This window comes from Mustela lutreola, chromosome 3, assembly GCF_030435805.1.
Source record: "Mustela lutreola isolate mMusLut2 chromosome 3, mMusLut2.pri, whole genome shotgun sequence".
Taxonomy (NCBI): domain Eukaryota; kingdom Metazoa; phylum Chordata; class Mammalia; order Carnivora; family Mustelidae; genus Mustela; species Mustela lutreola.
In genome coordinates this window covers 198,735,834-198,807,922 of record NC_081292.1, presented here as the reverse complement: position 1 = coordinate 198,807,922, position 72,089 = coordinate 198,735,834, and the positions used below count along the sequence as shown (strand labels likewise).

The 72,089-nt window shown below is 41.5% G+C and overlaps 1 protein-coding gene across 1 annotated transcript; it reads left to right on the top strand.

The window, feature by feature from the left end:
* Positions 1-14,173: 14,173 nt before the first annotated feature.
* Positions 14,174-71,446, top strand: LOC131827589 (aldehyde oxidase 4-like). The gene is made up of 35 exons (XM_059168472.1): positions 14,174-14,450; positions 17,809-17,866; positions 19,826-19,922; positions 22,614-22,722; positions 23,943-24,069; positions 27,262-27,323; positions 29,734-29,817; positions 30,403-30,483; positions 30,933-31,077; positions 31,324-31,416; positions 33,285-33,436; positions 34,642-34,735; positions 36,610-36,719; positions 38,862-39,046; positions 40,238-40,400; positions 42,185-42,277; positions 42,985-43,154; positions 43,692-43,806; positions 44,344-44,466; positions 46,114-46,210; positions 49,714-49,838; positions 51,913-52,046; positions 53,653-53,740; positions 54,045-54,131; positions 54,306-54,497; positions 55,465-55,692; positions 58,047-58,142; positions 59,205-59,333; positions 62,955-63,029; positions 63,900-63,952; positions 64,382-64,496; positions 64,673-64,738; positions 67,088-67,273; positions 69,465-69,632; positions 70,458-71,446. Exons 1-35 carry the CDS (start codon positions 14,394-14,396, stop codon positions 70,509-70,511), a joined length of 4,011 nt encoding a protein of 1,336 aa, XP_059024455.1. The 5' UTR covers positions 14,174-14,393; the 3' UTR covers positions 70,512-71,446.
* The last annotated feature ends 643 nt before the right edge of the window (positions 71,447-72,089 follow it).

Genomic DNA, 72,089 nt, shown 5'->3' with positions numbered 1-72,089 from the left:
CCTTCTTTGATCATTTCTCTGAGTCTCATATTTCTATCAGCTCCCATACATTTGAAATTAAAATTTGCCTTTTCCTGGTAATGTCCTATTTAATTATTTGACCAGCCCAAGAACCTAGAAGAGAAAAAGGGAAAAGTTTTCCTCCCCTACACTACTGTGATAGTCAAGAGGTGACAAAGGCTTGAGCACCAACAGCGCTGGTGGGAACAGAGAGATTCAAGCAACAGTCCCTGCCCTCTGACAAGATGGGGTAGGCAAGGCTGAAGCAGCTGGGGAGGGGGGAATAAGGAGAGGGAGGAAGGGGGCGCCTTGCTGGCTTAGTGGGTTGGGCCTCTGCCTTAGACTCAGGTCATGGTCTCAGGGTCCTGGGATCAAGCACCGCCTCGGGCTCTCTGCTCAGCAGGGTGCTTGCTTCCTCCTCTCTCTCTGCCTACTTATGGTCTCTGTCAAGTGAATAAATAAAATCTTAAAAAAAAAAAAAAAAGGAGAGTGAGGAGGGATGGGGGAGGGAGAGAGGGAGTGGGAGGAGGAGGAGGAAGAAACAGGCAACACAGGAATAGAAAGTGCTTTCACAGGAAACGTGAATTTGATTTTAGATTTATAGCCTGGCTGTCAGCCAAAGGATTTACTAGACAGTTAATTCGGAATTGGCAAGAGGTCCAGGCTACAGACAGATTTACGAGTCACGCGTGCGATTAGTAATCAAGAGCCCGGAGACAGGTTCAAACTCACCCAAGTGTGAAACGGCAGAGAAGGTAGAAAAAGGAAGATGTAGCGGGGAAGAGCGAGCAGAAAATAAAAGGAAAGAGAGAGGAAGGAGTGAATCAAGGACGGTTCAGGGAACGAGTACGTGAGGGTAGAAGCAGGGGCAGAAGCACTAAATGCCTTGAAACTAAGGATGTAAAGTGCTGAGTCTCTGTGCACACACTCACAACGCACCCTTGGCACTGCCACATCCGCCAGAGGGGAATGGGGGCTGGGGGGGGGGGGGGTACCATTAGCAAGACTTTAAAGGCCCTGAAAAGTCCCTTACTTGATGCCCCCACCTACTCACACAGCCCTACTTAAAGAACCTCTCCTCCTTCGGCCTCAAAGCAGGCAATCAGAACAACCCCGGAGTGGAGGAAGGCACTCCGAACTGCTGCGGGAAGCCTCTGTGAACGTGCCCCCCGTTCCAGGGGTGCTCGGGGCCTGGACGGAGCCTGGAAGCCCCCTCTCCCGGCTCTCACCGTCCCCTGCTCTTACCACACCCGCCAGGCTACCACAACCGCAACCGGTCATTCCGCCCCAGATCCTCCGGGTGCCCAACCCCCCCCCCCATGCTGCCCAGCAGTCGGAGCCCAGCCAGGCGGTGCACCTCGTGAAGCGGCGGATCCCCACGTGCGGAGAAACGTTCCCGCCTCGCTCAGCGGATGCCTGGCTGCGGCCGCGCGAATCTCCCAACATTCCGCTCTTTCCGTCGGGTCCGGGGCGGGCAGCCCCGCCCACCACGCCCACGCGGGGGGCGGACCCTCGAGGCCGACGCCGCGAGCGCCGGAAGGGGAGGTGGCCCCGCATGTGGAGGCCGGGCCGCGCCCACGTGCCCCGCGCGCCACGTGAGGAGCCCGCGGCAGTTACGGTCGCGCAGCGGGCGCCATTGACCTCGCAGCGCCGAGTCCTCACCGAGCTGGCCCGGAGACCCGCGCCCCACCAGCCCTGCCCGCGCAGGGACCACGACCTGGTGACCACAACGGGGCGTAGCCGCGGCCGCTCCTCAGTGCCGGTCCCCGGGACCTGCTCGTGGAGAGCCCCCGGGGCCGGCGTCTTGAGGCCCGCGACCGCGAGGCGAAAGTCTGGCGTTTTTCCTGTGCACAGTCTTTAAGCCAGATTAGTTTAGGCCCTTCGGGGTCTTTTCTCCAAAATACTGCGCGGCAGGGGCCCAAGGAACCCATTGTGTGAAGAATCGTTCCTGAAACAGCTTCAGAAACCTTGATGGGTCTGGAGCCCCTTTGTTGAACTTCTCAGAAACACCGCGCAGTTCGTTTGTTTTAAGGATGCGGAACAGGTGTGTGTCTCTTGAGACGGAGCAAGGATGGCAACGTGCCGTGTTCGTTTGGGGATTTTAATACGAGGGCTCCGGCCTCGCCGAGAATGCTGGACCAGGTATCTCGCTCTTGCAGAAGGGCTGTCCTCGTTTCCAGTGTGTCGGTTTGCTCGGCCCTGGGCAGAAGGAGGTGGCGGGCCGGACCGGGGCAAGCAGTGCAGAAGGACGCGGGGGGAGTGGCCCGGAGTGCCGGAGGAGCCGCCCGGGAGGGTGAGTACCGCTGTGGGGCCCAGATCGAACCAATGTGCCACTTCAGTTGTGAGCTTGATTTTTGTAGCTCGAGACGATGAACCACGTGGCCGGTGTCTCCGCCTGCCGCTCTGAAGAGCCAGGATTCAGGTTTCGCTCTCTTCTGTGCCGGCAGGTGTTGAACCTGGGCGGCAAAATTCTGATCTTTGTGTATCTCCTTAGAATTTTTGGCGTGGATCCCCAGAAAAGAAACAGCACACGATTGTCATGGACAAAATGGGGAAAGCTGAGAGGCTCATCAGCCAAAACTTCGCGAACTTATTATGTCTGTTTTAAATTTAATGACCCCAGGGAACTAAGTTCAGGTGACTAACCTTGAAAAAGGCCCTTTGTGAATGACTTTTGTCATGCTCCGTTGCATCCTATATAAAGGAAAAATTGAAATCCAGGAAAATGTCTTTTAAAACTATGCTATAAAGACATCATCTTGTGCTTTTAGTTTATAATGAACGGACAAGTAATGAAAAATTTCAGGAAATTCTGTGCAATAAATACAAACCTACATTTTAGGTAAATTCTGACCCTGCCAGATATTAGTGAATTTTAGTTATCCGTCTGTAAATCTTCCCTTATTTAGATAAAATACTGGTAAAGGAAGAATTTGATAGCTTAAGTGTAAGTTGTTTTACTTGTGTTTAGCTTTTTGCACCTGTTCCATACCAAATCCTTCTTCAGTTTCCATATCTCTCCAGTGACTACGTGTTTTTAAAGACTACATTTGTGTTTTGGTTTTTTGGAAGCCAGAAAAAGATGAGCTTTTTTAAACTCAAGACGACTTTATGCTAATTTGCTTTTGCTTTTGCTTTACTTTATCTCTCCTTAAAGGGGAAAAAAAAATAACTGAATTTTATTTTTTTAAAGATTTTTTTTTAATTTATTTATATATATTTCAGAGAGCATGTCCAAAGCAGGGGGAAGGACAGACAGAGGGAGAAGTGAGCCCCATGTGGGACTCAATCCCAGGACCCTGGGATCATGACCTGAGCCTAAGGCACGTGCTTAATCAACTTCCCAAGATTTATTTTAGAGGAGAGGGAGAGAGAGACAAAAACAGAGACCACACTTGAGCAGGGGAGACAGGGGAGCAGACTCCCCACTGAGCAGGGAGCCCCACTTGGGGCTGATCTCATGACCTGAGCTAAAACCAAGAGTCAGACACTTAACTGACTGAACCACTCAGGCGCCCCAAAATAACTGATTTTAAACTTACAAACAAGCACACATGAGGGAAGAAAAATCACAAGATTTTATGAGGCTTTCCCTTTGTTTTATATACTATTTTTAAAAGAAGCTCTACATATTTTGAATAATCAATGAGTAAATATGATGTACCTGAAGACCTACACTTCATAATTCTTTGTTTCAGTTTTGATAAAAGTCAAGAATTTTTTTAAATTTTAAGAATTTAAACTCAAGAATTTTTGCTTCTGAAGTGCTTGAAGTTTGCTCATTCTAATAAGAACCTCATAAATTGATACTAATGTCAAAAAACCTGAAAGAAAAGATCAAACATAGAAGAGAATTTTTAAATAAGTGTGTTTGTCATGATTTGAGCCTGTTGATTCCCTATCTTTACTGCTATAATAAAAAACAATCTCCTCGGGGCGCCTGGGTGTCTCAGTGGGTTAAGCCTCTGCCTTCAGCTCAGGTCATGACCCCGGGGTCCTGGGATCGAACCCCGCATTGGGCTTTCTGCTCTGCAGGGAGCCTGCTTCCTCCTCTCTCTGCCTGCCTCTCTGCCTACTTGTGATCTCTATCTGTCAAATAAATAAAAAACAATCTCCTTTTAGCTACAGTAAGTATTTGTACATTTAATCTCTGCTGTATAGTATGTCAAAGAATTTAGGAATCCTTTTAATTTATCCACAAAAATCACAAATACCTGTTTGGAAAGAGAGAAAATAAACTTACACAAGTTGAAAAATGGGTGAAATATTTCCAAAGAGAAATTTTTGGGTGCCTGGGTGGCTTAGTCGGTTAAGCATCTGCCTTTGGCTCCGGCCATGATCCTGGAGTCTCTGGATTGAGCCCCATGTGAGGCTCCCTCCTCAGCAGGAGGCCCGCTTCTCCCTCTGTCTACCCCCTCCCCCGTCTCTTGCTCTCTCTCTCTCTCTGTCTTTCACACTCTCTTAAATAAATAAAATCTTTAAAAATAAATAAAAAGAAATTTTGCTGTAATTAATTATAGTGGATTATTTAAATTTTTTTTTTTTTTTTTTTACTGCTTTTAAGTCATATTCCTTGTCTTCTGAATTTTTCTTTTAGATGCCATGAATTGATTTTAAATGCTATTGCCTAATATTTGGGGCTTGAGAACAAAAGGTGATTTTCTGAATGACTTAAACACAGGACAGGTCATTAGTGTAAACATTTTCATCTCAAATATACAGAAAATTAGGGCAACTCATAATATTTGTTTTTCGTATTTACACAATTTTCACATTTACATATTTTTTAAAATGTCAGGTAACAATCAGTTATTATGTATTAGCAATTATGTTCCTATGGGGATTTTTTTTCCAAATGTGGATGGTATTTCTATGCATTTCTATTCTTAGGAAAAATGGAAGAACAGAAAAGCTTTTGTGTTTGCTTGCTATTTGTGGAGCTTCTTATTTAAGATGCTATGGCTAAAAATAATTTTTATTGTGCTTTTATCATTAATCTGTAGTCCAGAGTATAATAAGTGATAATCCATGCAAAGTGGTAATCCAAAGCAAATTCTTGTTTATTTTAGTGCACAAGTTGACTTTCTAGGGCTGTCAGTTATTAAAGAATCATTAATTCAGTCAATAAAATGTTGGATAAAGCAGAGTCCCCTCCTAATATGATTTTTGGAGAGGAATGTGAAGGAAATATGAAAATAATTAAATAAAATCTGTGGAAGTATTTGCCACCATTAACTTCAACACCGTAATGTTTAGCCTAATTCTGTTCACTGAATTTTTTTCCCTACATGTGTGCTTAAAATGAAGATTTTTTGCATTAACTACTAAAATAAATGTACTATGTTAAGGTGAGAATGGCCAAATAATTGTAGCCAATATACTTACAGGTTAAGTTCAAAAGGCATGAACACATAATATTTTTAATTCATCGAAAGCACGTTTAAAAAAAAGTCCAATCTGGAATATTCTAACATAAACTTTCAGATACTAAATAGTACAAAACATCAAACTTCTTTTTGTCCAATTTTTATATGTACAAACAAACTGGTTTTGCAAATGGCATTGCCGTACACCCACTCAACTCATTAAGTCCTTTTTGAATTCCCACTCATTCCTTTTCACCTTTTTCTTTCAGGGGTACTTCTTCCGCATCCATCGTTTTCAACACTGGGGCAGCTCATATGTGGGTTCTATGAAGGGTAAAGAGGATGGCAGGCTAAGTGGGAGTTTGAAATTAGGGAAGCAGTTTACATACTGTGCAGGTTGTCAGGAGTTTTTCTTGGAATTATAACAAGGAAAACCATAACAAATATAATAAGTACTTGTATTTGCATGCCACTTTCCAGTTTACAAAGCATTTTCATATGCTCCACCTACCTGAAGCCTCAGAGCTAGTTTGCTTTGGAGTACTTAATAAATTCTTGCTTTGTCATTTTTCTGAACCATTATATACAGCTGTCAGATTCTTAAGGGCATGGACTATGCCTTGTATGTTATAAACATACACATACATATAAACCCCTCAGAAGTAAACATTAACTGACTGCCAAGTTGTTTAAAAAGTAGAAGATTTGCTGGATTTGATGATGAAGGAACTTTTAATACTGTAGGGAGACTAAGGACACCATCAGAGAAGAACATAGGAAAATCTGTGGTGAAGCGGCTAAAGTCAGCAGGTTGAACACAGGAAGAGAAGACTCTAGGAACCCCCCTTGCCAGGCTTAATCCTGGACCAGAGCCCTTCACATCTTGTTTATAAAAATGTTGATTATTATTAATGGCTAAATTGTTTTTCATAGTAACTACATATCATAGTCAGCTGTTTTTTCCATTGAAGTGCATTTGTTCTAAATTTTTAGTAGTATGAGCAATGCATACTTCTAGCATGAAGTTGAACATAATGGTTATTATCGTAGTTCTTCCTCCTAATTGTGTTTATTTGAATTTTCTCATTTTAAAATACTTATTAGATATTTAGATTATTATATTTCCAAAAAAAAAAGATTTGGTTTTATTTATCCATTCTCTTTTCTCATTTTCTAAATATTTTTTCTGCTTTTGTCATTGTTACATCTACTTTTGTATATATCTACTTTGTCTTGATTTATTTTTCTTTTCTACTTTCTAGAGTTGAAAATTTAGTTCTTTAATTTTTAACCATTCTATGTTAAAAATAAAAACATTTGAAGTTAAGAAATTTCTCCCTGAATATAATCTTAGTTGCATCTCATAGATATTGATATATAACTTTTTCATTGCCATTTATTGTTATAAGTCTATATTTTTGGTTTTTATTCCTTCTTTGAACCTAAATATTTAAAATTAAAATATTATCTGTGGCTAAGTGTCTTTTTTATCTTTAATTTCAAATTTGATAGCATTGTGAACACAAATATTTAAAGGGGAAATGAGTAGAAAATGAAATAAGGAACAAACTGGGACGGGGGGCGGGGAGGACAAAAGCACGAGGCATCGTGCTAATGAGCAGAGAAAATAAAACAAGCATGGGTAAGAAAAGGAAGTAAAAGTGCCCAAGGCAGAGCAGAGGACTACGTTTTAAGAGTTACTGGCATGGCAGTAGGTTTGGATTATTGTATAGGGTACATGATGCACCATAGTATCAGGAGACCAGACAGATACAGGGGAGGAAGTATATGGGAAGAAATGGACAGGAAAGACAGTCCTCTGAGAAAATTCAGCTGCTACTTGGTTGTGATGGCACATGAAATCCAGCAAGGAATGTCTGGACACCACCTGATATGGTCTGATGGTTTAAGCGTTAAATCATGGTTTAAGACTTAAGATATTAACCCTTTTCTGGCATTACCCCTTGATCTTTTAGGTTCTTGGGTGAATTTAATTATTTCTGTATCTGCCATTAAATTCTCAGAATGGACTTAAACACAGAAAATGAGCCAGGAACCCAAACTGAGGAACCCATCCCACTTGTGTTATTTTCTTCACTCAGCAGTCTTTTTGAGTTCCTGTTAGGCCAATACTGTGCCATATGATAAACACAAAAGGTCATCATCAGCTTCTAAACAACTGACTTATTTTCATCCCATATCAGTATGCCAATTCTTTTTGCTGAGCAGAAAGCAACTTCTTCCATGTGAGAGTGACTGGCCAAGGCAGCAGTTCCTTCCCTGCCAGAAGAAAATTCCATATACCCACCATATATCTGCAGTTCCGAAGTCACCAAAGGAGCGGAAGAGAAGATGGGTTCCCTGAGCCACTCCCTAATGATTTCTTTGATTGACAGGTTTGATTAATGAAGCGACCCAGAAATATAACATTCACAAGTCGCTAGGGAGGCCCTGGTACTTAGTAGTGACCAGCCAGGAGTCTGGAGCCAGGTGGCCTAGGGTTGAATCCTGGCCAGACTATTTATTAGAGTGTGACCTTGGGCAAGTTCGTTAAAGTCTCATGTCTTGGTTTTTCTGATCTATAAATGGGCAATTATAATAGTCTTTGCCTCATTAATTTGATTTGAAGATTAAATGGGTTAATACTTAGTCCAGAGCACTAAGCACTCAATACAAATGAACTCTTATTGTTATTCCAGAATCCAGATGCCTTCACCACTGTGCAGTCATACAGACGGTGCCGGTCCTGCAGAGAGAATGAAGCTACCAAAGAGAACACAGATACGGGATGCTCAAGTTAAACAAAACCACAGCTGCAGGAAGTCCTTTCATTAGAAAGTTAAACAGACATCCGGAAAGATGCAAAGCTAATCAGAGAGATGCCAAGACTGCACTAGAAATCACTGATGGGGATTTCATACTTCATGACTTTTTTTTTTTTAAACAAATGCAAAAGCAAAAAGGGGAAGAACTGTCTGGCGAGCACTGTGAGTCCTGAAATAGAATGGGACTCCGAGAAGGACAGGAACAGCATAGATCACCCAGAAGAGGGTCCAGAAAGAATGCAGATTATTCTCAGCCACACTGCATAGGCTTATCATCAGTTCTTCAGTGAGGAAGAACAAGACCGCAATAGCAGACCCACTCTAAAATGTTTACTATAAAGATCTCATTATAGTATGGACTCAGTCATTCTTTTAAAAAATATTTAAGTGCCAGACATTGGAAACACCTGGTTAACAAGACAAATGTGGGCTCTATGATCCAATAGGAGAGGCTGGCATTAAACAAGGAATCATTCAAATATCATTGCAAGCTTTGATAAGTGCCCCAGAGAAATACAAAGTGGTCAGTGAAAATAATTTGGGGGGCTTTTAGATTTGGGGGTCAGACAGCTTCCCGAGAGAACAGTGGTAGGGCCATGCCTTGAATGATAAGATATGTTCCTGGGGAAAGAATTGCAGCAGATGTGCTGCTGGAGGGATAGCAGGCTTGAAGGCCCTGGGATGGAGGATGAGGACTGTGGCCCAAGAATGGGGACACCTGTGCTAGGAGCATGTCTGTGGGATGGAGAATCTGCGTGGAGCAGGGCCAGACCCTCAGACCACCTGGGCCATGTTCGCATCTTTGTTTTTTCTTGAACACAGGGCAAGTCACGGAAAGACTTTAGGCACACACAACTGACATTGACATATTCAGATTTGTGTTTTGAATGGAGCATTCCAACTGCACTGTGGAAAACAGGTTTGGGGGACTAAAATGGAAAAGGGAAGTGCATTTGAGAGACTTATGGCCTGGCCATTAGAGTCAAGGCTATGGTGAGCACAACCATATACAATGAGCCCTTTGGTGGATGGAGTCCGAAAATACATCTGTCTGGCTCTATATGCTACAGAATGACACGCAGATCACAGGAGTCCATAAGAAGTAGAGCTCCCCAAGTAGTAAAACTTTTATGTGGATTAAATTCTGTTGATTGAAAAGGTCAGGAATAACCTCAGAAGTTTGTGAAAAACAGTGGGTTTGACCCAATGAAATAAGCAGCTGGGAATGTGGGCAGAGAAGTGATTGTGCTGGTGTGCCAGAGTTTAAAGAGGTCACCTGGATGCAGGACAATCGGGCAGTAGATAGAGAAGTTAGAGGAAGATCAAATTATTGTGCAGATTTTATTAAAAGCAAAGTTGGGGAATTTGGCTTAGATCTGAGGACAAGTGTTGCAAATATTTCAACCCTGAATTCAACATGCTCCAACAGATCACAGTAGGCCTGCGATCGGGGGAGGCCATGCAGGGTGCAACCTGTTTGGGGGGCTTTTACCTTTGTAAACTCTTTCCTCCATAAATATTGAAATTGTATTTTACAACTATATCAGTACGTAAGTACAATCCAGCCTCATTTATATTCATTTTTTTCTTCTGATTTTAAAAGGCAAACATTTTCGTGGACCCCTAAACTGGGATACATCAGCCCAGCAGAGGGCAGAATCCAGGAATTGCAGGTGGGGGGGTCCTGAGATAAAGGAGGAAGTGGAGGGGGACTTGAGCTGAAAAGTGCCAATAACAGTATTACTCTCATAGGGTCCACCCAATGGAACCTGCTGCTTGTCTCTTCAACAAAGTACACTAGGATACAAATAAGTGTTCTGCTTCTAGATGACCGGATTTGCATACTGATAGATTTCCTGTTCCCATGGATCTGTGTACCAAGCAGCACTAAGAAATATTGTCTGGTAACCAAAAATATCTGTATCTCTTAAAAACTGTTCGTTGAAATCTTTAACTCATCACAGCACTTCTGAAAAGCTTTGCCCTGCCTGCCACAACTGCAAAAGCTAAAAGCCTTAAAAATGACCCATTTTGTTAAAACGTCAATATGGAAAGTACCAGCAGAAATGCCCTTTGCGGAGACCAGCGGCAGAGAGGCAGGAGAGGCAGGAGCAGGGGTAGGTGAAGTGCCTGCTCTCTTGGCTCTGACACATCCACAGAGAATTGTTGCAGGAGTCTGCTTTTTACCAGAAGAAAATGACAATGTTGTCCAGCCCTCCACGGGAAAGCTTTAGTTCCTGGAGTAGATAACTGCATGGCAGAAGAATGCTGTGGAACTCTGGGCTAGCCACTTGATGGCAGAACTGAGGGCTCCATTTTGTAGATGAACCAGAATTCAAAAACAAAATCAAGTACAGGTTCTAAATGATAGACCAAAGCTACAGAAATGTTGGAGGGAAGCAGTACCTTTTAGACAGTTCTGTCCCAAGGAGCTTTATTTCTGCCTGGGTGTTTGATCTGTTACTGGTACTTTCTGACTGGAGAGTATGATTCCTGGATGAGGTCTCTGGGAAGCAAGGCAGCTGAGCTCTGAGCACAGCCTGCGTTTCTGTGGAGAATGAGACTTCCCGCCCAGACAATGAGATGTCCACAGTTTTATGTCTTTGAGCAAGGAACTCAAGAACTATCACTCCCAGGTATAATTGTCCATTCTCACATAGTAGGAGTGACTACATCACTATATTATGTTTAAAGAACCCTAGGGCTCTGGAAGGATCTCTGTGCTATTAAATCTTGAACAGCTGGTGTTCTATATATACACATTTCTACACACCAGGGAGACACTGCAGATCCATCTGCTTGGATTAAAAAAAAAAAAAAAAAAAAAAAAGCCTGGACCTGGAATTGCCAGTACACCTCAGGAGGGTCATACTGGGTCTTTCTACCAAGTATGTCCCATCGGTGATAAAACTAAGGCACCCAGAGTCCGACCTTAGAGTTTTTGAAAATTTGATGGATAAAAGCAGCTGACTAAAAGCTGCAGTCATCTGCAGTGGAAACTTTATTGCCCTATTAGAGTAAAATATGCAGCATTCCAGGGAAACTGAATTATTCTCTGTCTCATCAGGGTGTTGACGGAACAAAAGGAAACAAGTGTGTGAAATTTTAGAATTATTTGATTGAGCATAGACTCAAAACATGACTGTATCCTTCTCTGGCTGCTTCAGATCTCTCATTTGTAAAGTGGAGATTTTATTCCTACCTCAAAGATCGTCATGAAGATTAGATGAGCTAATACAGGGTAGCATTTCACTTGGCATATATGTGAGTACTAAATGAGGTTGACTATGACACAAATGTAGAATAATTCAGAGTTAGATGTATAGACACAGACTTAAATTCTATCTCAAGCTCCATTCCCCCAGGCAGCAGAAACTCAGTCCCACTCAATTAGAGGAAACCCCATAGTTCAAAGTTTCTGTGGTAGATTCAGGACAGAGGCATGGGGTAAGGACACTTGCCTTTGGCATCCCTGTCCACAGCCTCACCTGCCTTTGTTCCTGGTGTCTCTGCCAAGAGTCTCAATGGCTTTTTTGAGACTATATTTAAAAAAAAAAAAAAAATTTTTTTTTATTCCTGCCATAAGGATCCACTCCAAAGGCCAGGAATGTGGAACGCCCTCACTTACAGCTAAAGAATGGGGAAAGCAATGGCCAGGAGGAAGCACATCAGCTAACATTCAAATATCTTGCCACAAGAAATGTGACTTTTTTTTTATGGTACTTTGTAGTCCCCACAGTGTGCTTACACCATCTATGAGCTGATCATTCATAAATTGGCTGCTTCAGTCTGGACTTCTCTGACCTCTGCATCCCTACATCCAGCAGACATGTGCACTTGGAAGTCCAATTAACTCAAACTAAAGACACCCCCGTGGTTCTACATCCAAAATTCGTATCAGCCTGCCTCTTTCTCTCCGCCTCTGCTGCCATCACCCTGCACCCTGGCTGATGCTTTTTTCTCAGCCTCTAGCGGACAACAGAGAAAAGATTCCGGGACTGGTCTCCTAGCTATCCTCTTCCAGTAATAACGGTGGGATGATACAGTACAAATCACATGATGCTAGATCTTCGCTCAGAAGTCTCCAGTGGCGTCCCTTCCCACCTTAGAAATCTGCAAACCCCTGGTTCTGGCCCCTACCATCTCTCTGACCTCCCCTCACTCTCCCTTCATCCTGCCATTCACGGTCTGCCACAGGGGCCTTTTAACATGCTAGCCTCAGTTCCTTCTCAGGGCCACTGGAGGCTCTTCTGCCATGCTGCCTCTGCGTGAGCTCACCTTTAGCACTCACGTCAAACACACACTAGCCCTGACTACCCAAGACTAAACTAGTGTCCTAAGTCACTTGGTATTAACTTAACCTAATGATCACATTGCTTGCCATCTGAAGTTACCTTGTCTCTCTAGTTTATTTTCCACCACGTTAGAAATAAATGTCATTTTATCTAATGCCTTAAGGTTCCCACAGAACTCACATATGCGCGTGCACACACACACACCCCTAAGCTCCATGAGGAAAGTAATCTTTTCAAATATTTTTGAATGAATGATGCTATTTGATACTCCTATTTCTGTCATTCATTCCCAAGCAATTCATATATAAGAACAAAACTACTTTTAAATCTCTGAAACATAATATGCAATTTCAGACTTCCTTGACTTTACACAAGTGGTTTTGTCTGCTAAACATGTCCTTTCTTTGTTCTGGTAAACTCCTGTTGGTCCTTCAGACCCTTACTTGGGTAAGGAGCAATCAGGATGAGAATGGGAACTGTGAAGGCAGTGAGGCAGGGGAGTGTGTAGGCATTCTGCTCAGTTGGTGAGGTCAGAACTTAGTATTTAAAGGAAGACTGGATTGGAGTCTTAGAGGTGAAAATCTGCCCCAAATCTGAAGTCCTCCCTCTCTTCAAGACAAAAAAAAAAAAAACCCAAAACCAGTTTTGAGTATCCAACAACCCACTCACCATCTCCATTTGCATGTTTTTTAGGTTTTCCAAACTTAACATGTCCAAACAGAACTTACGATAGCCTCATCCACCTGCCCAACCCAAAAGCTGTGGAGACATCCTTGACTCAGCCCCCCCAATACCTTACATCCAGTCTGTCAGCAAATCTGACCCCTTCTTACCCATCTCCCCAGTGTCATCCTTGTCCTAGCCTCACCATCTCTTGACTGCACCACTGTATAACTTCTAATCCTCTCTCTTCTTCCAATCTGGCTCCTACCTTTCATTCTCTGCAAAGCAGCCAAAGCAGTCTTTTTAAAACTTGAATCTGATCCTGTCATCCCCTCCTCAAAACCCTCCAGTGGCTTCCCATTATATTTAGAAGACTCCGCATAAGCCTTAATAGGCCTACAAGACCTCCCTACGTACTCAGGAGTGCCTGTTCTCCAGCCTCATTTCCTGCCAGGTTTCCATGTGGAGCACAGGAAGGAGATGAAAGGCACAGACTCTGGAGCAACTCTGCCACCCATTGCCTGTGTGACACTGGGCAAGTTGTCCAATATCTCTGTGCTTCCATTCGTTTGTCTCTAAATCAAAGATGACAGTAGTTCACCAAGCTGTTGAAGGATGAAGCCCTGAGAACAGATGGGAGCATGGCAAACCTCTGTACATGTTTATGGGTTTAGGTAGTTTGATGTCGTGAACCCTTAAATTTGAAGAAAGGTGAGTACAAAAAAAGATTAAGGAAGGAGAATAAACTCGCATGTTGTTATAGTTGAGTTTGAACAATACATTTTATGAAGTCTTTAGTTCTATGTGTGGTAGAATCTTCCCTCTGCATAGGAAAAATCAAAGATCTTTTGATTTTGAAAAATCAAAGAAAGAAAGTTTTATGAGGTTTAATAGCACTGTTGATTGATGACTTGGCCAGATAACAGCCTGTTTAAAACTCAATTTTTATCTGGCTTTAAACACATTACCCTGGGGAAACCAGTTAGACTCCAAAAGGGATGGGCAAAGACACTGACTTAATTTGTAGGAAAGGAGAACACAGGGCGCTGCCAGGAACCACTCCAAGTCCCTGCGGGCAGAGTGGGCAGAGAGCCCTGGTTGGTGCTTCTCACGTGGCAGCATGGCTATAAATCACCCCACGCAGCGGGCAAGACTAATGGTTAACCAGGTTTTTGCTCTAATATATCTGCTCTTGAGAACAGACAGACAAACCTCTATTCTGGTGGAGGCATTCTTTTCCTGGTATGATGGCTTCTGTTCCCAATTCTGATGAACTGATTTTTTTTGTGAATGGAAGAAAGGTAAGTTTATGAGAGGATTAATGTGAATTTTTGTATACCAGGGACAAAAGCCAAGCTTTTTTTCTTTTACTGCAGTGCTACTTGTTGTATCTTTATTCTCTCTCCTTTTTCAAGTCAGCTATCATAATATGAACTTGAACATTGATCATTAGTTCAGGATTTGGTGCACAATATTAAGGAATAGTTTCTTTTGGAATCAGTAAGGGACTCTCTTTGTTATGTTACAAAATCAGTTCTGCCACAGGCACGAAAAACTGTCATTCTCCCCCTTTTTTTTGGATATTAGCTCTATTTGAGTTCACCAATTCTATTTTAATAGAAGGCCTATATGACATTGAGGATAACAGTAGCAAAGAATGATTTTGTTTTGCTTTAATCACCTCAGGCTGATGAATCAACCTAGAGGCAGAGGCCACTCTGTCTGAAACACGGACTACTCAGTAAGCTGCCTTCTCTTCAGAAGAGATGTGGCGGCTCTAATGCTTAGCCTGGGCCAGTTGTTCTCAACCCTGTACTTTAATGAGCAAAATGAATACATGGGAAGTTTGAGGTGCCTTGGGACAATTAGAGAAAAAAACTAGTTAAGTATTAAAATGAAAAATTAGTTTGGACAGTCATTTGTTGCTAATGCTTCTCAAGTTTCAGTTATTTTAGATTACTGATGTTCTTCCCTAAAGAAAGAAACACAACTTCAATGAAGGCAAGAATTCTTGGGATTTTGGCTTGTCAAATAGCAGGGAAACATCATTTTTAGGAAGCCTTTGAACTAAACAACAGAGAAAGAAAAGAACGAAAAAAGTCTGGGTTTAGCAATAGGTCAGGACCTTGAATGACCTGAACGTCAGAAAGATGATTGGTGAGTAACAATTAGTAGTAATTCAGAAGCTAAGAACTTACTCTGAGTGTGAGGTAAATAGACTTTGCTGCTTTTCCTTTGTTGGAATAAAACCATTTCTCCCTTAATATTACATTAGCATGATTATTCCTTCTCCAGGTCTTCAGTCTTTTGCAAACACAGATGATATTTTGCTCTTTTTACCCTTCTCTGTCTTAAAGATTTCTAAGACAAGTTACTGATGGCCAAAGGGGGGAAATTATACACCTCTTTGTAGAAATTGGTTTTGTTATTTTTGCGGTTGTTTTTCCTTCCTTTAGACCCACCGGCACAGAGCTGAGCAAAGCACACTCACCTCTGGCCATGGCATTCCATCCCCACAGTCTGGACAAGACTCCTCTTTTGTTTTCTTTTTTTTTTCTTTCTTTTTATGTCCTATTGTCTCTTTATTTCTTTCCCCCATAAGCATCTACTCTGTGCATTTTATATATATGTCCTTCCCATCTACTTTCTATATAGTTATTTAGAAATATAGATGTATCTTAGAAATATACAGTGCTTGGCCTGTGTGGTATTGTGCAGGAGTGTGTGTGTGTGTGTGTGTGTGTGTGTGTGTGTTCTTACGCAAGTGGTATTGTGACTTATAAATTCCCTTTTGTGACACCACCGTTTTGAGATTTATCCATGTTGCTCTTTGAAAACCTGAGACTTCTGCATACTAGTTTTCCAGACTGCACATCCTTCACTCTGCTTATCCAGGACCCTAGTGATAGACACATAGGATGCTTCCAATTCCCCACTACCCCGAGAAATGCTGCAGTGAACATCCTATGACGTGTCTCCTCACCAACACTGGCAAGAGAATCTTTGAGTGAGCTTGTACCACGCTGCTTTCAGAGGTCCTTCTAGGTGGCTTTCCAGAATCCTGCACAAGTTCCTTTTCCCACAGTTCATTGCATGACAGGTGCTGTTTCCTTGCCTGTAGATGATTTGCCAATCTTTAGTGTGCCAAAACTTGCTATAATCATGCTTCCTAAGGTTTGCTAATCTAATGGGCAGGGTGTCTCGGGGGTTTTGCTTGCATCTCAGTTACTGGTGAGGTTTTCCCTGTTTTCATATGCTTACTAAAAAGGGATTTTTTTCCTAAGTGTCTATAAATTACTGGAGGAAATGATGTACCCATACAATTTTGTGAGCACAGCTATTGGTATGACCACTATTTCTCATATGATTACTGAAATATTTTTTGAAATACCATACCAAATATATTTTGAAATCTCAGATACCATATATCTGATATGTCAGAACTGCATTAGGCAGTCTTTAATTAATTTCCCAAAGTCTAACCTTGCCTTTTCCCTCATTTGGAACCTGAGCAGACCTTGTCATGATTGAAGGAGAAAGCATTAAATCAAGTGTTGCACTCACTGGGCATCTAAAGAGGTTGGGGAGGGTTTACTATTTATCTGGAATGTTGTCTCAGGTATATCAATGTCTTTATACCACAGAATAGTGTCATCAGTCTGGGTTCCCCCGTTATAGAGGAAACAGGAGGAAGTTATATTAGTCCTGGCTTGCCCACCATCACTCCCTATCCCCTATCTTGCTCCCACCTTTGGAGATAATTTCCATAGCCACACATTAGGGTGTCAAAGCAAAGCTAACTATAATGCTTTGTTTCTGAGATGCCACTATACTTAGCCTCCTCCTCATGCTAAGATTCCTAGTGGAGGGCTGATGAGCTCATCTCTAGCTGAGTAAATCTTCTAAGGACTTAGAAATTTTGGAAATAGGCAGCATATGAAGAATAATGTGGTTTGTTGCCTTTTTCTAGGGTGATAACAGTAAAAAACACTTTTAATGGAACAATGTCCTCTGTTTTGGGTTCATTGCTACACTTCCTTGTAAGTTTCTCTTCCATTCTCTCTAATCTCGCCTGACTATACCTAGCAGAAAAGCTGTCTGGGCCAGCAAAAGCAGACGGTTTTCATGTCATGTGCCAGCTTCTTTCTATTGGCAGTAACAGCCAGGAGTGCGACATGAGAGGCAGAGCCAGATTCATGCTCCCGTCTGCTCGTCCTTTGCTTAGTGGCACCTCCATTTCACTAGGGGGCTGGGAGCAGGGTATGGGAACAGGAGGGGCTCCCTTTGTAACATACACCCCATGACTCCATTAAGAAATCTCTGGCTAACCTTTTCTGTGACTTCCTATGGCCACAAGTTATCTGAGTCGATTTTGGAATCTATGTATCTGTTTTCCCATTTGGGCCCTCTCTGGGTGACTATAAGGAAAAGCAATCCAGAATTTATAATTGTCATATATATGGGAAAATTCAGAGATGTTGAAATAATATGCCATAATTTCTTTAAAATTGGTTCCAAGTGTTAGAAAGTTTTCCTTTGTTATCTTTTTCCCCCTGTGAAGCTACCATCTGTCAAAAACGTCCCCAAAACAATGGTTAGAGTTGCCCTAACATGTTGGTACTATCTTCCTAAAATCCCTTTTCTCGTTTCATAATGTAGGTTGTAGAGAAGAATGCTGATCCTGAAGTAAACCTACTGTACTACCTGAGGAAAGTCCATATCCTTATATTTTACTGTAATGAATCTGGCCTGGGTGGTAAAAAATGGACATGCTAAGACTTCTGAAAAAAGTCGCCCTGTATTTACCCAAGGTAAATACCCTTGTGTTTGACTTGTAGAGTCTAGTTGGAGTTTACAAAAGTCATCCAAAAGTGAGAGATTCATGCTTTGTCATATATTTCACCTGAGCAAAACCAAAAGAACCATCCAGTGAAACAGGAGTGTGTAACTTTAGAAATAACTATGACCTTTTGGGTCTCATGCCCACCCTGATAACTTTTTATATTCAGGAGTGTTAAAAACATCCTGCCAACTGCTCAGGGGTACATGGTGCTGGCATGTGTAGTTTCCCATGAGGACTTCCCTGACTTGTCACTTAGACCATTTCATACGTCTTATTGGAGAAAACAAGGTTCTATAAACATGTTTCAAAATTCCAACATAGAGCTAATGTACTCTCAGCTCTCCCCCTCTAATCTGGAACTTTTTTACTCCCTACCCCTCCAGTACCTTCAACAGACCTGCAATAAACTTTCAGAAAAAATGTCTTAGGTTTGGGGAAGCACAGCTATTGTGGGCATGGTGACATAGATCTGTTTAGGAGAAAAAATTGCGTAGAGCAGTACCTACATGGTACATGTGCAGGTGTAAGTGGCAAACTCTGCATAAGCTCCCTAGTCTGGTTATCAGTGTAATCCTCAGGTCAGCTTCCTGCTTTTGATGTTGTATTATAGCTATGTGGGATGTCATCTTTGGGGCAAGCAAGGTGACAAGTTTTGTTACTGTTTTATTGTTGCAACTTCCTATGAAACTATAAATATTTCAAAATAATAAGTTGAAATATATATACTTACTGAATACCTACTAAGAGCCAGGCACTATGTTAGGCTCTGGGGAGTCAATACAAGACATATACAAGATATATACAAGATAATGTTATCCCCTCTCTTCAGGATCTTCCCCGTCTTTTTGCCTCCCAACATACCCACCTAAAAACATCCCTTTGTTTCTCTCTGTATTTTCCTGCCAAACTTATCTAAAAAATTATGTGTACCTGATGCCTCATTTTCTTTCCAGACTCTGTTTCTCACCGTATAACCCCTTGCAATCTGGTTTCCTAACCCATCATGCCACTGCTCTAGCCAGGATTGTCCCCTAATATCCCGATCAGCTCACTATTCTGCCCAAGCCAATTATGACCTCTGCCCACGAGATCCTTTTTAAACTCGCCCAGAAAAGGCCCCAAGCAAATTCCAGTAGATTCTTAAAGAATCTAAAGCAGAGGATTTACATATATTATTTGTTCTTTCTTTATGAAAACGTATAAACATCTTACAGGGAAAAGGTACACAGTGCTTGGTGACAGTACCAGTTCAGGAGCTGTGGGTATTAAATTAATATTCTCTAATCTAGTAAGAAGATAGAAGCATACATTGCTGAACAGGGCAAGTTAAGCTCCCAGAGACAGTTTTCTAAGTTTTTCCCATGTACTGTTTCCCACCACCTAAATGATGACCCCTTATCCACAACTCTGAATTCAAAAGCCTTTTTACACCTCTTTGGGATGTAAACCCTGATCTCTCATGAGGTCCTTGGTTGTCTTCCTGTTTCACACTTAGTGTGAATATCCCTATGGTTCACTGCAGAAATACTCACGTGTTTGATTACAAGGTGCTGCCCTAGCCCCACTTGGGAATGCTATCTTATTACCTTTGTAAAATATGGAAACTTTTACATCAGAAAGGCATCTGGCCTTGAGGGTTTCGGATAAGGGAGTGTAAGTCTGTAATTTCTTCTCATCTTTCCCCATTGAGCTCATTTATATGCCAAAAAATGAAATAGCTCTCTAAACAAGAAACAAGAAAACATGTTTCTTGTTACCAGTATCCGAGGAAGAACAACATAAGAAGCAAAGTGGCCTGCGCCCCCTCTTTTTCCTTGACTCCCTTCCTTCCAGTCTACCTCACAGGCACCAAGTACAGCTGTGGAAGTGGAGGCTGTGGCGCCTGCACCGTCATGGTGTCAAGATACAACCCCAAGACCAAGGAGATCTGGTATCCTTTGTGTTGGGCCCAGCCCTGTCCTAGGCACATCTGGGGAGGACGCAGAGGTGTGTCTTACTTTTCCTGTCCATAGGCTCTCCCCTCTCTTCTTTCCAGGTGTTTATCACGCTCACAGGACCTCTAGGCCTGCTCAGCCTGCAGCTTCGTAAGCTCCAGATCTTTCCCATGGACTTTGTTTCCATCAGAATCTACTGTCCTGTGTGCCAGTCTCTCAGGGTCATGCTCTCTCTTGCTATACAAATACTTCTTTGCTTTCAAGCAAGAGATGTCAGAGTTGGGGGTCAGACAAGAATGCTTAAACATGAAGTAGCGATACATTGTCCTGGTAGGAGGTTTAGGTCTTTGACACACTAAGAGGAATTATTTGCCTGGAAGAGCTGAACGGGATCTCAAATTACCTTGGCCTAAAATGCAGATTTGCTCAGGATGATTGAAATGGGTGGTGAAGGAGTTGTCTGGCAAGATTCCAAGTTCTTGTCTTAAGTCACTGGGTGGTGCTCTCTACAAATTAGGGAACTTGGGAAAGGAGCAGAGAAAGGGAAAGCAATAAATTTAGCTTTAGACACATTGCACTAGATTAATTACGAGACACCTAAGAGGAATTGTCCTCAGGCATCTAGATAAACCGTTCTGTCACTCAGAGAAGAGGTCTCATCCAGACCTATACCTTACCTGAAGCTATCAATCTAAATATTAATGGTAATAAAAATAGCTAACATTTATTGAATGCTTATCATATACCAGGCAGTGTTCAAAGTAGCTTACATATATTGTTATATTTAGTCTCCAAAGCAGCTTTGAGATAGGCATCACTATCACTCACATTGAAAAAAGGGGAAGCTGAAGCAAAGAAAGTTAAATAACTGGCTCGAGATCATGTGGGCCATTTGGTGGTGAAGGCAGGCATTCAGCCCTGGGCCATCCGGAATGAAGCACACTGCACTTACCAGCTCAAGACACCGTAGAACAGACATCTCAGAAAGGAGAGGAAGAGGGAGTTGAAGGAGGAATAATGAGAGGAGAAAGTTCCTAGAAGGTAGAAGTGGTCGATATATGAGAATATATGAGACTCCAGGGAATGACCTAGGGCCATTAGATTGCTCCTGGAGCGCGTTCAGCAGACCGACAAGGCCGGCGCACGAGGTACAGATGACACAGGAATGGCGAAAAGGCCAGGAAGCTGTGGACGGCCTTTGAAGAAACTTGACTAAGAAGGGAAAGAAAGATGGACTAGCATCTGGAGAGAGACATCGGTTTGGTTTGGCTTCGTGTAGTGACAGCAAACACTTGAATTTACTTTTAAACTCAAGGGAATTGAGGGGAATGAGGCTATAGAAGAGAAGAGGTTAAGAGGACTCTCAGTGACGGAGCAGGCCCGGGGCAGAGCACAGGGAGAGGGAGGAAGGATTCCTGCCCTCCTGGCCTAGAACACAGGGCGGGTGACTGCGACTCTGGGTGAGAAGTGGTGGGCTGGGAGTGGATGGAGCTCGAGCTTCTAACTTCCAGATGAGGTACGAGGGTAAGACTGAGGAAAGCAATGAACATTGGAAGAGCTGTTGAGAGCAAGGAGAGAGGGAGGTTGAGATTAAGGGGAGGTTACATGTAATGTGGGGGAGGAGGAACTTAGAGGACACAAAAAACAAAAATTTATCGGTTGCACTCTTTCTCTGTACACCAAGCACTCTCGCAGCCAGCTGGGTGGCTTCCAAATGCCTTTGACCGAAGAGCTGGTGGAGCCAAGAGCAGCACTTTTTTTTTCTTTTTAAGATTTATTTAGAGAGAGCGAGGTTGCAGGGTATGGGAGGGGCAGAGCGAATCTCAAGCAGACTCCACACTGGGCACAGAGCCAGATGGGGGGGCTTGATCTCATGACCCTGAGATCATGACCTGAGCCAAAATCAAAAGTAGGGCATTAACTGACTGAGCTTCCCAGGAACCCCTGTCTTTTCTTCAGAATAGCATGCTTACTGTCTTCCAGGGTAGGAGAATAAAGGAAAAGTTCCTAAGGAGAGGGACAATATCCCATGCCTGAAAGAGAATGAGACTTAGTCTGAATGGGAATAAAGAAACTAAATTAGGCTAATGAGATCTGGACCACATTCCCACCCTGTGAGATGAGAATCTGGTGCTAACCACCTTCACTTCATCATTAACACAGACTCTACTGTGGGAAAGATGATCAAGATAAGGGCGTAAATGGGTGGCTTCCACCTGTGGCCGTACATTAGAATTGGCTGAGGAGCTTTAAAATGTGGTAAAGTGGTCCACCCCCAAAGATTCTGATTTAACTGGACTAGCATGCAAGCAGAGTGTCTGTATATTTAAAAGTATCACGTAGTTGAAAATCAAAAGGACTAAACTACCCCATGGTGGAGTTTATGTAAGTCAGTGTGCTATCTGAAGAATAAAAGATTTCCTCTCCCTAGAATGGGAAATAATAAAGAAGGTCTCTTGGCGTTCTTACACAGAACTGTTCATTATTCTTTTTCTCCATTTCTCTCTACCACTCGATGCCAGCCATATGTAAACTCTTTTCTAGAAACTTCTAGAAATCTATAGATTTTTACCAAGTATTCTCTGTATTCTCAGGAACTGTTGTCCCATGACTTTCCTGGACTCCCTGATTGACACTATTCACTCCCTATGATTCCAATGTATTCTCTTTACAAATACCCATCACAGCCACTCTCCAGTTACAGCGTGCCTGGTGCCCATCTGCTCTCTGCATGGGGCTGCTGTCACAACGGTAGAAGGCGTAGGAAGCATCAGCACCAGGATTCATCCCGTGCAGGTAAGAGTGTAATTCTGGTATAGACATCCCACATAGTCTGCTGTACTCTCACCAACTTTGAAATCCTCTGTGCTTTTAAATTTTCATTTTGCCATAATCAGTGCTTCATAACTAAGGTTTTCTTAGAGACTGGTATATAAAGCAAGATTCCTTCTTTGGTTTTGGCATCTTTATTTCTCAGCCCCACCCTTACCCTAAATTAAAACAAGGACACTTTATACTACTAAAATTGATAGAAGCTACAAATTAGAGGGCTTTTTCCCAGAGGTTCTGTTGCTAAACCTTTACCACCACATTTATAGGGCAGTTTGTATGCCAAATCCCAAGGAATTTGCCATCTAGTGATAAATCCAGCACAATTCCCTCTACTATTAGAACAGTATCTCTCCTTTTAGTTGAGTTACAGTTGAAGTATTTGGCTTTCATCTTAGGGGTCAATTTGAAAAATTTTTATTTAAAAACATTTGAAGCACACTCGAGCCAGCCAGTTAAGTTGCGTACCCTGTGAGAGACACATGGAAAGGAAACACAGGACGGACCCAGAGTCATGTTCCCCACTTATTTTTGTTGCTTCTTTGTTGTATTTAAATGCATAAAAGTTGAATATGCTTAAATTAAATATATGAATGGCACAACACTACTAAATGACACTTAACAATTTTTGAAGCATTTATATAGATTTTGTCATTTAGGTCTTCAAAAATTCTATAATACAGAGAAGGGGATAAAAATGACTTCCCAGAAACTGCTAGGTGATTTGCATATACTCATTCATTTATTCTCGCAATGATCCCATATGGTAGATACCATTATTATTCTAATTTTATTTATATTTTATTATTCTAATTTTAAAGATGAAGAAAAGTAAATCACCAGGGTCACACAGTTAATGAGGTTTAGTAGAGACCAAAACTCACAGGAGGGGGACTCCAAAGCATTTTACTTATGCCCTAAGCTACACTTTCTATTTCACAGATAAAGAAATCAGGCTGGAGACTAAAGACAATTAATCCTGCCACAAGGCTTTTCTTGAGGGGAGAAAAAACAGCTTTCAAAAATAAAAATATTTTCAAGAAATAGAAATATTTTCCTCCAGAGTGAACATCTTTTATGCTGCACTCATTTCTGGAAAGCTAAATAAATAAGTTGTACTCCTTTCTAGTATCCAAAGTAGGGAAACAAGAGGTTTGAAGCATAAATAATGTACTATTTCCTCCTAGGAAAGACTTGCCAAGTGTCATGGCACACAGTGTGGCTTCTGCAGCCCAGGGATGGTGATGTCCATCTACACGCTGCTGAGGAACCACCCAGAGCCAACCCTGAAGCAGATAACCAAAGCTATTGGAGGTGAGCTTTCTTGGTCCTCTGTAGGTAGGGCCTAGGGTAGAAAGTGCCCGAATAACTAGAAGAGGAAATCCCAGCCCATGGAGAGACATTGTGGCAAACTTTGAGATTCCAGGCACCTGGCTAACACGAAGGCCTCTTTAGTACCTTTAATACTTTCTAGGAAGTACTACCTTCCTTTTGTGAGCAGTGATGCCAAGAACTGGGGCAATATTGGTTTCGTTACAAATCTTTCTCCCTTAATGGATCCCAGTGTCCCTCTACGAAGGATTTCAAATAGGTTCTTTCTAACATTTATAATATTATAATCTTTTCCAAATGTGGAAATTTGGGTAGTGTGGACAAATGAGATTTTTGTTGTTTATTTTTAAATTAATCTGTTGGACTCATTCATTAACTCTGCTTACTACAGTTAATTTTTTAAAAATATTTATAAAGAAGATAGACTTTCTGATACTTTATTTTTATGTTCTGGTTGGGTTAAGAAGTCACGGGCAGCAACTAGTTATCACAAATAAACTTAGTAATTCAGTCTCCTAAAATGAAATAACTATCAAATCTAATGAACAAACACAATTTTCTATTAAGAAAACAAAAACAAAAATGAAAGAAAAGCATGTTAGCAAATGTAGTTTCCTCTACAAATCTACCTACTTTCAAGGTAACTGGCCCCTAGTTCTTGGAAGGAAGCCGTGAAAGTAAACCTTTTAATATTATATGAAAGCTCTTTGTCCCTTTCAGTAAACAAGCCTAGTCAGAAATTCAGTATTATGATGAAAAGACGTAGACTAAAACAAAATAAAAATGCAATTTAAATTTTATGTAAGTGGTATATAAAAATAGTATTTTCCCTTGTTTCTCAACAACTTCTTCAGTCAAAACTTTTCACTTTCTTACAAAGTACTACTAAAACTTTGACCTATGGTTTCAATTATAATTTTAACCCAACCTGAATAGATAATCTTTATTCAATGAAATAATCCATACTAATGAGGAAATGAGAGCTTCAAAAAGCAGAGATCTTGAGATTCGCCCTACTTGTTGTTTGTTTTTTTGCATATGTACAGTTTTAGGATTATTTCCTCCTAGATTCTGTGCCTGTAATTCATATAACAACCATCAGGAGGTGGTGCTATAAAGTCTGGCTAAATTGATGAAGTAGATAAACTTATGCAGGATATGAATAATTTGGAAGGTATATTTTGGTTCACAATCCATTTGCTTGAGCTCTTTCTAGAATTATAAATCCTAGCCACACTGATAGCTTTCATGTTAATATTTTAAGGGAAACAATAACATATAATAAAGTCCAAAGTAATACAGTTAGGGGTGGCATATATCTTCTAAAATGATCAGCTGGTATAAATCACCACTTCATGTAATCTTGTCTTTCTCTTCAAGACTAAGGGGAAAGTTTTTTTTAATTTCCATATTTTTTCCCCGCAGAACCGGAAGAATTTCCGCAGTGGCTACTATTAACATCCCTGTGGTGGGCCTTCCTGTGGTGGGCTTGTAGACTTGTCACTGATTATGTGGCCAAGGACAAAAACACGACAGAAAACTCTGATATTAGCTCTCTCTAACCTTTAATGTTTACTTATAGTTTATCAGAGAGAAGGTGTCCATTGCCTCTTAAATACTGGTATCTCGTGCCATGTTAGTTATGTTTTAGACATTTCAGCTCTTTTCCTTGACTCCAAAAGGAGATTCTTAACTCACACACTTCTACATTCTTTCTTCTTAGCAAAAGGAAAGATAGATTATGGGGTCTGAATTCCATCTCGAGCATGCAGATTCTTCTTCAACTGTTCTGTTCTAAAAACAAAAACAGAGGATAATCTGTTAACCAAGTTTCCGCATGACTCACTGGCATCAAGCTTTTACACTTTTGGATGTTTAAACCTACCCAATTCACACATTTATATAGCTTATGAAATTGTTAAGCTGCATCTGGACATATCATTTTTAATTTATTTTTAATAAATAACAGTTGGGGGAAATTGGAAGGGGCGGTGAACCATGAGAGACTATGGACTCTGAAAAACAATCTGAGGGTTTTGAAGGGGCGGGGGGTGGGAGGTCGGGGTACCAGGTGGTGGGTATTATAGAGTGCACAGATTGCATGGAGCACTGGGTGTGGTGCAAAAATAATGAATACTGTTATGCTTAAAATAAAAAATAAATTAAAAAAATAACATATTCCTGTTATGAAAAATGCAGAAAAAAATTAAAAAGAAAAAATCTCATTCATATTTCTGCCCTCAGGAAATAACCACAATCACACACTTCTGTTTGCTGTCAGTCTTTTCTATGCATAAGTTTTGTTTTCTTGTTTTGAATCTTACGGCTACTATATATATGATTTTATACTGTACTTACAGTTTCAGCAGTGTAACATAAGAATTTTTTCATTTTATTAAAAACCTCTTCATAAATATTTATAATGGCTGCAGAATTTCAGTATACTTTGTAAAAAAAGTATTGGGAGGGTTCATGAAATCTAAGATACTCCTTGCCTTCTCCAGGAACCTAAGATCCATTGAGGGAGATGAAGCATGTACATAAATGACCCTATGCTAGCACAGTTGATGACAGCCTGCAGAAAGACCCAGACAGTGAATACAGCTCTGGCTGGGGTGTTAGAGCAGACCCCATGGAAAAGGGCCCTGACAAATGGACATATTCTCCCTAAGAGAACATGTGAGAGAGAAAAGACTATGTAAGAAAAGCTTAACAAAGAGACAAATGAGATGTTATGGGAGTGGCAGGGTTGCTTGAGTTAGGACAGGGGTAGGAAATAAGGCGGAAAGAGTTGATTGGAAAAATTATGGAGACCTTTGTGATATTTCAGGGAAAAAAGGTAATCTCAAGTTTTTTTTGAAGAACATCTCTGTTCCCAAAAGAAAAAATCTAATTAGTAATAGAGCTATTTCACTGAAAAAAATGAAGCACAAATAAAGAATATATTTCATTACTATTCCTTAAAAATTGATCTCTCTCTCTCTTTTTTTTTTTTTTTAAGATTTTGTTTACTTGGGAGAGAGAGAAAACATGAGCGGGAGACAGCATAAGCCAGGGGGTGGGAGGGCAGAGGGAAAGAGAGAAGCAGGACCTGGGATCATAACCTGAGCCAAAGGCAGACACTCAACCAACCGAGCCATCCAGGCACTCCAAAACTCATCTCTTCTTAATCAGGTAATTTGTGCCGCTGTACTGGATACCGACCAATTGTAGAAAGTGGAAAAACTTTCTGTGAGGTAAGTTACAATAAAAAAACTTTTTTCAGTTGATTTAATACATTAATGGACATTTGCATAATATCTTCTATTACATTAAGTTATTTCTAAAATATCCTCATGTTGACTTTTCTAACCATTGAAAGTTGTTGAATGCCACTGTTGGTATTTTTTAAATAAACCTTTTAGCATGTATCTTATTTATAGCCCTAAAATAGGTACTTTCCTGAGAAGTAAAGTATTGTTACATGACTTCAAGAAATGCAAACTCATTTAAAGAAAATAATATAGACTAAGGAATAGTCTATATTATTTTGGACCAATAGACTAAGACTATAGACTTTTTAAAGAAAAAAAAATATAGACTAAGAATTGAAAAGCAAGATATTAAAAGTTCAATATATCCCCTATACCATGTATATCAGTTTTGAAGGAACATGGATTAGAGAGAATTAATGAGTGGGAAGGGAAGAGACAAAGGAAACACTGGAGGAGGGAGCTCTGAGCTTGGCCTTAAAAGAAGTGATAGAGATGAACGAGTGAGGAGAGGCCAGTAGGAAATTCCAGGTAAGAAAACACACTGAAGTAGGAAAAAGAAAAGATGTGCAAGGTTCATCTAGAAAACTGATACATAGCTAAAGCATTAGGAAGTAAAAAGATATTATTCTGGGCTAAGGAATTTAGACTTAAATTTGGTAACCAATATACAGTCATTGTCTGTTCTCAAGCTAGGTGTAACATGGGAATAGTATTTCAAAGGGAAAATTCTTGGCATCTGCCAGTAAGAAAGATAAAACTGAAAGGGATGAAGGCGTGGACTAGTGCAGCCCCCCATGAATGAAGGAGTGAGGACCTCGACCCATGTGGTAGATATGGACCCAAAAAAGATAACTTTCAGGAAGGGGATTGTCAGAATCATAACCTCCAGACAATAAAGGATACAGTTAAGAGGAAATCCAAATCACCCTCAAAGTTAAGAGATTAAGGAACCAGACAGGATGAAGGAAATCGGAAAAGAACGCTTTAGCATATGGCACGGGGTGTGGGAGGCTGTAGTTTTGAGATATATTAAGTTTTCAGAATGTTAAATATCAACAAGGTTTCAGTTAGGATGGAATTCTAACACCCATTTTTTTATGGTGAAAATTAATTTTATATAATTTTTGTTGACCAAAAACAATTCAAGTTACACAAGTTAATTCCAAATACCAAAAAGTCTTTGGGAAAAAAATCTACTTTTAGGCCTGTGATGAAGAATTTGAAAAGCTTTACACACTACAGCTATTTTGAAATCCTGGGTAAGATACCGTTCATGTCGAACAATATGAGTGGTCAGTCCTCCACCAGTATGACTCACAAAAACAGCAACTTCATATGATTCATGATTCAACCTAATATGTGATTTTACCTGGAGGCCCAATCTACCTATACAAAAATAGATTTTTTTATCTCACTCACTTGGGTCCTCACATTCAGCCATTTGTCATTTGCTCCTTTACTGTGCACAGCATTGTCCCCAAATCCAAATCCCTTCTTCCTCACGGGTGAAAACATCAGCCACCACCTCTGCAGCACTTTCTCTGTGTCAGATACTATAGGTGCCATTTACATATTTAAATCAAACAGACCGGTTTGGGAGGGGGTTTATTTCCCTAATTTAACAAACTCAACCCAGTTATTATGTGTTAAAGTAGGAACTAGAACCCAGGTCTCCTTAACTCCATGTACAAAGTCAAACCATATATCTCCAAAGCACCCCAAAGCCTTGGGTTGTGTCTACACATGTAAAGGACAAACAGGAATGAAAATAACTAGGTAGAGTTGCAGTAACTGACCAGGACATTCAGTCCAAAACCACTACTTGGGGTCTGCAGGAAGTGTCCTAAAAATTAAGGTAAAATGGTTTGGGACTTGAATCATCCAAATAATTCAGAAGAGCTCCAATAACACCCAAATAAAACTCGGGTTTTCAGTTTATTTTTCTTTGTGTATAGAAAGTCTTAAAGGCAGTTTGCCTTCCCAGGACTTTGTGACAGATATATGCTGTATCACTCTTAGGATAAAGAAAAGCCATCTCTTTTGTTTTTTTGTTTACTACCTTGTTAACTACTCCATTTACAGCACTTTACAGGAAGCCTTAGCTGGCTGACCCCATCTCCTCTGACCTCCTTCATGATCCCCTGGCTTTTGAGCAACACATTAACAAGACCTTATCATAGCATGGTTACATGCTCCCTGTAATTTTCCCTAATTGTTCAGTGATGGAATGGCTTGCTCTCCACTCCACCCCATTACGGAGCCCTTGAAGGCAAGGACAGGCTCTGTTACTTCTTTCATCACTTCTGTGTGGCCTGGGGACTTCAAGTACTCAGGTTGATGTTTTAAGAACTAACCGATGAATTTATTTTAAATTCTTGCATTACTTCCTAAGGAAACAACTGTTTGTGGACTGAAGGGATCAGGAAAATGCTGCATGGATCAAGAAGAGGGGTCTTTTATAAACAGACAAGAAAAAGTAAGTATCTGGAGTTCTACTTCAGTTTGGATTGACTGAAAAATATACACATGAATCCAAATGTATTCATTTCCTATTTTTTTCAGTGGGTAAATTAAAAGGAAGAGAATTCAGGAAGTAAAATATCTTTAAAATGCTTCAAAAATTAACAGGCCCATGACTTTCATGAGGCCAAGCACCACAGAGGCATTTTCCTTCAGGAGCATTACAACTTTCTGTACCTTAATCAGGTTTACCACCACCCTTCCCTGCAACAAGTACTATGAGAGATGCAAGCAGTGCATCTTCATGCTCTTGGCAAATAAATATCTGTGAATAATACCTGAGACCCAGCACAGAAGCTAAAACCTAATTCCCGATGCTAAAAGAGGAAGCCAAGAGTCCAGTACATCTTCCAGGAAACCATTACAGTCTTCTGAGGGTGGGAAGAATTCTACTCAGTGGTACTTTGTGGCTCTGGCACCTCCATTTTGTGTCTGGGGTGTCAGAGGTATAGCCCTAACTCTGAAGTCTCATGCTTAGAAATTCCTGTACATCTTTCAGTAACTCTGAAGTTTTATTTGTATTTTGTTTTGTTTTGTTGAGATGTGTACCAAACTGTATAATGAAGATGAATTCCAGCCCTTGGATCCATCCCAGGAACCTATATTCCCCCCTGAACTAATAGTAAGATGCTTTACTTTTGTTGTTTTGTAACGTGACGTGGTACAAAGCCTTTTTCAGTAGGCTCTGGAATTACTGAGTTTTAGACATTAGAATTTGGAAATGTGTCCAGTGCGATAGCCCATTGGTATGAATTTGTTCGGTTCAACTATGAAATTTTCAAGCAGATAGCTTAGAAGAGTAGTACTGCTAGGACCTCAGAGATGCTTTGATTCTTTGTTTACTCAAAGACCCTGAGCTCAGAGTATAGGTAACTTACTCAGCATCACATAGCTACATTGTGAGATATATTAAAGATAGTTTGAAAAAGGATACTTATTATAATGGAATTACATTATTCTTACTGCTAAAATGACCCATCAGGCCATTTGGACAACCAGAGCAGTGGATGTCCTCATGGCATGTAGCTCAGCAGCCTTTCTCAAAAGCCTGTTGGGTTCGTTTCTCTGCAGAGAATGGCAGAAGATCCAAACAAAAGAAGACTGATGTTCCAAGGGGAGAGGACTACCTGGATTGCCCCTGTGACTCTTAATGACCTTCTGGAGCTGAAAGCCAGTTTCCCTGAAGCCCCCCTCATCATGGGGAATACTGCAGTAGGTGGGTGGTTTTTAACCGTGTTCCTTAGTCTAGCTTGGGTAACCTAGACATCTGTCTCTCTTTTTAAATTCCTCATAAATGCAGTTCATTTTAATTAATGGATACTGATGGTCCTTTAGAATCATTGTTTTCTTTTGCAAATATGTGGGTTTTGTCACAGTTTTCACTCAGGATTATAAGTAAGCAACATCTATTACCACCCATTGACTTCCTTTTCTAATTACTTTAAATATTTTTCTCCTTAAGGACCCAGCATTAAATTTAAAGGTGAATTCCATCCAGTTTTCATATCTCCCCTTGGGCTACCAGAACTGTATTTTGTGGACTACACAGATGATGGTATGAACCTTCATTTTCGTTGGCTGTTGGTAGGCTATAAGTAATTATATGCACTGGGCTTATTTGAGCACTTCATAGAATGTATGGCCTCATTTATTCATTCAGAAATATTTATTGAGCATCTACTTGTGTGTCCTATATGAGCTTTATCTAACTGAATTATTCAACTTGCCACTGAGTACTACATGGTCCTCAGAGCCATAATGGTGGGAAGATGCCATATAGGTTGTCCAGAAATGGAGAGATTGACTGAATAAAGGAGACTTAAGACATTGGCTGCCCTGTAGGAAATGTTCTTGCTACATATTACTCCCTGATTCATAAATTTGCTCAAGGCTCAGCCTATACCCACACACATTCAAAAAAAAAAAAAAAAAAAGTCTGGGACACAAAATTTGAAAATTTAATTGTAACTATCTTATTTATAGTCTTTTCACAATTTACCAAATGCTTTCACATCTCTTGTTTCTTTTGATCCTCATGACAGTCCAGGAAGGCAGAGAGAGCAGGTGGGAAGCTTGGTAAAGATAAAGAATCAAAGGACTTAAGTAATTTCCCCAACTTCACACAGCTAACACATGATCAAGTGGATTCCAGGGTTTCTTACATTTAGTCAAGTTCCCCTTCCACATAGTGCACTGAAAAATGCTATCTGAGAAACATCCAAACTCAGCATTTGCGTAGGTAATGGTATAGGAGGTAAAAATTCTACTTTAAAATAAGATTCTCTCCAATGAATAAACAGAAATCAAATGAGAAATTGTCTGCTTTACCCTCTGATCATTCTTTTTTTTCTTTTAAGCCAGTTAGAATGTTCATATCAGTGGACTGTTAGGAAGAAATGGAGGAAGGGGAAGCCGGGCTGGTCCAGGAGAGGGTTGGAAGTAAGGTGTGGAGGTACTTGGTTAGAGCAGGGCGGGAGTGAAGAGACTGGGAGGGAGGGAGAGCCTGGAACACTAAGTCAGTGTTTTCAACCTTTTCATTATTGCCTCACTAGGGAGCAATAGACATTTTCCCCCTAATCATCCCTCCATGAAATTTTAACACCATAGATAGACCATATATCTGTTTATGTACAGTGTGTATTCAGGGCTTTACACATCAAAAGAGTAAGGCTTTCTTCACCCTCTTTGCGCTGGCATTATCCTTGAGAATGCATGAACTAGATCACGTCACTACTCAAAGCATTCCCAGAAAGCCCACTTGCCAGCAAAACTGACCCAAAGTACAGGCAGGAACAAGAGGAAGAGCTGGCTGTAGAAGACAGGCGAATGGGCAATGCAAATGTGTCGGTCACTGCCCACATAGACTCAATGATCTTTTAAAAGACACAGAATCAGGGCACTTTGGGTGGCTCGTTTGGTTGAGCATTGACTCTTGGCTTCAGCTCAGCTCATGATCTCAGGGTCACGGGATTGAGTCCCGCATGGGGCTCAGTGCTCAGCTCACAGTCTACGGGAGGTTATTTCCCTCTGCTCCTCCCCCGGCTCACACTCTTTCTTTCTCTCTAAAATGGATATATAAAATCTTTAAAAAAAAAAAAACAGTCTTATAGAATCTTGACTGAAATTTTTGTATTTGATCAATTTATTCAGGAAAACACTTAACTGGGAGTTAACAAAGTAATGAGTTTCAGATATCTGTGCTTGATGTGTCCCAAAATGTATGGCACATAGGACTGTACACGTGACTGAGAAAAAGAATTTGGTACTTAATATTTGGGAATAAAGCAAATTGCCAGAAATGTCTTTACTTTCATTTTTCTAAGTTAATATAAAAAAAAAAAATACCTGAAAGATTCTTTCTGTGCAGCCCATGCATCTTGTCATAATTTGCCTTCAGTTTCTGTTCCACTGTCTTTTTGGCAGGGGTGACCATAGGTGCAGGATACAGCCTGGCCCAGCTGAGCGATGCCTTACATCTTACTGTTTTGGAGCAACCAAAGGAGAAGACTAAGACTTACCGTGCCCTCCTGAAGCATCTGAGGACACTTGCTGGAGCCCAGATAAGGAATATGGCGGTATGCACCCTAGTGTGATACAAAAGAAGCCACAGTTACAGACAGTCTGACAGTCTATTCAGCTTAGCAACATTACTCTGAAGAGGAATCCCCCGTCAATGTCGAACAAGTGTCTACAATATGAGTGTGCATGTGTGTATGTGCTCAGAGTGAGAGTTACCACACTGCGTGTATGTGTGTGTCCAAAGTGAGAAATGGCATATTATATCACAAGATTATGGCACTGAAGTCTGAAGATGCCCAGATTCTAAACCCGGCCTGTCACCCATGAATGGTATGATCCCGGAGAAGCCCCTTGACCTCTTTAAGCCACTTTTTTTTCATTTTAAGAGCTAAAGTCCAACCAAATGGACTGGCCAGCTCTAACAGGCTAGGAGATATGTCTGTCAAGATAGAGTAACAAGAGCCTACATTTCAAAAATACTCTTTTATGGCTGTTTCTTGTCTTAAACCTTTGCGCTGAGCTCAGCTTCTTAACACGTATCCCACATGTCTATTCTTGGACGTCCCCCAGTTGTCTAGCTTACTGAGGTTTCCTTGTTATTCAAGATTTAAGAGTAATGGTTTAGGTCTCTGCCCATTCCACACAGGATGGGTAGTTCAGTGAGACTTCGGTGTGGGGCCTCCTGATCGTCTCTGCCTCTATTTCTGTTGGCCCTCGAAGTTCACTGTATGTTTTCATCCTCTGCATCTTTTGTTCCTTTTTCTCGACCAGGTTATTTTTCTCCACTTCACCCCTTGCCCACCATCCCCTCAAAATTTCTCATTCAAGCCTATGTCTGAGGCAACTTTATTGATGATTTGGAATAACAGAGATGAATTCTACTGCATGACATTACAACAAGCATTTTGAATGGGAATGCTACATATCCCAATTCTTTAGAGTTTACTCACTCTAGTTCCCCACTTTAACCCCATGTTATTGGACACTCGTGCTAGGGTCAGCTCTCAAAGAAATTTTCTTCCTCATTGCACACAGAAAAAGAACATTTTCTCAAGCAGTAAGCTTGAACTGGGGTTGGGGGTAGGAATCTTGCACAGTATGTGGCCTAACTCTGTTTAGCTCCCCTAAAATCATACCAGATCATTCTAGGAAACAAAAAAAGAGAAAAAATTAAAAGTTAAGATTCTTATACATGTAATTCCTTATTTTTCAAATAACTAGCTTAAAATTGTTATCTTTTTTTTTTTTTTTTTTTTTTTAGACTTTAGGGGGACATGTGGTGAGCAGACCTAATTTTTCTGACCTAAATCCCATTTTAGCAGCAGGAAATGCTACCATCAATCTGATATCTAAAGGTAAGAGATAAGCTTTGGACATTCTGTTTTATAATTATCACTGTCTGTTATGTAGCTCCTTTCATAAACCGTGAATTAGGAACTCAAGTATATCTAACTCAGACTCACCAAATATATAGACTACTTCTATACTACCTCAAGTGTTAGGATGAAACTGAGATCGATTATCCCATTCTCAGATGTTATGTATCTTGTAGATCAGATAAGTTACTGCACCTGAGAGTTTTTCCTGACTGTTTGGCTACATTTATGTACAGTCCAAATTGTAGTATCAAAGCATTTTTTAAATGAGTTGTGTCTCTGAAGTTTTATTTATTTATTTATTTATTTGGCAACTGCGGCAGGACACGAATGTACCCACAGTTTTAAAGCTTTAGAGCACATTTCAGAGTTTTATAAAGATGGAAATTTTTCTTACAGGATTTTTCCTTCTCTTTTTTAAGATTTTTTTTTTAAGATTTTATTTATTAATTTGACAGACAGAGATTACAACTAGGCAGAGAAGCAGGCAGAGAGAGAAGGGGAAGCAGGCTCCCTACTGAGCAGAGAGCCCGATGCAGGGCTCGATCGATCCCAGGACCCTGAGATCACGACCTGAGTGGAAGGTAGAGGCTTAACCCACTAAGAGCCCCAGGTGCCCCTAAGATTTTATTTTTAAGTAATTTTATACCCAGCGTGTGGCTCAAACTCACAACCCCAAGACTAAGAGTCATGTGTCCACTGAATGAGCAGCCAGACACCCCTAGAACTTTTCATCCTAAACAGAATCAAATTTGTGGAGCGTATTCCTCATTACTTCTCTCTTCATTGAAAGACAGCTTGAGCTTGGCCAAGAGAAAATTATTTAAATTTAGTGAAATAACAATAAATGTATATTATTCACAGAGCTATTGATATAAGATACCCTCTCTTTGATTAAAATCACGTTTTTAGGGGCACCTGGTGACAGTCAGTTGAGTGTCCAGCTCTTGATTTCGCCTCAGGTCATGATCTCAGAGTTACGGGATTAAGCCCTGCTTCAGGGTCTGTGCTGAGCAGGAAGCCTGCTTGGGATTCTCTCTCTCCCTCCCTGCCCACCCCCCTCCCAGCTCGTGTATGTGCTCACTCTCTACCAAAGAAAGAAAGAAAGAGAGAGAAAGAAGGAAAGAAAGAAAGATAACACATTTAAAAAACAAATACAGTGACTCAAATAAGAGAGTACTGTAAACTGCTTATGAAAGACAAGCTATATATCAGGCATTCCACCTCTGCTACCTGTCCCATCTCCAGCACTTTGAACAGATCATTTAACCTCTCTGGACCTCTGGACCTCAGTTTTTCCATTTGTGAAACACATTGTACTAGGTTGTTTCCCAATAGCTTTAAAGTTCTTCAAGGCCAAAATTTGTGAGCAGTGTGTAATGGGTGCTAAGAACCAGAAAAGAATTTTCTTCTCTCTCTCTTTTTTAAGACTCAATTTATTTATTTAAGAGAGAAGAAGAAAGAGCATGCATGAGTGGGGTTAGAGACTGAGGCAGAGGGAGAAGCAGACTCCCTGCTGAACGGGGAGCCCAGCACAGGCCTCGACCCCAGGATCCTGAGGTCATGACCTGAACCAAAGGCAGGTGCTTAACCGACTGAGCCACCCATGGGCTCTCAGAAAAGACTTTTGAGATTATCTGATCCAACCTTCTCATTCTACAGATGAGGAACCAGAAGCCCCAAAGGTTCTGTGACTTGCCTAAGGTTTTTCAGTGTGGAAGCTGTAACTAGAAATCATATCTTCTGGCTTGTAGATTGCACTCTCTCTTTCCACCAGATGCAGCACACCTACCCCTTGCTACATACTCTTTTGTTTGATAAATGCATCTAATCAAGATCATTTTCTCTAATAGAAGGAGAACGGCAGATTCCTTTAAACAGCCTTTTCCTTGAGAGATCACCTGAAGCCAGCCTTAAATCCGAAGAGATTGTGCTATCTGTTTATATTCCCCACTCTACTCAGGTAAAGGCTTCCTGACTCACTGCCCACCTGAGGGGAGCCCTGCTTACCCTGCAGGGAGACTTTGGGGCTGCTCTCAGAAAGGGGCAAATTCTCAGAGGACCTTTTGGTTTGCTTTCCTACCAGGGCAACACTGTGACTTTCCTGGACCCTTGGCACTTTTGCCTTTGTGGCTCCCTTCCTCCATAAAAAGTAAAATAAAAATACGACTCTATTGGTATAAAGATGAAAATAACCCAAATCGTATTCACAGTGTTATATATTCATTATTATTATATTCATTTTTTTCTTTTGTTTTTAAAAGAACTTTAAAGGAAAACATTTCTTGATATTTTAATAATGTTGGAGAGTGACTGATGGGAGCTCCACTTGTGGTGAGCACAGTATAAGGTAGAGAGATGCTGAATCACTATGTTGTAGACCTGAAACTAATGTAACATTGTGTGTCAACTATACTGACATAAAAATTTTTTTTAAAAAAAGAATAACATTTCTGTGGGCCCTATCCCTCTGCAAACAGAGAGCCCTTTGTGTGAAGAGTTGAATTTTTGGTTTCAGATAAATATTTATCTTAGCCAAGACTGAGAAAAATTATAATCAGTTTCATCTACAAGTTTCTAGTAAGTTAAAGTTTATGATCATAAAGATAATTCCAAATCAACTAACATTTATTAACTACTTTAAATAAAATTATTTATTTATTAACCATCTACCATTCGACATGTCAAGCATAGTGCTAAATCCAGAAGACACTTCATGTATTCCTAAGACATGGGTTTCTGTCCTCAAAGGTCTCTAGATCTGAGAGCAAGGGCTTGAAATTGGAAACAGCTAATTATCTCAGCTAGGAAATGTGTGCGCAGAGAGCCAGCGCAGTTCCAGCGACAGGGCTGGAAAGTGCGTGTTGCTCAGAAGGGAGGGAAAGCAGCTGGGATACAGCAAAGATCAGGGGAGAGAAGTGGGTGCTCATTCCAGGCGGGAGAACAGCTAGGGGTTGGGGACTAGCTGGAATGGCCGGTTGGAGGCTGGGCAACAGGGCAGGGGCGCTGGGGCAGCCCTGTGCGATGTGGCGGGGAGGGAGGCTGGGGCTCCGTCACCGAGCAGATCTACTGTTCCATCAGGGGGGTTGTTTGTATATGTCCTAGCGGACAGCCATCTCTAAAGTCTTTAAAGCAAGGTAAAATCTGAATGAAAATGGTATTTTAGGAAAGCCAATCTAACGAGAAAAATAGAGGATAAGCTGGTTGGAGGAGAAACTGGAGGTTGAATGGCCAGTTCAGAGGTTACTGCGGTCGTGCCATAATTCAGGTGGGCATGAGCGCGTGGCAGCAGGACCAGAGAGGAAAGTCCCCACCAGTCAGTACAATGGACTAAATAATCAAGTTTGTCACTTTCGCTTTCTAAATTAAAAATGTTCTATCTTTGACAGGGTCAGCGGTGGCACCCCTGCCCCCACCAAGATGCCAGCCACACAGTTTCTCCTATTCTGTGGCTCTAATATCTCACACTAGTAATGAGATTAAATCTAGAATGAGAGATTGAAACCTGGAAGGCACTTTGAAGACCATATGATCCAGTGGTTTCCAAGCTTCATTTTTTTTTTAAGAGTAAAACTCCGTCATTCACATGAAATTTATGTAGAATGCCAAACCAAAACCGTTCAAAGTGGAGGTGTAGTTCCTCCCGAGAGCCACCCCCCACCCCCATTCTCCCTTACTCCTCTCAGCAGCCCTGGAGGCGCCGTCTGATCAAACCTTACCTTTTCTTTTTTAAGGAAATTAAGACCCAAGCAGTTTAAATCCCTTGCCTGAGGCCACATGTGGTGACTCAGAGTAGAAAGTAGGTGACTGTCAAGTCTGGAACCAGACTGCTTAGATTTCAACCCCAATTCTGCCACTTGCTGCATGACCTTGTACAGGTTGTATAGCCTCTCAGTTTCCTCACCAGTAGATTAGAAGTGAGTACGGTTGCTCTCAGGATCAAATTTTAATACCTATAAAGCACGGGGGCTGGTACTCCCAGCCAGCACTGGTCCAAAGCATCAGGTACAGGATCCTCTTCATTACAACTGATCATCAGAGCTATGGCTCTGCAGCAGACAGTGGAGAAGAACATTAAATATTCTGAATGTTTTTCTGTTTCCAGTGGCACTTTGTGTCCGGACTCCGGCTGGCCCAGCGTCAGGAGAATGCTTTTGCCATTGTCAATGCCGGCATGAGTGTGAAGTTTGAAGATGGTACAGACACGATTAAGGACCTTCAAATGTTCTATGGAAGTGTTGGCCCCACCGTTGTCTCTGCAAGCCAAACATGCAAGCGGCTCCTTGGGAGGTATGTCCCAGCACATGTGCACCTAAAACTCGGGCTTTGTATTTTTTTTAATATTTTATTTATTTATTTGATAGAGAGAGAGATCACGAGTAGGCAGAGAGGCAGGCAGAGAGAGAGGGAAGAAGCAGGCTCCCTGCTGAGCAGAGAGCCCGATGTGGGGCTTGATCCCAGGACCCTGAGATCATGACCTGAGCTGAAGGCAGAGGCTTTAACCCACTGAGCCACCCAGGTGCCCCACGGGCTTTGTATTTTAATGTCTTAATGAAAATAGCACTTGGAGAATTTTTTTCTGATTCCATACATATTACATAATCATATATGAAATTTAAGCGCTGTGGAAGAATAGAAAGAAAATAAAAGTCACCCAAAAGCCAACCTTCTTAAAGATACAATTCTTTTATTGCAGAAAGAGGAATCTAATCTAAGTAGATAGTATTTTCAAATTTTCATTTTTAATTAACCTGCAAAATAAGTCAGTGTTTCTAATACTGTACCCTAAGACATCTGAAAACGTCCTTACACCAGAGAAAGAAGGTGAAATATTCAAGAAGGTTAAATGGGCCTTCCTCCTATCACTCTCATTGTTTCTAGTGTTTGGAAAGTAAGTTTTAAAAATTCTTCCAACCAGTGCTTTTACGATCATTTTTATCCACCTGTAATAGTCACTGTCAGCAATGCAATGCAACTACATGCAGCTTTCTTTCTCAGACACTAAAATGAGTTGATGCTCTCAAAGCATTTCTGTAGAAAATCTTTACTTGTGAAAATGTTACAACTGTCATCAATAATTGGGTCATTTGCTGGTCATTACCGTGTATGTGTGCGCCAGGCGTGGCCTGTTTGCTGGGGATGTGGCAATGAACAAAACAAAGTTCCAGATCTTGGGAAACTCTGATTTTACTACTTTGTTACCCCAGCTCTTTGAAAACCCATGGCTTTCCCAGGCCGTGGAATTACAGGTAATAATAAAGGAGGGTGGTAAGGAAATAGGAAACCACCGCAGCAGATTCTAAAGAAAGCTAGTGACATATGGGAGGGTGTATTGTCCAGACTTCAAAGATGAATATGGGTTTTCTCCATCTTTCCTTGCTCTGTCAGTTTAGGCTGTCTTCCCCCTCCTTCTTTCTTTCTTTTTTTTTTTTTTAATTTTTGTAACTACTTTTTTTTTTTAATTTTTCATTTTGCTCCGAGGCCGTGGGATGACCACATGCTGAGTGATGCCTGCGGATGGGTCCTGGATGAGATTTACATTCCGCCAGCAGCCGAGGATGGCATGGTAGAGTACAGGCGAACCCTCATCGTCAGCTTACTCTTCAAATTCTACCTCAGAGTGAGGCGAGGATTGAATAAAATGGTAAATGACTTCTCTGGGTCTCTGAGTGCCTGATACTCTGAGCGTGAGTCTGCATAGGAAGGACTTCCCTTCTTTTCCCTAATGCAGCAAGGGTATCCGGAGGGGATGGAGCCCGCAGTGCGGTGCTTCCTAGCCTCCCTCCTCCCTCTCCTGCCCTCTCCCTTCTCCTCCTGTCCTGGGCTGGGAAGGGGACAGTCTTGCTATGACATTTGCTCTATAGGTTGTGTGACAATACTAATATGCAATAGCCAGTTGGTCTACAGTATTGAAAAGCTTTCAGTAATTACAACATCTTTTCCTATTTTAAGAAAATTTTCTTGTTAAAACAATACCTTCTTTAATGTTTACAAAATGTGGCTAAGCCAAAAAGGAAACAAAAATCCTTTGTAATCCCATCACGCATAGCTAGCTGTGATTAATATTTTAGGGTATATCCTTCTAAGCTCTTCTTTATGGGTGTGTGTACATACGTGTCACTCGAATGCGTCTATAGAACTGTTTAGCATAGCTTCCTTGTTTCACTTAGTAACAAACAGCTTTCAGTGTCATTAAATATTCTTCATGACAAAATGATGTAATGGTTGCATGATGTGTCCATGGATAGATGAGCCATTATTTGATCTGTTCCTTATTTTTGGATATTTAGATTGGTTCTGGTTTTTTAACTTTTTTTCTTACCTGGCCTAGTTTAAAATGACCTTCACAGGCACTGTTTCTCAGAATGTGGTTCATGACTGTCAATGTCCCCATGATAAGTCATGAGCTGATCCAAAAATGACAGATAAATGACTATACACACATTTCTTTTATGGGTGAAAGCTTTACTCTGTTAATTCAACCAGCCCTTTTTTATAATTTTTACTAACATTATTTATCATTAGCAGTATTATAATATTCTATTATAGATTATTATATACTCTTATTTATTATATATGTTCAGTATATAGATATATAATCTATATAACCTTAATGTTATTACATATAATTTATTAAGTATATGTCTCTTGTTTTATAGTCTTATATATTATTATATGTTCTCTTACAGATTATGATTATATACTCTATCTTTATAGAAAATGCAAAAACAGAGAAACAAAGATTTTAAAAATCAGCTATAAGCCAATAATCCTACCATAAAGACTGTCAACATTTGGAATACATACATATATAGTTCTCTTTTCTTTTTTTTTTTTACAAGAAAAAGGGATCATACCATACATAAACTTTTGTAATTGATTTTTTTACTTAATTATAATTCATGAGCATTTAATGTCCGTAAATATACTTCTACAAAATCATTTTAATAACTGCAAAATATTTTATCTCATGGATGTTCCATAATTCGTTTAGTCAGTTCCCTCTTACTGGATATTTAGGTTAATTCTAGTTTCCTTACTCTGACAAATGATCTGTAGCTGATTAATCTGTAGATTAATCTTCATCTCCTCCCTCAGTTGCTTCTTTGAGATATGCACAGAAGACTGGCCCTGACTTGAAAACACAGCTTCCATTTGGAAGTGTACATATTTCCACCCATTTGAAAGGAGAGCTGGTCATAAAGGAAGTCTCTACTTCCTAGAAATAGCTTTCACTTTCCTGTGTGCCTGTGTGCAGAAAACCGTCGTGCTGCTGCCAGCCTAGGGAGCTCAAAGCTCAGGGCTCTCTCCCAGCAGACCTGGAGACTAGTATCTGGGAGAATAAATTGGATAGCCTATTTCTATGTATGTTTCTCCAAGACAGTGACTCAGAATGTAAAATTAAACGTGAAACAATCTTCTTTTCAGGATCCCCAGAAGTTTCCTGATATCCCAGAAAATTCCATGAGTGCTCTAGAAGATTTCCCCATAAAAACACCCCAAGGAATTCAGATGTTCCAGGTCAGTGGGTAGAGTTTTTCATTTTTTAATCTTTCTATGCATTCAGATGTATGCATTATGCATATATCTTCCTCTTTTCAATAGCTATACTTTTTATTATTTGTAAGGGCCAGTTGACATTACCCATTGTCACTCACACACAGTTTCATAATTTGTTTGGTTTAACTTCTTTGCTTTTACTGAGGCTTCACAAGTAATTAGATTCTTAATGTTCCTCCTCAACTATTTCAGTTTTGTTGCTTAAAACGTTCTCCTCTTCTTAGTGAATGCCTGTCCTTTCTTCAAAACCTAGGTCTACATTCACTGCTTCTAGGAAGCCTTCCCTGCTTTAATAAAGTCATCCTAAATCCCTCAGGAACTTGTGTATTTTTTTGTACCATATTAGCTGTACAAACTGTTCTTTAATGCTAAATGAAATTGATCATGTTATTTTACTATGTGTTTGTGTGTATTCTGACACCCTTAAACGCTTATAGAATCTTCAAGGATGAGAACAGTGTCTTCCTTTTGGAGAGGTGAGGGGTAGATTATAACCAGAATATATCTTTTACCACAGTACTCAATGGACATTTATTAACTTTGGCTCACAGATATGGATATTAGCTGCCTATAGTTTTTCCTGACTTGTGAAGAAGCCAGATATACAGACCCAGTTTTTGGTGCATGAGAATGTCTGCAAGTAAAACAATTGCTTTATTTATTGACAGTGCGTGGATCCCTACCAATCTCCACAAGACCCTGTCGGCCACCCAGTCATGCACCAGTCAGCCATCAAACACGCTACAGGGGAGGCTGTATTTAATGATGACATGCCACCTTTTGCCCGAGAACTCTTCCTCGCTGTAACAACCAGCACCAGAGCTCACGCAAAGATCATGTAAGGAAATAAAAGACACTTCTTTGTATTACTGGAATGCATTCACAGTTTCACATTAAAGTTGAGAACTTACGGGGCGCCTGGGTGGCTCAGTCAGTTAAGTAGCTGCTTTTGGCTCAGATCATGATCCCAGGGTTCTGGGATCAGGACCTTGTTCAGCAGGGAGCCTGCTCCTCCCTTTCTCTCTGCCTGCCACTCTCCCTGCTTGTGCTCTCAATCTCTCTCTGTGTCAAATAAATAAATAAAATCTTTAAAAATAAATAGATAAAATCAAGACCTTATTATTTATTTAAATTAACTAAGAATATTCATTTCCTCTTCTGTTTGGAAATCGGTCCTTTTTTCTTTTTAAATCAGTCCTTTTTTAAACAAATTTTTAAAAGAAACTAATGCCAAGAGTCCAAACACCTGCTAAACATTGGCACTTTTCAGCATCAAAGTTTGTCCCATGATTTAGGTATGAGGTACATTGTAGTTTTTCCCTGGGTTTGAGGAATCATTTATGTTTGATGTACCCTTTCAAATTGTCCCTCCTAGATCAATTGATGCTTCAGAAGCCCTGGCCCTTCCAGGTGTTGTTGATGTGATAACAGCAGAGGACGTCCCAGGAGCTAATAACCCTCAGGGAGAGATCCTCTATGCGCAGAATGAGGTGTGTGGTTTGTATGGGGCCTATTATTCAAATGCCTGTTTAGAAAATCAAAATGACTATTGGTCATGGACTAACATCCATGGACTCGTGTTCACATCACAAAAACAGGGAACCTAGGACTCCACATCCGTGATTCTCAAGTTCTCTTTTGAATTGTGGACCCTGTTAAGATTCTGATCATAAGCCATAAGCCCTGTCAAAGATGACTTCTTAAAAAAAAATTATGAAACCATAGAAGCAATATAGGACATTAAAAGAACCAACAGAGTTCCAAGATGACTGGATTAAAGTGTGTGATATGGGAATAGTGAGGAACGCAGCTGGAGACAGTCAGAAGCCAAGTAGTGAAGTTCTGTCCTCGGTTTTTGTACCCTCTAAATCCCACTTAGTCCAGTGTTTAAATTTATTCTCATAGGTAGAAAATAATCTTTCTTTTGGTCACAAGAACCCAGTGGGTAAATGTAAGAGTGTGGGAACACTAATCCCTTTTTAATAATTCTGTGTCTTAGCTAATGGCGACACGTGGCTTTTCTGTAGGTGATTTGCGTGGGTCAGATTGTCTGCACGGTGGCCGCTGACACCTATGCTCATGCAAGAGAGGCGGCTGAGAAAGTGAAGATCACTTATGAAGACATAGAACCACGGATTATCACCATCGAGGTAGTCAGGCCACTTCATGTCTTCTAGAATGACTAGGGCCGTATACTCCCGGCAGAACACAACTGGTGGAGTCATCAAACAGTAACATCCGGGCTCCATCTATACCCTGCTCGGTGTTATCTGTAGTTTCAGAGTGAAGGCTCTAGCAATCTGCACCTTGAGACATAATACTGAGAATTTCCCTGCCTGGATTTCCCCTTCATTTCTGTGACCACTACTTCTCCCATTGCCCCTTGCCAGGGCAGGTCCTCAGAATACAAGTAAGTAACCCCAAAGCAATGTCCTTATGGCCTCCCTGTAAAACTAGTCAGTGGGAAAACCCAGAGCACTGGGAAACAGTACATGTTGTTAACATGTACTGAATTACAGTCTGGGTCCTCTCTCTCCTGCACACTTCCTCCAAGCTCTGGAGACAGGAAACCCAGGTTTGAATTCTGACTCCATCTTTTAGAGGCCTGTCAATAGCAATGAAAGTTTGGGCAAGTCCTTAAATTCCTATTACTTTCTCAACTGTAGAATGGCAACTATGAAAGCACCTACATAAAATATCATTGTGAGGGTTAGATGAGAAAACCCAAGTAAAATGCTTAGAACAGCACCAGGGAGACATGGAATGCATGCATCTTTGTTATTATTTTTGTTTTAGTTGTTGTTAGTGGAGGCATAGTGCTTTGTAGCCCATGTTTAGCAAAGCGCTGAACTCACGGTCCACCTTATTAAATGTGTGTGATGGAGAGACAGATGAATATGTGGGTACATGAGCAGTATGAAACCCAGCCAAGTAGGCTGCAGTCTTCAATATCCTCTGATTCTCCTCTGTTCTTCCCAAGAGTTGCCAAGTTCAGGTCTTTCCCAGTTATCTTTTAAATAAATGCCTTTAAGTGTGCCCCTTTCTTTCCAATCTCAGTTTCTTGTACTCCATTTCAACCTACCTAACCACCACATTAACTCTTCTAAGCCTCCATGTTCACCAGGTCACTTTTCTTATATAATCATGTCTCCTTCAATAAGGTTCTCAGCATAGAACTCAAGGTCTTTCATAGTCCAACCTCATTGCCCCCTTTGAAGCTCATCCAGCTCCTTCCTGATAGAAAAACTGCTCCCCAGCCCGCCTGACCTTGTTCTCTTTTTGGCCCCTCAGCTTGTTTTCAACCTCAAACTATTGCTTTGAGGTGCCCTTGACTTCAAATGATTTCCCCTCCTGTCTCTAACTGTCCTAATTCCATGCAATTCAGCACCTAATTTAGGTCACCTAGACAAGACCATTTCTGATCATTTGCACCTCCACCAGCCTCCTCCTGGGACTCTCTCTACCCTCTTATCCCATCCCCCACGCACACCACAAAGTTGGCACCTGTATACCCTACTGCCTCAGGTCACCCCTCAACAATCTAGAGGGGGGAAACAATCTATGCTTGTTTCCCCCTCAGCTCTTCCTCAGAGCCTTGAACAAAACTGAGTCACCAGTGCCTGTAGTCCATCGTATCCCAGTTCCTGCTGGCTCTCCACACTGCTCAGATTGTCTGTTGTGTTGTGTAAATATCTGAAAAAGCAAGAGCATAGCCGTTTGATGGGGGATGACTGACTTATTAGGATGTGAAAAAACAAAACTTTTATTGTTTTGGTTTATTGGTTTTTCTCTTGCAGCAAGCGCTAGAGCACAATTCATTTCTTTCCGTTGAAAAGAAAGTGGAGCAAGGAAATGTAGAGCAAGCCTTTAAATATGTTGATCAAATCCTTGAAGGTAAGTGGTCTTGGGCCAGAGAAGTAACTCCTCTGAAGTTGAAGGCTCTAGGTTTAGTCATCTGGTTTGAGAAATACTGAAACTCCAAGGCAGAGCTCTCAACCCTAGTGTGATTATTTAAATCAAAATTAAAATACACAAATAGTAAGTTTACAGTTTGATGAAATTTTATGTATCAGTACAAGTCTATGTAAACACTACCCACATCAAGAAACAGAACACTTCCAGGATGCCTGGCTGGCTCTGTTGGAGAGCATGCAACTCTTGATCTTGGGGCTGTGAGGTCGAACCCCATGTTGGGTATAGAGATTATTTAAAATAAAATCTTTAGAAATATATATATAGAACACTTCCAGCAGTCCAGAAAGCTTCCTCTTGCCCTCTCTCAATCAATAGTTCTCCCAAAGGTCTTTATCACTACAGAAAAGTTTTACCTCTTTTGAACTTCATACAAATTGTTGCATAGATCAGTAGTTCTTTTTCATTGTTTAGGAGTATTCCATTGTATAAATAATTCCACAATTTATTTATCCATTTTACCATTGATGGACTATTTAGCTATTTTCAACTTGATGTTATGAGTAAAGTTTCTATAATATTGCACATATCTTTTGGTGAACATAAGCAATCATTTCCATTGAAATATACCCATGAATAGAATTCCTAAATAATAGTGTTTTTATGTACTTACCTTTAGTAGTTAATGTCAAACATTTAAAAAAAATTTGTTCCAGTTTGCACTCCTATTAACAATTATGAGAGTTCCATTGTTATATTGTTGTCATTAGTCTTTTTAGTTTTATCTAATCTGGTGGAGTAATATCTCATTGTAGTTTCCATTGAATTTCTTTGATGACTAATGATATTGAATCCTTTTCATATGTGTATTGGCCCTTTTTAGATCCTCTCTTGTGTAATATTTGGTCAAATCTTTTGCCTGTTTTTAAATTAATTAAAAGTGGTAATTATAATAATATATTGCTATAATTATTATATAACTACTTATCTAATAATTACTTGATTTTCTTATAAATTCATATAAGTTTTCTATGTTTTTGGTATAAGTTCTTTGTTGGTTGTAAGTATTGCACGTATCTTCTCCCAGGCTGTGGGTTGTGTGTTCACTGTCCTCATTATTCTTTATCATGAACAAAAGTTCTTGATTTTAATGAAGAACAACTTGACAGTCTTTTCTTTATGATGCCCAGTGTTGTTGAGCTGTCTTACTTGCTGAAACTCTACTGTAAGTCTTGAAATCTGAAAGTATAGAGTCCTTTTGTTAATTCTTTCTCAGTATGACCTTAGCTATAATAGGTTCTTTGCATTTCCGTGTACATTTATTGTCAGCTCATCAATTTTCACTAAAAATAACTTCCTGGGATTTTGGTTGGAATTGCATAGAAACAATATCAATTTAGAGACTGAAAATATTAATAGTATTGAGTTCCAATCTATGAGCAAGATAGACACTGCCTTTTACTTGGGTTTTCTTTAATTTCTCTCAGTAACTATAGAGATTTTGCATATCCTTCTCAATATTTATATCTAGTATTTGGTGTTTTGTGATGCTGTTAAAAATGATATTTATTTTTATTTCATTTTCTATTTGTGTCTAATATATAAAAACACAATTACCTTTTATTTAACTTCTTAATTTTTTATTTAAATTCAATTAGCCAACGCATATTGAATCATTAGTTTCAGATGTATTGTTCAGTAATTCATCAGTTGAATCTAAAACCCAGTGCTCATCACATCACGTGCCCTCTGCCACAATTAGCTTTTATATCTTGATCTTATATCTAAGAACGTTACTAAATTCACTTACTATTTTAAAGTGAATTGTAGATTCTCTTGAATTTTCTATATATACAAACATATCACGACAATTTTATTTATCTTTTCCAGTCTTGACACTATAATTTGTTGGTTTACTTGTTTGTCTGCTTTGACTTACTGAACTGGCAAAGACCTAGTTAGTATGACTTTTTTTAGTTTTTATTATTTATTTATTTGAGAGAGAGAAAGAGAGGGAGCACAAGCAGGGGGAGTAGCAGAGGGAAGCAGCCCCACCCCTCACCCCCCTGCTTGCTGATTTGAGAGCCTGTTGCTGGACTCAATCCCAGGATCCTGGGATCATGACCTGAGCTGAAGGCAAACACTCAACTGATTGAGCCACCCAGGCACCTTGATATTTTTAAAATACCAATGCTCAGATCCCACCCCATACCAATGAAATCAGAACTTTGAGTACAGGGTGAGAGCACCAGTATTTATCTAAAAGCTCCCCAGATGATCCTAAAGTGTATCCAGGATTGAGAAGCACAGTTCTTTAAAGAGAATTACTTCCAGTCTTGGGTAAGAGAAGATAGTAATTTTCACAGAATCTATTACCCTCTTCTAGAGAGTTGGAACAGAGAGTTCTGTAAGCTTTTAATCTTTTATGAAAACCTGGAAGAGAGCTTTTTTTTTGGGGGGGGGGGGCCTTTTTGCATGACTCACATTTTGTTGTCCAAAGAAATAATTTCAAGAAATCCTCTGGCTCCTGGCAAAAATAAACTTCTCACTTATTTTAACAGCATAGGAATCTTTTGACCAATTTTTGTTGTTGTTGCTACTCTTAATTAAATTATAGTTGACATACATTTAAAGTAAAAATACTGAAGGATATAGTATTTTCTTTCACTTTAAAGTAAAAATGTGCTCCGAGTGCCTGGGTGGCTCAGTGGTTTAAGCCTTTGCCTTCAGCTCAGGTCATGATCTCAGGGTCCTGGGATCGAGCCCTGTATCGGGCTCTCTGCTCAGCAGGGAACCTGCTTCTCCCCTCTCTCTGCCTGCCTCTGTGCCTGCTTGTGATCTCTCTCTATCAAATAAAGTAAAAATGTCCTCCAAATACTGAAACTAGGGCCAAATGCCTCTTCTGTTATAACCTAGAAAATGATAAGGGTACACTGAGCAAGCCAAAAATCTCAGTTAAACCAGCAGGAGCAGGCCGCCTGTTTTTAGGCTTTTAGGGAAAGAAACGACCTCAGCTCTGCCATTTTAAACTTTGTGTCCTTTCATGAACTATTGATCTTCTGTGACTCAATAATCCTGACATCACCGGACTGAGGTCCATATTGTTGCTTACCCTCCGCCCCTCCCCGTTTTACAGAGGAGGAAACGAGGGGTTCATAACTCAGCCAAATTCACCAAAGAGAGGGTGGTGGTGCCTGAGTGTGTGGCCAGGTTCGTCTGTGGGCTCAAGTCCAGCACATCACAGATCTCACCACCCCACTCAACAGATGAGGAAACTGAGGTCAGGAGAGAGGGAATGAATGACCCAGGGTCATAGAGCTGGTTGTGCACAATAAGTCTTAATTAGAAAAAAGGGGTTTAACCAAATGATATAAAGCCCAGCTTTCCATGAGCTAAAGCCACTCGCTACTCATAAACCAGATACCACAGAGAGCACCCAGCTTGGGACTTTCAGCTAAGCGTTGTCCTGTGTTTATGCCTTACAGGTGAGGCCCATGTAGAAGGGCAGGAACATTTCTACATGGAGACGCAGACTATCCTGGCCATCCCAAAACAGGAAGATAAAGAAATGGTGCTATACCTTGGAACACAGTTTCCAAGCCATGTGCAGGTAACAGGATATTTTTGGAAAATGAGACTCCAGACGTGCTGTGCTGTAAGGCCTTGCAACCAGGCACTGTGCTCCAGCGGCCTTTGGATTCCTTCCTCTCCTGGGACTCAAACTCTCTGTATATTTGACATAAGCTACGGTCCAGAATGAAGAAAACAGGGCAAACATTTCCCTAAAAGGGCTGACTTTTCAAAGAGATATGAAAACTTTGTTACCTTCCAAAACATGGGCAAGATTTATCTGACCCTTATAACAATTGATAGTGTAAAAGCTAATGTCAGGGAGGTCAGAGCCTTAGTATTATATTTAAATTTCCTTTTGTGATTCATTCGTGTCACTTCTCTGTCTTAATGTTTGCATCTATTGGCAATGCAAGTTTAAAGCAATTGCATTTCCAATGCAGTAGCAGGTGATTTCCAGTCCTGTTCCAGTGGTTGAGATATAAGACATTGCTGCACCCAGGCAAGTAGAAGAAATCCTCTGACATTCTCCTCTTCTGAGATGTAGAGATATTGGTTCTAGAATAGTGTCTGGCACAGGGGGATACTTAAACAGTTATACTGGCAGGAGGATTAATAACAAGTGTTACTGAGGGGAAAATCTGAGGGCTTCCTGGTAAAGCAGAGTGAGTTAGTACCTTGGGATCTTGTAGGGGTGGATAGGCTCAGTGGGAAAAGGAAGTTGTTGTTCAAGGCAAAATGAAAGTCTGAGGGGACTGATGTTGAGCTGGGGTATGTCTGTGGCCTCCACAGTTGCAAGTTTTGAAGTGGACCACAGAGGAATGAGAAGTCATGGTTTTGCTCCTAAAAAAACTATGTGATCTCCCACAGGTTGCTGGGCACCAGTATCTTTTTCTATAAATTGAGGGAGGTGATAAATATTACTTCTGAGCTCTTTTGGCAGAGTATGCAGCTCTGGGCTCCAAATGGATAAAACATATGTCCCGGGTCACCATTGCTTTCTATCATCAATACCTTCTAACATACAATTAGTAACTTCATGAGGCATTTCCCAGGAGTAACAGGGTACAAGGTACTCACAGCCCACAGCCCAGAACCTGGGGCAGTATCTAAAGCAGGCCCAATAAAGAATTTGAACAGATAAAGAAAGTCTATGAATGACTAATAAGCACACGAAAAGATACTCACAGCATTGTCACTAGGGAAATGCACACCAAAACCACAGTGAGAAATCCACTCCACGTTGACTAGAATGGGTGTAATCAGAAGATGAAGATGTGCTCAATTGAAACCTTCATACATTGCTGATGATGTGAAAAATGGCACAGCCTGGAAAATAACATGGCAGTTTCTAAGGATATTGAATATGGTGACTGCATAACCTAACAATTCCACAGTTAGGTATCTACCCGAGAGAACTGAAATTATCTGCCCATACAAAAATTTATACATGAGTGTTCATAGCAGCGTTATTTACAATTGCCAAAAGTGTAAACAATCAAATGCCCATCACTTGATGAATGGGGAAACAGAATATGGCATATCCATACGGTGGAATAATGTTCAGCCATAAAAAGGAATGAAATACTGTCACATGCTACAACTGAACAGCATGCTTTCCAACAACCTTGAAAACATTATGCCCAGAGAAAGAAGCCAGTCCCAAAAGACCACATATTGCAGGTTTACGTTTATATGAAATGTTTCAAACAGGTAAATCTAGGGAGACAGAAAGCAGATGAGGAGTTGCCTAGTGCTGGGGGGCTGGAGGAAGGTAAGGAGGGGCTGCTCGGTAGATCCAGCGTTTCCTTGGGGACGCTTAAATATTCTAAAATTAGATTATGGTGATGGCCACACGACTCTAAAGATTCTAAGTCCACGGAACTAAGTACGTTCTCAGTAAATGCACTCCTGACGAGTCTGAGTCGGTAAGAAGTATGCCTTTCCCAGAGGCTACCGGTTGAACTGTATGTGTCATACTTTATTTGCATGAGTATTTGTCATACAAAGTAGTTAGAGGCGTTTCTTCACCTAGGCAGAGGGGAAGTACGCAGATGAGGGAATGAAATACCAAATTGCACTTTAATGTGGCTTCTGGGACTTACCTCTTGCAGGAATTTGTGGCTGCAGCATTAAACGTCCCAAGGAATAGAATTGCCTGCCACATAAAAAGAGTCGGAGGAGGGTTTGGAGGAAAAGTGACCAAGCCTGCTCTGCTAGGAGCCATCAGTGCCGTGGCCGCCAACAAGTAAGAGTCACGGTAGCCGCTAGTAATGCCAGCGGTCCCGATGGTGCAGAGACCATTGTGTCCTTCTGGCCCTGCACCCCAGCTTCCATCCCGCGGGACACAGCCCTTCATCTCCAAAGGTGGGGTTAACGTGTGGGTGAAGGAAGACTGGACCCGAGCCAGAGATCTCTGTTCTAGCCCTACTCTTGAACTGCCCATCACTCACAAGGTCACCTCGACAAGCCACCTCAATTTCATCACCCATAAACTGGGGAAAATCATGTCTACCTGTCTTGTAAGATTATTGTGTAAAATAGATGTAATCACTGTGTGTCTTAACTCAGACATAACCATGTATTACTTCCTTATTGACTTTAACTCTTTAAAATGTTTATGTTTTAAGTTATTAAAATAAATCAAGCTGAGGTTGTCTGAGTGGAAGAAAGGTCAGAACCCTAACCATCCGAGGGATTTGTTTTGTATGAAATAACCCAGGCTCTGCTGCTCCTGGGAATGTTCACTTCACCTCTGCATCTTCCAGATGGAATCACCAGACACAGGAATAGCCGTGACTTTTGTCAATGTTACAACTACTAAACCTCTAAATTTTCAAGACAAGCTTAACTTATGCTAGGCTACTACTGCAAAAAGAAAAACCGTGAACACCTTAGCTCATTGGCCCTTTCTAAGAATAGAAAAGGCTATTTTATACGTATGGGTGTGCAGGCACTGGGGACATTCCTTCAGAAGCCAGAGGAGTCCTCGATGGACATTTTAGGAACAAGGAGCCTGGATGAAAAGGAGCCTGACAGAGCTAAAGAGAGCGTTGGTTCTCAACCTTTCCAGCCTCAATATCCCCCATGGCAGTCAGTTTAATGCCCTTTTAATATCCCAAAATAAATTAGTAACAATATAACCTATTTATATATATAATTGCAACATAATCATACAATGCCTTAATTTTTTTAATTTAAACTTTATTTTATTTTTTCAGTGTTCCAGGATTCATTGTTTATGCACCACGCCCAGTGCCCCATTCAATACGTGCTCTCCCTAATATCCACCCCCAGGCTCACCCGGCTCCCCACCCCTCCTCCCCTCTAAAACCCTCAGTTTGTTTCTAAGAGCCCACAGTCTCTCATGGTTTGTCTCCCCTTCCAATTTCCCCCAGCTCCCTTCTCCTTTCCTTCTCCCAATGTCCTCCACGTTATTCCTTATGTTCCACAAGAAAGTGAAACCTATGATAATTGACCCTCTCTGCCTGACTTATTTCACTCAGCATAATCTCCAGTCCCACCCATGTTGATATGAAAGTTGGGTATTCATCCTTTCTGATGGACTTACAATGCCTTAATGTTATTAAAAAAATAAATAAATAAAGGAAAGTAACTAATAACAAAATAATGTAGCATTTTGATAAATTCTCAGACATGACTAAACCAGGATAATAATAGTAATTGTGGGTTTTTTTATTTTAATGTCCCCAGAACTTCTGAAATGTTGTTTAAAGCACATGACTTCCTCCACTGAAAACCACTAAGCCTGATTATCTCAAACCCCCTTCCCCATCTCTTTGTTTCTACAATTTATCAACCATCCATCATATTGACAGAGTCATTTCCTATAGGACTGGATGCCCAATCCGGTTTATTCTAGAGCGTGGTGATGACATGCTGATAACTGCTGGACGCCACCCACTCCTCGGAAAATACAAAGTGAGTGAGATCAAAAAATTTTAGGAAACTGCCTAAAACATTGTTCAGTGATGACCAACCAACCGATAGGAAAGCCAATTACTAGATTCTAAACTGCTGGAGAGGATATGTGGATGCTGCCTACAACTGACCAGAACTTTCTGTTGGGATCCTAGTCAACTTGGGCATCCACCTCAGTGTCCTTCTGGTGACTGTCACATCGAACCATGTTCATAAGTTAGGTAGACTGACAACTGTGATCACATGTGTTTGTGTACTAACATGGTTGGATTGAGAAAGTGATTTTACTTATATCCCTTTGCAGATTGGATTCATGAACAATGGTGTGATCAAAGCTGCAGATGTTGAATATTATATCAATGGTGGATGCACTCCTGACGAGTCTGAGTTGGTAAGAAGTATGCCTTTCCTAGAGGCTACCGGTTGAACTGTATGTGTCATACTTTATTTGCATGAGTATTTGTCATACAAAGTAGATGAATTCTGTGTTCTAGTTAGAGATAAAATTTGGTTAAGTGGTTTTGAATATTTGATAGATGCAAAGTTTTATTTTGCTTTAATTCAGGTAATGGAGTACATTGTGCTGAAATCCGACAATGCATATCATATTCCTAATTTCCGGTGCCGGGGTAGGCCCTGCAAAACAAACTTGCCATCCAACACAGCCTTCCGAGGATACGGCTTCCCCGAGGCTGCAGTGGTAGCGGAAGCTTACGTAACCGCTGTGGCGTCTCAGTGTGACTTATCCCCTGAAGAGGTAACAAGTCAGAACGCCCTAAAAGAACAGCATTGGTTCACATATGTATGGAGAACCTGCATATGGCATTACATCAGCTTCTAAGTAGATTCTGAGAAATAAAGTACACCATCTGTGTATCAGTTTGCTTTGGGTATGTAGCAAGTCAACCACACAGCGTAATGGGCTGAAATAACAGAAAGTATTTCTTCTGGTTCTCAGGTCAGTTGGGTAGTTCTTCTGGTCTGAGCCAGCTCAACGGGAGTTTTATAGTCTAAGACAGCTTCATTTCCATGTCTGGTCACGGGGCTGATGAGGGGACATCTCAGCTGAGAAGGGTCATATCCGCTTCACAGAGTCTCATCCTCCAGCAGGCCAGCCCGAATTAGTCCGCATGATGGCGGTCACAGAGTCCCCAGGAGTGGCAGGAATGTGGCAAGCCTGCGAGTGTCTGCCTGTATGAATCTGTATCAGCCCATGGGTCAGAGCAAGTCATATGGCCGATCCCGGAGTCTGGGTGACACCACCTTGAGCATGAATACAGAGAAGGAAGTGACTGCGTTTGTGTAGGCGTTCTACCACAGCTCTGGATTCTGAGGAGCTAATCTCAACGGTTCAGAATAAGAACGTGTTGTGTAGGGGAAGAATAATTCTGAGTGGGGAGTATTTTGTCTCACCACTAACACACTGGTGGCAAGGCTCACAGTAGTTGGGACCTGCTCTTTCTCAGGGTTGTGGTGATGTTAACTGAGATAAGACACTTGGCCTACAGCCTAGAGCAGGTGGAGTGCTTACCTGTATTTTCTGTTGTTATTGTGGTTGCTGTTGTTGTGATGTTATACATGTACACTTGTACTCGCATATCTGCAGCCACTTAAATGGTTTCTTTTTGTAGAAAGACTTTCTTCTTATCAGGTATATCACAAAAACCCATGCTAAACTAATGGAATAAGCATATACCCATAAAATCCATTCTATTGTCTTTCAGGTTAAAGAAATAAACATGTATAAGAGAATTAGCAAAACAACCTACAAGCAGACATTTGATCCAGAGCCCTTGCAAAGATGCTGGAAAGAATGCCTGGAGAAATCTTCATTCTCTGCTAGGAAACTGGCTGCGGAGGAATTTAACAAAAAGAACTACTGGAAGAAGAGGGGGCTTGCCGTGATTCCCCTGAAGTTTACTGTTGGGTTCCCTGTGGGCTACTACAGTCAGGTGAGTTTGAGAGAGATGTCTGTCTGCTCACCAGAAGCCCTTTTCCACGTGACTGGCTAGCTGAAAATGGCAATTTTGTGCAACAAGGGATTGGCCCCCTGTGGGCAGAAAGAAGAAACCAGGGCAGATTCCTACAGCAGGGAACAAAGTAGGTTTAGGCAAACACAGGACCACAGGAATCAGGGCAGATTGGGTGTGACACGGTACCAGGACTTAGAAAGTGATCAATGCAGAATCTAGCTCGAGGGGTCTGACTTAAGGCAGGGCCCCAAACATGAGCATTGGGGTGTGGGGTCTAATTTTAAATCCATGAGAGAACTGGGAGAAATAAGAGGATCTCTTTTTCTCTTTCCTAAATTCTCAGAACAGTGGGGTCATTTGAAGACAGAGCTTTCAAAAACATACTGAGAACAGTCAGAACTACCCCATTCACGTGGGGACTTGGAGTTACTCTGTGAAAGCTCGGTGACTGCTGTGCTTTGTTTTCGTTTAACCTTGAACAGTGTTTCATGGGGCTCTGCTTCTGATTCGGTCTTATTTTTTTTTTGCTTCTATCCCCATCAGCCTCTGAAATGTCCCCTTAACAAAGCCATGCCAAGGGTGGAATGAATATCTCTCACCAGATCGCCTTCCGGACACACCCTTCCTTGGCGTCCACTAACAAGGCAGAAAGCAAAAGGAGAGGGTGGCTGGGGAAGGCGGGAACACTGCACCTCTTGGAGCAGCTGCTGTCTTTCCCCCAGGGACGCTGCTCAAGCTAGAATAACACGCAAAACCCCCTTTAAAGGAAAAATTTTCTGTGGACTCTCAGTGATCATTATATTATTTATTTTGTTGTTATTTGGCTGTGAGTAATCCCAAAACAAGGAATAAGCTTTTTATAGCCTTTATCAAATACAAACAAAATTGGAAATTAAATAAAAATAGTATTACGAATGCCAGTAAGATAATAGTAACATGAACTTACTGTGGTAGAATATGTGGCTTCTTTAAAACTAACTCCTCGCTCACAAAATGATGGTAGTTCCAGCTGCTGCTGCTGTACAAGGCAATTTGAAATATTTATCCTAAATGTCTATGTAAGGTGTGCTGACACCGTGCCACCTCTCATCTCTAACATGTCCCATGAGTTAAAGTAGTCCTACTTGGTGGTTGCACAGTCATCGACATAAAATGTAACACGCACTCTGAAAGCCTGTGGCCATACTCACTGTTTCATGGCTATCCGTTACTCTCGTTAGATTATCATAAAGTGAAAACACGAAGTTTAAAAGTTCTTGTAGAGAATTTGACAGTCCTGAGAATACAGTCTCAGACTTAGGAGACCAGCAGAGCTCAGTTAGTTGACATTTTCAGTGCTCGGTGGTGGAGACACAGGCATGACCACAGGGGTCAGGTCCCAAGAGGGCACCTGTAGGATGCTGAGCACATGCACCAGCCTGAGAGAGGAATTGCTCTAAAGAAAAATTCCAGCAACTTGCAAACCACCTAACACAGGCCAGCTTCCTCCCTCCTCCGGCCTGGTCCCTGGAGCCACTTGCACAGGCTGTGGATTCTTCCACTGAAACCGTCAGCCCCGGAGAAAGACAATAGCAGGGAGTTTGAAGGAGACAGCCTGGCATAGATGTGGAGGACATGGGGCTCAAGTTAGGAGTTGTGGGTGTCAGTCCTGACTCTGTCACAAACTAAGCACCTGGGTTTGGCCATTGCTTTCCTCCCCAGGCTTCTGTTCATTCCCCCCAGGGGCAAAGTGAAGAATTTGGATTCAATCAGTGGATCCCAAACCTGGCCAATCATCAAAATCACCTGGGAGCTTAAAAACATGGTTGCTTAGGCTCCACCTCCCAACTTCTTACAGAGTTGGAATTTCCAGAACGAGACCCATACCTTTTCCCTGCCGTGATCCTAAAGGTCAGCAGCATTTGGAAACCATTAAAACATCTCAAGGGTCTTCCAGCTCCTCTAGTACTCAAGGCCATTTGTGCCTGGAAATGTACCCATACAGGTTCTATTTGCTTTAAAATTAATTTCCATGTCCTGGAAAGAAGAAGAATGAACTATTGTGCAAGTTGGGGTCATGGAGTGACCTCAAAGCAATCCCACAAGGTCCCCAGAAGGCCAAAGACCGGTAGGAGGGGAGATGTGCCACCATTCCTACATGGACATGGATGGTTTTCCAGTCTGGGCTTTATTGACAGGGGTGGTCTATTGCCTCCTGTAAAGGCTTTCTTCTCCAGGATAACCAGTGAGAGATTGGCTCAATAAAGCAAAACCGTTCATCTGGCGACCTCAGCTAAATTCTCAGCAACATTGAGCCTCATCATTTTCCAAAATGATGTAACTATTTCCCCCAGGCTGCTGCTCTAGTCCACATCTATCTTGATGGCTCCGTCCTGGTGACTCATGGTGGCTGTGAAATGGGACAAGGCCTTCACACCAAAATTATTCAGGTAAGATAAGTGTCTGTCATCTCCACCGTGGCAAAGTATAGTGCCTTGTGGTCGGCTTAGCGGTTTTGTTCCTGTTGAGCAGGAGAAATACCATCCCGCTACATGTACAGCTCCACTGTAAGACTCGTCCTGGTTTCAGGAATGCAGACCGCAGGGGGTGAAGGAAGCGAATGTCAGAACTGAGGAGATACGTGATACTCTTCTTCCTGAACACAGAGAGTCGGGTCTTCTGAAAAATGTGATTCCAGTTTTCAACGATAAAATACTTTTCAGCTTTGTGGCACCTGCTCAAACCAGTGCTATGTTAATTCAGATCTTCAATTAAAAATGGATGTGTTTAAAAGGATGAAAAATTAGGTTTGTAGAATTTGCAATCTACTTAGGAACTCCACATGAATGGGTATTTCAGAAAGACGTGTTCCTAATACTTTTTTAAAGAGCAAGAGATTATTTGTAATGGGAAATTTTTCCTTCTTTTTTTAATATTGAATAAGATACCTGAATCAAATTGTGGGAGCAGGTATTGTGGGAGAGAGTGGAAAAAACAAACTTCTCTCCTAATGAGAAGTAAGGAGAAGATACTTTCCTTAGGAGATAATACTCTTTAGTAGAGTACTTGGAATTGGGAAATTATAAAAATCCACAGGGCCTTCTTTGAACATATCTTGCTTCTTCATAACAAAATCCTTATACCTGCAAAATGTCCCACAAAAGAACCATAATCTACTAAATTATCTGTAAATCACAAGATGAAGGTAAAACAGTAAGACCGGGCCCCAGCCTTGCCTGCTGCATGTGTCCTACCAAAGTAGGTGTCCCAGAGTGACCGCACTGCCACATGGCTCTTATCAAAGTGGGATAAAAAGCAAAGCACAGAAAGATTCTTTGGTTGCTTCAAACTCATCATCTCCATATGAAACCCAAGATGCTGTCTTAAATGTTTGTCCCAATAGGACCATGAGGTTTTATACTCAGTTCAAAAAAAGAACTAGAAAGTTTTTAATTGGGGGGGGGGGGTGCTTAAAGTCAATGGAACAAAGAATATTCTTCTGCTCTGGACAGGTGGCCAGTCGAGAACTGAACATCCCGCAGTCGTACATACACCTGTCCGAAACAAGCACCGTCACAGTGCCCAATTCTAGCTTCACGGCGGCGTCGATGGGAACAGACATCAACGGGAAGGCTGTGCAGGTGACTTTTCCTTCAGTTCTCAGTCACCCAGTGACAGCGCGGGAGGAGACCTCGTCCTGCCCCTCCTTTTATGGAAGATGAAACTGAGTTCAAGAGAGGTCAAGTGGGTGGGTGCGGATCATTCATTCAGCTTATGATGTGCAGAGTCAAGACTCCCAGTCCAGTTTCCTGAGTCTCCCAGCTGGTGCTCTTTCTGCTGTCCGGGGCTGTTTTTCATAATGAATGTTCGGTTGCAGGTGAAACCTGCAAACTTCAGCAACCTCTCTTTGTGTTAGATGAGAGAATGCCAGCCCGCCGGCTCTCACCCCAGCAGGCCGGAGAAGTGCAGAGTAATCACGTCACTAACGGGGCAGCCTCATTCCAGGAAGGGCTTGACTTGTCTTTTAACCTCTCTAAGGATTAGTTTCCTCTTCTGCAGAACTTCACCCAAATATCACCCATCTCATAGAATCACTGGGTGACTTGCAGAGATCATGCAACAAAGCCACCACACCTCCTCCCTTCTCCCCACACTCTAACCTCCAGAAAACCACTGATTGACCATTTATCACCCATAAAAGGCAAACACCTAGATATAAAAAAATTTCAGCCTGTCGAATATGCCCATGTATCCTGTGAACCATGGATTCCCAAAGTATGTTCCTTGGAACAGAAATCCCATGATGGTCTCAGTGGAGAAAACGGATTCTGTAGTCAACAAGTTTGGGAAATGTGTACTACATTCCACTCATAGAGGCTTATGCTGCATATTAGCATGATAAATGCTCTGACAAGCCCTGCAATGTAGAAACCTCTTTAGCTTTGTCTCACCAAGTTTTTCCCCAGCTTGCTTAACCATGAAAACATTTTCATTAATAAAACCCCTCCTAACATCTATAGAATCAGCACCCAAGGTAAACAGTCTCGGAAATTCTAATTTGGTTAAAACATGTAGGTGACTGAGTCCATTTTTCACCTTTTATCTAAATTCTAGTTGCCTTGCAAGCACACGTGGCACAAAGACACTCAGTGCATAGCTAAACATAGTCTCAGGCATTGATAAAGCAGACATACTTTAAAAAAAAAAAAAAAAAAGGAGGGGCGCCTGGGTGGCTCAGTGGGTTAAGCCGCTGCCTTCGGCTCAGGTCATGATCTCAGGGTCCTGGGATCGAGTCCCGCATCGGGCTCTCTGCTCTGCAGGGAGCCTGCTTCCTCCTCTCTCTCTCTCTCTGCCTGCCTCTCTGCCTACTTGTGATCTCTCTCTGTCAAATAAATAAATAAAATCTTAAAAAAAAAAAAAAAAGGTCAAAAAAAAAAAAAGGAAACTAAATGCTTTTAGAAACATTTTTGTATTTTATAATGAAGAATCATCATTTAAAAGTCATAAATTTGTATGACTTCTTCACACTTAATTTTATTGATCCCACACTGATTTAATGGATATTGACTGAGGGCCTACCACATGCTAGGTAGTATAAGCAGTAAATGAAACAGGACAAAGTCCAAAGAGCCTGCCTGCTCTCACAGAGCTTACATTCAAGCAGATAACACATCAGTCACTCCTTGAGCCCGGTCGTGAACACAGCAAGGAAAGAAGCTGGGCAGGTTATTAGGGAGCAGAAGGAGCTAGCTTTCTATGCGTGAGAAGCTGCAGCAGGCCTGGGGGACTGGAGCAGAGACTGTAAAAGGGAGCAAGGTAGAACAGGGAAGAAAGATAGCAGAGAAGTGAGACTGGGGTATAAATGTTTTGTGGGGTTTTTTTAGATTTTATTTATTTGACAGACAGAGATCACAAGTAGGCAGAGAGGCAGGTGGTGGGGGCGGGGTGGGGGGGGAGGCAGGTTCCCTGCTGAGCAGGGATCCTGATGCAGGGCTAGATCCCAGGATCCTGGGATCATGACCTGAGCCGAAGGCAGAGGCTTTAACCCACTGAGCCACCCAGGCACCCCACATGTTTATTCTTGAAGCTGGATAAGGGGGGCTAGTGTATTATTCTCTCTATTTTTATGTATTTTAGTATTTTCTATAATGCAAAAACTGGAAAATTTTCTATCTGGCATTTAGAGCTTCAATAAAGGGAGGAGACCCTACCAAACAATGTAAGCTGAAAGAATTCTCCATGCAAAGAAAGGAGTTCAGGAGGTTGCAACTTGTTCAGGAGGTGAAATTGTTCTCTGCGATGTCTCACTCTCTTAAAGGGAAGACTGTCAGACTACTGAGTGTAAAGCTATGTGTAGGAGTACAAGGTCAGGACATGATTACAGGAAGAATACGTGATATTTGGGCAGGTAGGAATCCTGTGACTTGGGCTGCGTCGGATGTGGCCCTCTTTTGGAAGGCCCCCATTTGTAATAAGGTCAGTGATAGAAAGCTGAATGAACCAGCAAAGTGATTTATGAAAACAAGGGTCTCTGGGGCACCTGGGTGGCTCAGATGATTAGGCGGCTGGCTTTTTGCTCAGGTCATGATCTCGGGGTCCTGGGATCAAGCCCCATGTCTCAGGGTCCTGGGATGCAGCTCTGTGTCTGGCTCCCAGCTGAGTGGCGAGTCTGCTTCAGGATTCTCTTTCCCTCCACCCCTCCCACTCTTGCTCACTCATTCTCTTTCTAAAATAAATAAATTTTTAAAAAGAGAAAAGAAAGAAAGAAAACAAGGATCTCCCTAACACATGAGAAGCCAGAAACCATTTCCAAAGAGGGGATGATAGAAAAGAAAGAGCACAAACTACGAGAGGGCATGAGAGGTGATCTGAGGTTGAGCTGAGTACGGAAGTGCAGACTTGAACAGATTCCTGTTTGAACTAGGGGTAGAAGTCAAGTTGAGGTCCACTGATATCAGGAGTCAACAGGTTTAATCTCAAGGTTCCAAGATTTCACCTCAATCCTTCTTACTTTCATTGCACTGCTAATGTTTTAAAGATTTAAAAAGGACATCATACATCATCAGAAGGACCACTCTGTAAGTGGAGTGTTGCCAGAAGATCTCTTTGCCCACATTCGGGAACAAGAAGTATACTTTGTGTTAAGGCAGCAACAGACGAGCAGAGATGGACTTCATAGGTAAACACTGTTTTCTTCTTGCCCAGCAAAAAGCCGATGATGTCAAGGTATAAGGTGCAGATGAAAATCTCAGGCAATTTATGTAAGAAGAGTGGAGAGAAAATTCCTCTGTTGGCAGGCAAGCAGCAGCACAGCGAACCCCAGCGCACCTCGGGGAGAGCAGCCGAGATGGCCCCATTCCAAGCAGCAGTTTAGCTTCAGAGAAGCAACATCATCCACCAACTGAATTAATGTTGTTATTTTGGATTTTATTGGTGTGTAGATTGGCTTATGTGCTTTGTCATTGTATTTTGCTTGGAGGTACAAAAGAGCTATAAATCCAGAAGACTCAACTAACTTTATGTTAGCATATATTAAAACAAAATCATAATAAAAATAATGGACATCAACACCGTAGGATCCACATGAATATTTGTTTCCTTCAAAGGGATTCCCTAAATGACTCAACTTTAAGAAACCCTGCCTAGAGGACTAGCAAGCAGGCTCACAAAACTGATGGATTCCATTTGAATTGATTTGAATATTTAGCATTTCGCTGTTTCCTGTGCCTTTTATTTCTGTCATATCAAATATTTATTTTCAGAATGCCTGCCAAATTCTTATGGCCCGTCTTCAGCCAATCATCAGGAAAAGCCCTAAAGGAAGATGGGAGGACTGGGTGAGTGTTTCCGTCCTTGGCCTGCCAGGACAAGCCAGATACATACGTGCAGATGGGCGGCGGCCCTTAACGCCTGGGCTGACGGGTGCTGCCTGTTCAGGAAACAAAGCATTTACTGACATTTACTTCTGCTTTTCTGAAAAAGCAAAAGCCAGGTCTGGATTCACTGAAACTTGATTTTATTTCAGAGCCTGATTTCTCACAGAGAATGCTCTAAAGTAAAGCACACCTTAGGGTTACTGTCCCAGCTCTGTCACTACTAGCTCTGGGAGACAAGGGTCACCCTCAGTGCCTCAGGACCTTGGTTTTCTCTCCAGAGCAACAGACATGATAGCAGTCCTACTATCAAAGGATGACTCTATTTTTAATAATTATTATTAATATTACCATTAGTATTCTTATTCCCAGCCCTACCCAGGTTATACTCTAGGAGGGAAGCTGATGTACTATACTAAGTGACAGCGGGTCAAATTATTTGGGGGAAAAAAGCAGAGGAAAAGTACATACATATATAGACATGAACATACACATAGAAACATGTGTGTATACGTACATATCTGTGTAGATACTTACATACAAAAGTGTGTGAATATGGTCTAGCCCCCTCCTTAATTTAAAAAGCCAAAAAGGCATTAAAAAATAGCTTTAAAAAATAAACTTTACACTGTCCAACAAACGATAGAGGGCCTCGGGGCATAAGCAGCTGCCCGTACACATCTGTTTGGAAAAGCATGGCCCATGGCTCGTACAAGGTGCACGTCTCAACTGAGGTGAATGCGGGTAGAAAGCTTGTCCCAAACAGGAGGAGGAAGGTATTTTTCATTACTTTCCCTAAATTTATATCTCTTTGTAATCAATCATCTCTTCCAGATTACAAAAGCCTTCACAGAATCCATCAGTCTCTCAGCTACTGGATATTTCAAGTAAAGGACATTTTACTTTGGGTTGGATTAGAGCTGGGCAGAGACAGTGTACATTCAGCAGTGCGAACAGGTGCCCGGAGAGCCCGGGGGGGGCCCTGCGGGGTGCCTGCTGTCGGCGCTCAGTGCTGGCTCACGGCGGGGAGGCCCAGGGCTTCCACCAGGAAGGCCGCCACAGCTATTTACACACACCGGGACTAATTCCAGTAACTGCCTGCTGGAGGGTCGGGCCCAGACACTGAGGGCCTTTTCCCTGGGCCTGCAGTGGAACCATTACAACTCTGACCACACCTGCGCTTACTGAAGAAGGGGAGGGATGCGGCAGCCATGGGGTGGGTGCCCTCTCGATCCCCAGGCCCCACAGCACAGGAGGCGATGAGACCACTGTGAGGAAAAGGGCCTTTCCTTTTCACTGCTGCTTTCTCTTCTCAGAGGCTACCAGACTCACATGGACTGGGAGAAGGAGAAGGGCGAGCCCTTCCCGTACTATGTGTATGGTGCGGCCTGTTCAGAGGTTGAAGTGGACTGTCTGACCGGCGCTCATAAGGTAAAGAGCAGTATTTGGGTTCGCCCTCTGCATCGAGTAAACACAAGCTTGCCGTGCCGTACGTGATAATCAACTTGATCCTGCAGGTGGAAAATCCAGGGACAGACAGCCAATTGCAGTCAAGAACTATTTTAAATAAATCCTTTTTTTCCACTGTGTATTTTCTCTTGGAACAGCTCCTTAGGGCTGACGTCTTCGTGGATGCTGCTTTCAGCATAAACCCAGCCGTGGACGTCGGACAGGTGAGTGATACCAGCATGCTCTGACCATAGGAACTTTTGGTCGGTTCCATTCAGAAAAGTACTTCCCAGAATTCTGCAGGGTTGTTTATACCTGGTGCAAGTTCTCTGCTATACATTAAGTATCTGACGCACATGCACACAAATGGATGAAATACTGGAAAAAATTTCAAGAAAAGGCTAACAATCATTGTCTTTGTAGGGCAGGAATATGTGTGACTTAGCCTGCTTTATAATTCTCCGTGCCTTCTAATTTTTCTCATGAATATTAATATGTTTGTAATTAGGGAACACTACATAAATACATAATAATAAAGTTCCATTAGTATTCATATTAATATTAAATTTAAACAGACTGCAAATAGGGAAATGTAAAAGAAAGAGAAATACTTAAGCATAATTTTTTGCCTCCTGCTGAATTTAATTCTGATTTTAATCCCACAAACAATAAAATTAAGGCACCAAAAAGTCTTTTTAAACTTTGAGTTAAAAACTTTCTAGCTGTTGGTGTAGCTTTGCTTTTTTCTACCCTGTTACTGAAGGTGGAGCCAGTGGACCAGCCACCTTAGCCCCAGCCAGACCTACTAACCCGCCCCCCCAGTGAGGCAAGGCAGCTGGTCCCCAGGGTCCACCTGAGGAGCATACTGGAGCCATTGAGCAGCTTAGCGTCACACCTGACAGACACCTGGTGCTTTCATCTGCCAGCAGCTTCCCAGTATCCTAAGTCCTAAGAGACTGGTTTACCTGGGTTGGCCGTTGGGCTTTATAAGGAACAATTTTATTGATCCCTCTGTGCTTTTCAAGATGTGGTCCTCAGACTCTGCAACAGAAGTACTTGTAAGTGTTTATGGAAACATGGATTCCTGTACCCAGGAATTCAGCCCAGGCTTAGACTTGGTCTGTCTTAACTTTGCTGGGCTGAGACAGAAACCGGCACATTTAACCTGCACCTGAAATTCATCTCAAGCCTATAAAGTTTGAGAACCACCACTCACCCAGTCCTCGACCCCCCTTCCCTGTCTTACCCACTTCTCCCAGATCCTTTCTGCTTCTTTATCTTTTAAGCAAAGGCAGAAAGGGAGATGTCATGATTAAGGAAATCCTGCATTTGTCTCACCGGAAAAGGGAAGAAAATGAGTATATTAGACTTGATCTCTTAGACTTCAGTCTTTTCCCTTAGGAATAAGAATTTGGAAATATCCAAATCTAAAATTTAGATTCATATACCTTAATTTTGCATTTTCAATAAAATACAAACTGTAATTCTCCTTCAATTCTTTAACCTCCAGGCAGACACCCCTTAATCCTTTTTCCTAGAGCGTATTTGTTTGTAAATAGAACTCAACATGACTTTTAATAAAAATATTTAACTTAATATAAGTTTTTTTCCATCCCATCTTATTTAACATTTATCTACTTTCCATGGTAATTTATAAAGGGAAGTAAAGAAATATGGATATTATAATAACCTACAGTGTTCCATTCATTCTAGTTCATGTTCCTTTAATGTTAGCTTCTTTTTCATCTAATTCAACAGACATTTACTGGGGCGCCCGGGTGGCTCAGTGGGTTAAGCCGCTGCCTTCGGCTCAGGTCATGATCCCAGGGTCCTGGGATCGAGTCCCGCATCGGGCTCTCTGCTTAGCAGGGAGCCTGCTTCCTCCTCTCTCTCTGCCTGCCTCTCCGTCTACTTGTGATTTCTGCCTGTCAAATAAATAAATAAAATCTTTTATAAAAAAAAAAAAAAACAGACATTTACTAAGAACCTATGTAAAAGGCCTCAGGTTAATAATAGAATACAAGAAGGCCATGGCCTCCAAATGCTCATACACATGGGAGAGAGCAAGGAGGAAGAGGTGGATGGAGGAAATACTCTCTGAGAGCCACTATGTGGGGGAATGTGTTCAAGGTAGAGTGAGCTGGGAGGAAGTAGGTCCTAAATCCACCCAGGAGGTGGTAGAAGGATCCAAAAGGCTCCAAATAGGCAGCAACTTGGAGGATGACTAGGAATTCTCCAGGGGGACAAGCTGAGATGGGGAGCAGTGAAGAGAGTCAGGGGAAAACCACAATACAAAGACTTGGTGGTCCAAATGGAATCTGGTGGGCTTGAGAATTACCCAGAACTTACCAAGAGTCAGGTACCTGGAGGATGGGTCACTTGGGCAAGAAGAACTAGGGATGAGACCAGGCAAGATAAGAAGCACCAGACCCTGCAGGACCCTTTGTAAACCCACCCCAGGCTGTCAAGGATGAATCACTATGGTCAAGAGAAATGGTTCCATTTTCAGTCACATTGGAGTAGTTCATCCATCAGTATCATATACTTATAAACTGTGAAATTTTTGCCTGTAGATTGAAGGAGCATTTATCCAAGGCATGGGGTTGTACACCACAGAGGAACTGAAATATTCCCCGGAAGGTGTCCTCTACTCTCGAAGTCCAGAGGACTACAAAATCCCGACTGTCACTGAGATACCAGAAGAGTTCTATGTCACTCTGGTGCGTTCCCGAAATCCCATAGCCATCTACTCGTCCAAGGTAAGAACACAAGACCTCTATGTTAGTTCGTAGGGCTCCCATACCAAAGGACCACACACTGGGTGGCCTAAACAACCTAAATAAGAGATACATTTTCTCACAGTACTGGAGGCTGGAAGTCAAATCAAGGATTGCTTTCTTCCAAGGCCTCTCTGGATTGCAGATGGTCACCTTCTCCCTGTGTCCTCCCATAGTCGTCACCTCTGAGTGCACAAGTCTGATGTCTCTCTCTGTATGGCCTAATTTCCTTTTCTTGTTAAGACAACAGTCATGTTGGAATAGGGCCCTTCCTAAAGACCTCATTTTAACTTAACGCACCTCTTTAAAGACCTTATCTCCAAACATGGTCAGAGTCTGAGGTAGGGGGTTAGGACTTCAACATATGAATTTTGAGGGAGCACAGTTCGGTCTATAACAATCTACCCTTTCAAGAAATAATGGTCTGAGCACAGACCACAGACCAGAGTACTTTGAAGGAAGAAAGAAGAAAAATAAGTACAAAGAAGCATTGGTGACTCATTCAAAATATAATGCCCCCTGAATTTGCTTACTCCTTTGAATTAAAAATCTCAGCAGGAAAAGGGAAAAGAAAAGCAAATTCATGGCAAAGTGGTGCTCACTGACTCCAGAAGACCAAGAAGACTCTTCACTCATGAAAGTGAGCTTGAAACAAATTTAATCAAAACAAGAAAGGTCAGGGGTGCCTGGGTGGCTCAGTGGGTTAAGCCTCTGCCTTCAGCTCAGGTCATGATCTCAGGGTCCTGGGATTGAGCCCCACATTGGGCTCCCTGCTCAGCAGGGAGCCTGCTTCCCCCTCTCTCTCTGTACCTGCCTCTCTGTCTACTTGTAATCTCTGTCTGTCAAATCAATAAATAAAATATTAAAAAATAAAAACAAAAACAAGAAAGGTCAAGGAAGAGTAAAACATCTTAGGTCATTAGGCTAAGTGCCACCATGAGATAAAACCGAAATTGTAGGCAAATTTTACCAGCCCAGAACTTTATTTTCTGCACCCTTTACATATCCTCCAGACTCAGTTCCCTCTTATTTGTCTGCCTCTCTCCACACCTCCCCAAACTGGAACAGACTTTCAAACGAGTTTCTCACTCTTTGCTCTGAGCTGTAAATAGCTGCTGATCTAAGAGGTATTGAGTCTGTGTTCCCTGGAGCATATGGGCTCTGATTGGCCCATAAAGACCTCTGGTGAGGATTCTTGAATACAAGTGCACAAAAAAACACAACTTCCCCCAACTTAAGTTCTATTCTGAGCCCACATCTGGCCAGACAGATGGTAGGCTAACCTTAGATTTTTCAGGAAATTTCCTCTCCTTCTTTAAGTAGGTCAAGATTGGGAAGAAGACAAGACTTCCTGTCTGAATGGCCTCTATCTCTACTTCTGCACCAGGAGCGTCTCTAGAAACCATCCTGACATGGGGTGCAATCCTGCCTTTTAGAGTCTAGCCACCCCCCTGCCAGTTTGCCCCAAATAGGACATAAGACCTTTCTGCTCCCCTCCTCCTCACTTCAGAGGAAACCCTTTCTTCTATCAGCTCTACATCTCCCTCTACATTTGCTTTAGAGGTGAAATCAAAGCCAGGGATAGGCTTTATTTGCTTGGAGATAAAGGCCAATCTCTGAGGCCCTGAGCACAGACCACAGACCAGATTACTTTGAAGGAAGAAAGAAGAAAAATCAGTACAAAGAAGCATTGATGAATCATTCAAAATATAATGGCGACTACACTATTAGTTCAGAAACATCCAGCACGCACCAGGGACGTTCGCACACAAGCAGCTTCAACAGGTCACTCTTTACTGTCGTTTAGGTTCAGCTACAAAGATTGCGGTTGTTTTGTTTGGGTTCTGAGTTAAACAAAAATGGTCTGGAACCCAAAGTGGAATATTCTAGAGGCCACCAAGGGCTTTGGTCTTTAGAACTTTACCTGGGCAAAGGAATTGCCCCACTATCCTGATGTCCTGGAACATCTTCATGAGCGACTTTGAGGAGGATCCCACACACAAATCAGCATGGGGGGCATTCGGTTCTGGCAATTCAGACATACTCCATTTTAAGTATTCCATACTCACCAGAAGAGGTGAGTGTGCATGTGTGTGTGTGTGTGTGTGTGTGTGTACTCAAATTAGTCCTAAGAGAACCATGCATTTCTGACAGCCTTTTACCTTCCTCTCAGGGGTTGGGTGAGACTGCAGTGTTCTTGGGATCCTCCGTGTTGTTCGCCATTTTTGATGCAGTGACTGCTGCCCGCGAAGAGAGGGGTCTGACCAAGATCTTCAACCTGAAGAGCCCAGCAACTCCTGAGTTTATTAGGATGACTTGTGTGGATCAATTTACTGACATGGTAAAGGTGGTGAGGGGAGGTCCCTGTGGTAATCACCGCTTACATGGGCCTTCAGGTTCTTAGTATGGATTTGGTCACCATGACAAAACCCCAGGGCAGGTTCATCTTTTCCAATGAAAATTCTCACTCTGCCTTTACCTGCTACTGCCTATATACTTTAATGTAACTGCAAGGTGAGCAAAACTCTTCAAACGATGGCTTGTTTCAGACCCCAAAGAAAAGCCGACTCAGTGGAGCTAACGCTAGTAGCAAATCCACATGGTAGCTAACTTCTTGAAACACTTAATCAAAATGCAGTTGAGGTGGTATTGTGATCACCTTAATAACTAAATGGGATGAAATAGATAATGGATCTGGTCAATTATTCAGAAAGCATTTGTTAAGCCAACTGGTAAAAACAATTTGAATTAAAATATCAAAATCACTGGGCACTCTTTGATATGCCTTGTAATGACACACAAATAGAACACAGTTTCATTTACCAGCTGCTAAAAATATGTCTAGAACTATCATCAGAGACTGTTCCTATATTGAACTGCTTACTGCAGCCCTAACTGAACTGGATTGCACTTTATGCCTTTGAAAGTACAGGGCTTCTGAATAAGGTGCATCTTATCCCAAACATAAGAAGTTTCTGAAGATAAAGAGATTTATGACTCAAGGATTGAAAGGAATAGGAAAACTATATATATTTTTATAAGAATAAAACAGACATTGGGTTTTTCTTTTTTAAAAAACAGTTTTTCTTCTGAATTACACATTTTGCATATATAATATTTTACTAATAATTATCTTCCTTCTTTTGGTTTTTTTTTTTTTTTTTAGATTCCTAGAGATGATCCTTCAACATTTACACCTTGGTCCATCCGTGTGTCTTAATACTACATTTCTCTTAGAAAATGAAAGAATACATGATTGACCTTAAAATTTTCAAACCAGAACGAGTATAAATTGGCTCCTGATTGTCAAGGATAATTTTAGTATTTTTTAGCTATTCTCTGTGGTTTAGGTCGCTGCGTGATTATGTTTTGGGACATAAATTTATACCAAAAGATATAATGAAGCTTAGAATCAAAAATCCTTCTTATTATTTCCGTTATCCTGAAGATCTACAACATCATGATTTTTAAACATGGTAGAGTTTCCATTCCCATGGAACAACTCGAGAAACTGCTTGTGGTTTAGTCTTCAGAAATCTGATCACTCATAAAATCATCCACCCCCAAAACTCTCAGGATTGGATCCCCAAAGCCAATGGTGTGATTATGATAACCAGCTCACCTGGAAAAATTTGTGATTGATAGCGGTTGCCAATTTCTGTGGTGTAAACAAACCCACCTCGGCCAATTCCGGGCCACTAACAATGTGGTCTCTGAACATGAGGTTGGAAGAAATGTCTGTAATTGACTCTTGTGGTCTCCAGCACTGCAAGCCCACCACAATCCTCAGGCTCCTGCCTCTCCCATGTGGCCAGTTTAACTGAGGCTTAGGGGTGTAAACCGTCCAGAGCCTCCAGCGGGTCCTCATCTGCCATGAGCATGGCAGTGTCTTCCTTTCCCGGGAAACTACACAGAGTAGAAATAGTGATCTCAAATCATTCTGCAGCCCCTTGATTTGGCTCAGTGTCTGAGAAATGAAATCGGCACCACCTTCCTTTTGCCATTTCAGAGGAGCACTGAAATCCTGAGGGGTTGGGTTTTGTTTTTTTTCAGTTATTTCTTAGCCATTTTGCATTGCATTTTCCAAAGGAAGTGCAGGGTTATGCCAGAGAAGATGTTCGGTCCCTATGAGGTTTGAAACAAAATAAACAAACTGAATCACTTGTTGGAATCTGTGTGCTAGATATTAAAGCTCTGCATTTATTCACAGAAACTTTGTGGTAGAAGAAAAAGCATGAATGACTGTTGATGTGTGTTTGAGACCAGACTGGGGGAAGAGAAGGCTGGCAGGAGAAAGGAAAGGCTTCTTTCCAAAGAGAAGTCTCACCAGTCAGTGTCTTTTATCTAGGAGGGGTGTGTGCGTATGTGTGTGCGTGCGCGCACGTGTGTGTCTGTGTGTGTGTACACATATTTTTTTTTAAAGATTTTATTTACTTATTTGACAGACAGAGATCACAAGTAGGCAGAGAGGCAGGCAGAGAGAGGAGGAAGCAGGCTCCCTGCAGAGCAGAAAGCTCGAGGCGGGGCTGGATCCCAGCGGGGCTGGATCCCAGGACTCTGGGATCATGACCTGAGCTGAAGGCAGAGGCTTAACCCACTGAGCCACCCAGGCGCCCCTTAAATGTCTGTTTAAATTCACCCAATAATTTAGTTTGCCTAGAACCCAGCCCACACAAACTCATTGTGCCAGACAGAACAGAAAAATAGGATTACTGGTTTATTTTTCTAGCAGTAAAAGAGGAAGACACATTTATCACAGACACAAATTAATTTAAAAAGTATTGTACTCACAGACCAT

Bases quoted from the DNA above. Each gene is read 5' to 3' on its own strand.
- LOC131827589 (XM_059168472.1), top strand. From the start codon at position 14,394: ATGATGGCTTCTGTTCCCAATTCTGATGAACTGATTTTTTTTGTGAAT. The intron at 19,923-22,613 runs GTATCCTTTGTG...TACCCATCACAG, and splicing joins CCCAAGACCAAGGAGATCTG to CCACTCTCCAGTTACAGCGT. The intron at 55,693-58,046 runs GTGAGTTTGAGA...TATTTCCCCCAG, and splicing joins CTGTGGGCTACTACAGTCAG to GCTGCTGCTCTAGTCCACAT.